General features: G+C 39.9%; 3 protein-coding genes, 1 non-coding gene and 1 pseudogene across 5 annotated transcripts; 4 read left to right on the forward strand and 1 right to left on the reverse strand.

The window, feature by feature from the left end:
* The first annotated feature begins 4615 nt into the window (after positions 1–4615).
* LOC129553921 (hemoglobin subunit epsilon-1-like) lies at positions 4616–8908 on the forward strand (annotated as a pseudogene). Its single transcript, XR_016039043.1, has 5 exons — positions 4616–4717; positions 6462–6592; positions 6897–7397; positions 7515–7736; positions 8784–8908. The product of XR_016039043.1 is annotated as a hemoglobin subunit epsilon-1-like (transcript).
* An 8209-nt stretch (positions 8909–17117) lies between these two features.
* On the reverse strand, positions 17118–17188 carry TRNAD-GUC (transfer RNA aspartic acid (anticodon GUC)). The gene has a single exon. It is a non-coding gene; the product is annotated as a tRNA-Asp (tRNA).
* A 2378-nt stretch (positions 17189–19566) lies between these two features.
* On the forward strand, positions 19567–20981 carry LOC129554600 (hemoglobin subunit epsilon-4). Its single transcript, XM_055423518.2, has 3 exons — positions 19567–19679; positions 19805–20027; positions 20853–20981. The coding sequence occupies exons 1-3, from the start codon at positions 19588–19590 to the stop codon at positions 20979–20981; spliced, it is 444 nt and encodes a 147-aa protein (XP_055279493.2). The 5' UTR covers positions 19567–19587.
* A 28080-nt stretch (positions 20982–49061) lies between these two features.
* On the forward strand, positions 49062–50393 carry LOC129554599 (hemoglobin fetal subunit beta). The gene is made up of 3 exons (XM_055423517.2): positions 49062–49208; positions 49340–49562; positions 50140–50393. Exons 1-3 carry the CDS (start codon positions 49123–49125, stop codon positions 50266–50268), a joined length of 438 nt encoding a protein of 145 aa, XP_055279492.1. The 5' UTR covers positions 49062–49122; the 3' UTR covers positions 50269–50393.
* Positions 50394–60020: 9627 nt separating this feature from the next.
* Positions 60021–60974, forward strand: OR51V1 (olfactory receptor family 51 subfamily V member 1). Its single transcript, XM_055422604.2, has one exon. The coding sequence runs from the start codon at positions 60030–60032 to the stop codon at positions 60972–60974; it is 945 nt and encodes a 314-aa protein (XP_055278579.2). The 5' UTR covers positions 60021–60029.
* The last annotated feature ends 10769 nt before the right edge of the window (positions 60975–71743 follow it).

The following is a 71743-nucleotide window of genomic DNA, read 5'->3' on the forward strand; positions in this document are numbered from 1 at the left end:
GATTTCTTTTTCAAGAGCCATGCTATGTCTTAGTTCATAGATTACATTATGTATTTCAACTGGACATAAAACCCTGGAATTTCTCAAAAATTTAATCATAAAAATAAATGAAAGCAACGGGCTTCTCTGATCGCTCAGTCAGTAAAGAACCTGCCTGCAATGCAGGAGACCCTGGTTTCAATTCTTGGGGATAGGAAGGGATAGACTACCCACTCTAGTATTCTTGGGTTTGCCTTGTGGCTTAGCTGGTAAAGACTCTGCTGCAGTACGGGAGACCTGGGTTCAATCCCTGGGTTGGGAAGATCCCCTGGAGAAGGGAAAGGCTACCCACTCCAGTATTCTGGCCTGGAGAAATCCATGGACTGTAGTCCCCGGGGATGCAAGGAGTCGGACACGATTGAGTGACTTTCACTTTCTTTCACTTTTGCCTAAGGTAAAAAAAAAATTAATGAAGCCAAGAAAGTAAAGTTACAAAATGGGAAAATGAGACGTTTATGACTTTTCTAAGTTTCCAGATTCCAGATTCTTTAACCTTCAAAGTTCATTATGTAGACAAGTGTGCAATAACTGGCTGGTTTTAATTTTCCATTCCCTCTTCCTAGTAAAGATTCCTCTTGCTTAATTAACATTCTCAGGCATCTCTGGCTATGCCTGTCACAGTGGTCCCAGAGGTCCTTCAAACCATCGATATCTGTGCTGTCAGCCACCAACATAAAGAAATCCCTCTAGGAATGGACCCAGCTGGGGTTCAGAGTCAGCCTCTATCTTTGTGAGAGCTGCTGCAGAGGCCCTGTGTTTACAAAGCAGGAGTGTTGCCTGGCTAGTAGTTGTGCCTGCTCCCTAGTTCATCGCAATTATTAACATAACAGAAGATATACATTGGCTTCCTGCCTGGCAGCCATTACAATTTCCAGCTACTAGTAGTACCCAGGGGCTTCCCTGGTAGCTCAAACAGTAAAGAATCCGCCTGCAATACAGGAGACCTGGGTTCAATCCCTGGGTTGAGGAGATCCTCTGGAGAAGGAAATGGCAACCCACACCAGTATTCTTTCCTGGAGAATCCCCATGGATAGAGGACCCTGGCAGGCTGCAGTCCATGGGATTGCAAGCAGTTGAACAGGACTGAGTGATTAAGCACAGTGGTATCCAGTTTATTCTAGGCTAATGCAACACTTAATTGGAACTTTGATCTTATCTATATTTCTATGATAAAAAGATAAATTCAGATTATAATGAAAGCTGACTAATTTATAGCCTCTCTAATCAAGAATACTAAGCAGCCTTTTTTGTATCTTCAGTGGTTTATAAACTCTGTTCATAATTTTCCAATTTTAAAATTGAAAATAAAAAACTGCATTTGTGATGAAGAGTAACTTCTGAAGTACTTTTTTTCTCAGCTAATAGTATGAAAAAATGTAGTGGAATCAAAGATCTATTTTTATCTCTTAAAAATTTATAATTTACATAATAATCCATGCTTATAGTACCTAAGGATAATGCATTATTTGACTTAAAGGATTAGTACATATATTTAGCTAACAAGGTTTAATAAAATATTTTACTTTTCCTTACTAAAAAGAGACATCTTATATTTCTTAGAATCCTGAAGAGAGTTTACCAAAGTACAAAGGCTAGAAAATACAAAAGAGGCAAGAACAATCTTTGTCAAATTTTAAAATTTCTTTTAAAAAGTATTTTTTATTTAAATACCTTTAGATATAATATTTTTATTTTATTAATTTTAATTTGTAGGCAATAAATGAATAATCTTAGTTTTTTCTGACCATTTAATCTTTCTGATGTATCATGGATAATCATATCACTTATCTCTTGAAACTTTGGGTTTTTCATCTGGGAAAAAGAAACAATTATAATGGTATTTCATAGGAAAAATAAGTAAAATATTTCAAAATGGTCAGCTGAGATAATAGCTTAAATCAGCAAGCACCTAAGTAAAAATGAAACTCTATTCAGGCTATGTGACTTCAGAATCAGAATTCCTAAGCCTTTACCAAACTATAGGCATGGTGCCTTTCAACCCTATAACATTTCTTAAAGCCCTTTCCACAACCTTTAGTAATAAGAAAGCAAGAGATGGATCAGATCCCTGGAGGCAAGCCAGTTCTGTTCCCAAAGGCAGTTTCTAGAGAAGGATATAGAGCCCTAAAGTGGGTATGAGGGAGAAGGAGAGGGACCAGCCTCACATCCTGAATTGAAGAGAAGACTGGTGTCCACACTCTGGAAAGAGAATGGGATGTACTCAAACTGTCTGCCTCAGGTGAGGTTTCTCTCCCCAACTCTTAGTCTTATAGAATCTGGTTCTTATTTCCTAGGCTTTGACAATGTCTGATCCTCATATCCAAGGTCTAAGGAAAGAGTCACTGTCATAGTCCACACTATAGAAATTTGCCTTGGAATCCTAAGTCGACTAATTAATATATCAAATGTAATTCAAAGAGATACCTGCACTGCTATGCTTGAAGTAGCATTATTTGCAATAGACAAGTAAGCAATCTAAATGTCTGTCAACAGATGAATGGATAAAGAAAATGTGTGTGTGTGTGTGTGTTGTGTGCTGTGCTTAGCTGCTTAGTTGTGGCCACCTCTTTTGACCCCATGGACTGTAGCCAACCAGGCTCCTCTGTTCATGGGGATTTTCCAGGGAAGAATACTGGATTGGATTGCCATGCCCTTCTCCAGGGGGTCCTCCCAACACAGGGATCAAACCCAGGTCTCCCGCATTGCAGGTGGATTCTTTACCATCTGAGGCACCAGGGAAGCCCTGTATATAAATATATATGTATGTGTGTGGTTGTGTGTGTACTATCGTTCTTCACTCACTAAGTTGTGCTTGATTCTTTAGCAACCCTATGGACTGTAGCCCACCAGACTCTTTTGTCCTTGGGATTCTCCAGGCAAGCGTGGGTTGTCACTTCCTTCTCCAGGAGATCTTCCTGACCCAGGGATCAAAGTTACATCTCCTGCACTGGCAGGTGGATTCTTTACCACTGAGCTACCAGGGAAGCCCCCCAAAAGATGATACAAATGCACTTATATACAAAAGAGTAATAGACCTGCAGACAATAACTTATGGTTACCAAAGGGGAAAGATGAGCAAGGGATAAATTAGAAGGTTGGGATTAACATAAACACACTACTATATATTAAATAGATGAACTTACTGCATAGAACTATACATAATATTTTGTAATAGTCTATAATGGAAAATAATCTGAAATATATATATAGAAATATATATATTGAATATAAATATTAAATATAAATAAATGTTGAATATATATATAAACATTAGGTCCCCTCTATATGAATGAGTTCAATTCTGCGGGTCCAGCCTAGGTCCAACAAACTTAACCTAGGTACCAAACTAACAAGGCTTTCCTGGTGCCTGAAGCTGTAAAGAATCCACATGCAATCCAGGAGATGCAAGAGACATGGGTTCAATCCCTGGGTTAGAGAGATCCCCTGGAAAAGGAAATGGTAGCCCACTCCAGTATTCCTGCCTGGAAAATCTCATGGACAGAGGAACCTGGCAGGTTACAGTCCACAGGGTTGTAAGGAGTTGGATGTGACTAAGCATGCACTCAGTCAACTGACATAATCAGCTAATATAAGCAGGCATATAGTACTGTACGTAATGTGTTTACAATACTTTTTACACAAATAACATGAAAAACAAATACAAAATATACAGAAAACATTTTTAATCTTAAAGTATACTATCTTGAAAACTACAGTCTTACAGCACAGCAGCTGGCCAACAAGGGCTGTCAATGAATGAACAGGTAAGAAGAGTTAATGACTGGAGGAAGGAGAGGAGGCGGGAGGTGGCAGAGCTGAAGGATCATCAGCAATAGGAGCCGGAGAGCAAGCTGCAACTTCACTCTCCCCTGAAGTTGATGGAACACATGGTCACATCTTTGAAAGTTTGCAACTTGAAGGTTCATATGTACGGGCTTACTGTATAACTGAATCACTTTGTTGAACACCTGACACTAGTTCAGTTCAGTTCAGTCCAGTTCAGTCGCTCAGTCATGTCCGACTCTTAGCGACCCCATGAACCACAGCACGCCAGGCCTCCCTGTCCATCACCAACTCCTGGAGTTCACTCAAACTCATGTCCATCGAGTCGATGATGCCATCCAGCCATCTCATTCTCTGTCGTCCCCGTCTCCTCCTACCCCCAATTGCTCCCAGCATCAGAGTCTTTTCCAGTGAGTCAACTCGTTGCATGAGGTGGCCAAAGTATTGGAGTTTCAGCTTTAGCATAAGTCCTTCCAATGAATACCCAGGATTGATCTCCTTTAGAATGGACTGGTTGGATCTCCTTGCAGTCCAAGGGACTCTCAAGAGTCTTCTCCAGCACCACAGTTCAAAAGCATCAATTCTTCGGTGATCAGCTTTCTTCACAGTCCAACTCTCACATCCATACATGACCACTAGTATAACATTGCAAACCAAATATGGGAAAAAAAATACTCTTATTCACACAAGGGCTATTCTTTACAGTGTAGCCAGACTTTTCTGGTCCTTTCATTGGTCTACTATTTCAGTGATAAAATATCTGCTCTCTTGACCTAGAATTGTGTCATCCTAGGTTTGAGCTATTTCAAATCCTAAAAGATGATGTTGTGACAGCGCTGCACTCAATATGCCAGGAAATGTGGAAAACTCAGCAGTGGCCACAGGACTGGAAAAGGTCAGTTTTCATTCCAATCCCAAGGAAAGGCAATGCCAAACAATGTTCAAACTATCGAACAATTACACTCATCTCACATGCTAGCAAACCAAAATTCTCCAAGCCAGGCTTCAACAGTACATGAACTGTGAGTTTCCAGATATTTAAGTTGGATTTAGAAAAGGCAGAGGAACCAGAGATCAAATTGCCAACATCTTCTGGATCATAGAAAAAGCAAGCAAGTTCCAGAAAAGCATACACCAAAGCCTTTGAATGTGTGGATCACAACAAACTGTGGAAAATTATTCAAGAGATGGGAATGCCACACTGCCTGCCTGCCTCCTGAGAAATCTGTATGCAGGTCAGGAAGCAGCACTTAAAACTGGACATGGAACAGCTGACTGGTTCCAAATCAGGAAAGGAGTACATAAAGGCTGTGTACTCTCCCTGCTTATTTAAATTATGCAGAGTACATCATGTGAAATGCCAGGCTGGATGAAGCACAAGCTGGAATTAAGGGTGCTGGAAGAAATATCAATAACCTCAGATATGCAGAACACATGACCCTTATGGCAGAAAGCAAAGAGGAGCTAAAGAGTCTTTTGATGAAAGTGAGAGAGGAGAGTGAAAAAGTTAACTTAAACCTCAATATTGAGAAAATTAAGATCATGGCATCTGGTCCCATCATTTCATGGAAAATAGATGGGGAAACAATGGAAACAGTGTGAAACTTTATTTTTTTTGGATTCCAAAATCACTGCTGATGATGCCAGCAGCCATGAAATTAAAAGACTCTTGCTCCTTGGAAGAAAAGCTATGATGAACCTAAACAGCATATTAAAAAGTAGAGACATTACTTTACGAACAAGTATCCGTCTAATCAAAGCTATGGTTTTTCTAGTAGTCATGTATGGATGTGAGAGTGGGACTCTAAAGAAAACTGAGTGCTGAAGAATTGATGTTTTGAACTGTGGTATTGGAGAAGACTCTTGAAAGTCCTTTGGGCTGCAAGGAGATCCAACCAGTCCATCATAAGGAAAATCAGTCCTGAATATTCATTGGAAGGACTGATGCTGAAGCTGAAACTCCAATACATTGACCACCTGATGCGAAGAGTCAACTCATTGGAAAAGACCTTGATGCTGGGAAAGATTGAAGGCAGGAGGAGAAGGGGACAACAGAGGATGAGATTGTTGGATGGCATCACCGACACGATGGTCATGAGTTTGAATACATTCCAAGAGTTGGTGATGGACAGGGAAGCCTGGCATCCTGTGGTCCATGGGATTGCAAAGAGTCAGACATGCCTGAGCAACTGAGCTAACTGACTGAGGTTAGGTAGTCTATCCAAGGGTGTCTTTTTTTATTTTTCTTAAGGGAAGGGGAAGCTTAGAAATACTTATAAAGTTTACAGCCCAGCAAAACTGATCCACTAAAGGCTGATTTTTAATTATACAATTATAGGCTGCTTTTCCTCCCCCATTCCTTACCATCATATCAACAGGACTCCAGTAAAATAACAGTGGGTTGCAGATGAAAAAGTTGTAAGGTACATACTCTATTTCATGATGATGATGTGTTCTTAGGGAAGGCTATAGACAACAGGGACATCAAAATACAAAACAAAACAAGGGCCATAGAGAAATCTGAAGTCTCCATCACTGATGGCTTCAACAAACATTAAACATACTCCAACCCCTAGCCTCTCATATCAATTCATTTATTCCTCAGTGTGATCACAAGGCCTGTTTTTAAATAATTTCAGACTACTTAGCTGCCTCACTGGTATAAATAAGAAGAGAAAACCAAGAAGAACACTCAGGACAATATCTCCAGAGTAGACAGCTTCTCATGTTGTCACAGAAAAATGAACAGAGGTCCCTGGAAGCACAGGATGTAAGCTTATTCTGCCTGTTCTCTCTACAAAATAACCTTTGGACATTTTAATTTGGGATTGAGCTCTTAGTTCTATTGTAGATCCCTTGCATTTCCATTCAGCTTCATGAAGTAACCATAAATGTCTGTTTGGTTTGGTTTTCTTCTCCTTTGTAAAACTAAAATCCAGAGCTTGGCTTTAATTCACTCCTTAAGAGAGCTAGAATTAATTTTTTTGTCTACAGTTGCATTTTTTATCTTGAGCATGTTTCTGTCCTTGTCACCATCTCACGATCCTTAACTAATACTAAAATGGTTTGCATAGAACTCCTTCCTAGTCTGATGTTTAGTTACACTCCATGAATCATTCTGGGAGAAGGAGAATGGGAGAGATGTATGCCATCATGGAGGATGACACGAGAGGAGCTGAGCGCAAAAACAGGGAATGAGTGGAAAATAGTGTTGAGGATGGAGGAGGACCTAACAAAGGAAGGATGTCTCAGGAACCAACACGTTATCATACACTCAATATATATCTTCCTTGCTGACCATCCGCTGACCTGACTCCACCCTTGAGGGACACAGCCTAACCTTGACCGAAGACTTCAAAGGACAAGGCAGAGAAAGGGGGCAGAAGTTCAGAAGTAAAGAATAAAAGGCCACAGCATCCAGCAGCAGCACAGACTTGCTTCTGATGCTTCTGTGATCACCTGTAAGCTCCACGACTTGACATCATGGTGCATTTTACTGCCGAGGAGAAGGCTGCTATTACTGGCCTGTGGGGCAAAGTGAATGTGGAAGAGGCTGGAGGCGAGGCTCTGGGCAGGTAGGAAGTGGACTTCATGGGGGAGGATGGTGAATATGAGCCTGGCAAATTGACCAGCAAATTCTTCAAAAAATTTCGAGTCATTGATTTTCCATCTGCTGTGTTTCCATCTCATAGGCTCCTGGTAGTCTACCAATGGACCCCGAGATTCTTTGACAGTTTTAGCAAACTGTCCTCTACCTCTGCCACAATAGGAAACCCCAAGGTCAAGGCCCATGGCAAGAAGGTGTTGAACTCCTTTGGAGAAACTATTAAGAACTTGGACAACCTCAAAGGTGCCTTCGCTAAGCTGAGTGAGCTGCACTCTGACAAGTTGCATGCAGATCATGAAGACTTCAGAGTGAGTTCAGGAAGTGTTCATGTGTTCCCTTTTGCTTTGTACTTTGAAATAATAATGGAAGGTGCATGTTTTATTGGAAAGACTAGTAAAGATCTCAGAAATCGTAGATCAAACTAGGTGTTAGAAGGACAGACTTCCAGTGGGCATACCAGACCACCTTGATTCAGGACTAGTGACATAAAGAGCTATGAACAGCCTTACTCTGCATGCATGGTAAATCACTTCAGGTGCCAAACTCTTTGTTACCCCGTGGCTGTAGCAAATCAGGCTCCTCTGTCCATGGGATTCTCCAGGCAAGATTACAGGAAGGTGTTGCCATTTCTTTTTCAAGGGGATCTTCCTGACCCAGGGATCAAATCTGTTTCTCTTACATATCCTGTATTGGCAGGCAGGTTCTTTATCACTAGTCCCATGATGAGCAGCCTTAAGTTTTCTTAAAAATTTTCTGGAATTTCTGTCAGAACTGGATGTATTTACCCTAGAGAATATCAAAGAATAGAATATTTGTTCAAGGAGAAATAAAATCTGGCTTTTGATAGATGAAATCCAATCTCAAGGAAGGAGAAATATCTTATGTGATTCCTGATGACTGAAGTTTAGGAAGATATTTGGGAGAATAATTTTTAGCCAGATCATCTCAAAGAAAAATAGATCAATTCTCTTTTAAATTACCCATCAGTATTGTGACTAAGTGGAGGCTTATTGCTGCATTGGTTGGAGGCTTTAGAAAACTCATCCTAGAAACCCATGCAGCCCTGAAATCCTATGAATATAAAAATTAGAGGGAGGGAGAGAGGCAAATAAAAATAGTGAAATAGGAGAGAGGCAGGGGGATATAGGCAGACAAATGTTGAATGGAGGGCTCATAGAATTTAAATTAAATTGAAGGACTAGCTCATCTGAGTTTATTGTATAGGTACAACCCAGGGAGCAGTTTAAGATGTGAACTTGGGAGTGGGTGTAGGTACTAAGCCATTATTTTCTGCAACTCTTTTAGCAAACTTCTACTTGGCATACTTAATTGTCATTCTGTCTCTCACCCAATCGCTCCTTGGCAATGTGATGGTCATTGTTCTGTCACTTTGGTAGAGAATTTGCCCCTGACGTTCAGGCTGCCTGGCAGAAGCTGGTGTCTGGTGTTGCCACTAATCTGGCCCACAGATACCACTGAATCCTCTTTTCAGTTCATCATTTTGTGTCCCCAGTGCCTTCCTTCTGCCGATAGGGACTGGGGTCTGGCCTTGAGAGCCCAGCTTCTGTTTAATAAAGTACATTCAGTTCAGTGATCAAAAATTAACATTGCATCTTCTCCATCATTTCATCTTGTGCTAAAGGAAAACGGTTCATTAGCTGAAGGATGGGGAGAGACATAGGAAGAAGTAACAGTTCTTTGAGAAGCTTTGGGAAATTCGTCAGTGGAAGACAGACATTTTGGTAGGATTTCGGATTATTGAGAGAAAATTAAGGTGGAGAAAGAAGTTTTCTGGGGTTGAAAATGTTTATTTTAGTAGTTGGGTACTGACTGTCACAGGGCAGTGTGGCAAAAACTTACTGTAACAAGAAGGCAGATGTAGGAAGTGGTGTCTGACAGAAATCAAGATAGATTTATGGTACATGGCAGAGAGTTTGCAGAAAAAAATAAAAGCTTTGTAGGGATTCATCATCTAGACTTGGGTTACTTTTTCAGTTTGTTCTAATTTCCATTTTGAGTCAACTAAGTTATCATATATCTTATGAGACTGAATTGGAGATAAGAAGATCCGTTGAAGGATGACTGAGAATTTTCAGAAAATCTCCATGAACCAAAAATAGCTTACCCTTTTTTTTTTTAAGTAATTAATTTATTTTTTATTGGAGGCAAATCATTTTACAATATTATATTGGTTGGTTTTGCCATATATTGACATGAATTCGCCCCAGGTTTACATAAGTTCCTCCTCCTGAACACCCCTCCCACCTCCCTCCTCCCTTTATCCTCCCCCTGGGTCATCCCCGCATGCCAGCCCCAAGCACCCTATATCATGCATCGACCCTGGACTGGCGATTTGTTTCACATATGATAATATACATGTTTCAATGCCATTCTCCCAAATCATCCCACCCTCACCCTCTCCCACAGAGTAGCAAAGACTGTTCTATACATCTGTATCTCTTTTGCTGTCTCGTATAAAGGATTCCACTGTCTCCTTACAAAGCCAATGCTAAGACACTTGAAATCATTCTGGATCATATTCTAATTGATTGTAATGTGTACTAAAGTAAAATTAGAGTTAGGATAGTATATGAATTTGGATGAACAGGGAGGTGACCAAGACTTCATGTAGGAGAGAAGATACTAACTAAGTCTCATAGTCTAAAATTAGCCAGCCAGAGCTTGGCAGCGTGCAGGAAAATGGCTCTCTGAAAGTGGAAGAGAGAGTAAGACATAGGTAGAGGATTAGGAAAGACTAGATAATATAAGTCTTTGAACATAAAAATAAAAGTTATTACTTTGATAGTAGTAAGAGTAAGTATTCTTAGAATTTTAAATGACCCAAGGAGTAGGATTTGGAGGGAGCAAGTAATCTGCTTAATTCACCCAAAATGAATTGAAAATTGCAGAGACTAGACATGGATGCTAATTGAGGAGAATAGACATAATGGACTCAATCCAAGAAGAGCAGTGTGTTTATTTGTGTCTGACTTTTTGTGACTGTATGGACTATAGCCCACCAGGCTCTTCCATCCGTAGGATTTTCCTGGCAAGAATGCTGGGGCTGGTTGCCATTTCCTGTCCAGGGGATCTTCCTGACCCAGTGATGGAACTTGCATTTCCTGCTTGGCAGGCAGATTCTTTACCGCTAAGCCTCTGGGGAAGCCCTGAAAGAAGAGCAAGTTCAGTTCAGTTCAGTTCAGTCGCTCAGTCGTGTCCGACTCTTTGCGACCCCATGAATCACAGCACGCCAGGCCTCCCTGTCCATCACCAACTCCCGGAGTTCACTCAAACTCATGTCCATCGAGTCGGTGATGCCATCCAGCCATCTCATTTTCTGTCGTCCCCATCTCCTCCCACCCCCAATCCTTCCTAGCATCAGACTCTTTTCCAGTGAGTCAGCTCTTCGCATGAGGTGGCCAAAGTATTGGAGTTTCAGCTTTAGCATCAGTCCTTCCAACGAACACCCAGGATTGATCTCCTTTAGAATGGACTGGTTGGATCTCCTTGTAGTCCAAGGGACTCTCAAGAGTCTTCTCCAGCACCACAGTTCAAAGGCATCAATTCTTCGGCGATCAACTTTCTTCACAGTCCAACTCTCACATCCATACATGACCACGGGAAAAACCATAGCCTTGACTAGATGGACCTTGCTTGGCAAAGTAATGTCTCTGCTTTTTAATATGCTATCTAGGTTGGTCATAACCTTCCTTCCAAGGAGTAAGCGTCTTTTAATTTCATGGCTGAAATCAGCATCGCAGTGATTTTGGAGCCCCAAAAAATAAAGTCTGACACTGCTTCCACAGTTTCCCCTTCTATTTCCCGTGAAGTGATGAGACCAGATGCCATGATCTTCATTTTCTGAATGTTGAGCTTCAAACCAACCTTTTCATTCTCCTCTTTCACTTTCATCAAGAGGCTTTTGAGTTCCTCTTCACTTTCTGCCATAACGGTGGTGTCATCTGCATATCTGAGGTTATTGATATTTCTCCTGGCAATCTTGATTCCAGCTGGTGCTTCTTCCAGCCCAGCAATCCTCATGATGTACTCTGCATATAAGTTAAATAAGCAAGGTGACAATATACAACCTTGACGTACTCCTTACCCTATTTGGAACCAGTCTGTTGTTCCATGTCCAGTTCTAACTGTTGCTTCCTGACCTGCATACAGGTTTCTCAAGAGGCAGGTCAGGTGGTCTGGGATTCCCATCTCTTTCAGAATGTTCCACAGTTTATTGTGATCCACACAGTCAAAGGCTTTGGCATAGTCAATGAAGCAGAAATAGATGTTTTTCTGGAACTCTCTTGCTTTCTCCATGATCCAGCGGATGTTGGCAATTTGATCTCTGGTGCCTCTGCCTTTTCTAAAACCTGCTTGAACATCTGGAAGTTCACGGTTCACATATTGCTGAAGCCTGGCTTGAAGAAATTTGAGCATGAGTTTACTAGCGTGTGAGATGAGTGCAATTGTGCGGTAGTTTGAGCATTCTTTGGCATTCCCTTTCTTTGGGATTGGAATGAAGACTGACCTTTTCCAGTCCTGTGGCCACTGCTGAGTTTTCCAAATTTGCTGGCATATTGAGTGCAGCACTTTCACAGCATCATCTTTCAGGATTTGAAATAGCTCAACTGGAATTCCATCACCTCCACTAGCTTTGTTCATAGTGATGCTTTCTAAGGCCCACTTGACTTTACATTCCAAGATGTCTGGCTCCAGGTGAGTGATCAAAGAGGTCTGCAAAAAGTGAAGGATGAAGAAGGGGTGAGTGAAGAGGACATATTTTCTTATTGACCTGGATGGATATGAAGGAAAGAGGTGGCAGCAGATGAGAAAACTCACAGCCTGGCTCTAACAACTAGAGATGACTTGGGGACTTCATGTAAGAGAAGCTCTAACCGAATTATTCTTGAAGGTGTCACTGCCAGATTTCTCAGGGAATCATGAGCTCCAGGCTTTCAGTCAAACTGTCCTCTTGAGGATTGGCAAATTTAACTGTATGAGGCATTCATTTCATTACTTCCATACATTAATTACAATCAGTTCAGTTGCTCAGTCGTGTCCAACTCTTTGCAACCCCATGGACTTCAGCAGGCCAGGCCTCCCTGTCCATCACCAACTCTCGGAGTTTACTCAAACTCATGTCAATTGAATCAGTGATGCTATCCAACCATCTCATTCTCTGTCGCCTCTTCTCCTCCTGCCTTCAATCTTTCCCAGCATCAGGGTCTTTTCCAGTGAGTCAATAAGTCTTGTGAATTACCTTCTAATTCAGCCCTTTGTCTTCACAATGGTGGTAAAAGACCAGTGATTCCATTGTTGCAGACTGTCAGCACATTGTTCTGTCTGTGCTCCCTTGCCTTATTTGACTGCATTGGCTCTTAGTAATGGATGGGAGATCTTTGTTGCATCATTTGAGTTCAGTAGTTACATCTCTGGCTTTAGTTGCCCTACAGCATGTGGCTTCCTAGTTGTTCAGTTAGAGATTGAATCCATGTCTCCTGCATTGTAAGATGAATTCCTATCCAGGGGACTACCAAGAAAGTTCCCCACTGCCTCTTTATATGCCCCTAAATAGAGTAAAGAAAGGCTCTCTGTGACATGAAACCTTCTCATGCAGCCAGTCAGCGATTGAGAGCAGTGTACTTTTTTTAAATCCATCTATCTCTTTTTCATCCTTTTTGCCTCTCAACTGTTATTCTTACTCCGAATATCAAGGGGTCAGGGATGGTGATGGTGAAGGATCAAACAGAGGATACATTCTTCAACCCTCAGTGATCTGGGTTTAGATCTGGATTTTGCCAGTTCAGGACAACTGAATTGAAAACAAAAACATATAATTTACACACACATGTGTATGCACATATTCAGGTCTAGAGGGCTCAAATCTTTAATAGATGAAAAGATGTCTAATTGTTGATAGACCATAAAAGTCAGCTGAGAAAAATAATGTGATAACACAATTATCTGGGAATATTAATCTAAGTAAGAGTCAGAGGATTTAGAGATTGTCATTCAGTTCAGTTCTGTCGCTCAGTCGTGTCCGACTCTCCGCGACCCCATGAATCACAGCACGCCAGGCCTCCCTGTCCATCACCAACTCCCGGAGTTCACTCAAACTCATGTCCACAGAGTCGGTGTTGCCATCCAGCCATCTCATTCTCTGTCGTCCCCGTCTCCTCCTGCCCCCAACCTTTCCTAGCATCAGAGTCTTTTCCAGTGAGTCAACTCGTCGCATGAGGTGGCCAAAGTATTGCAGTTGTCATTACCAGGTTTAAAATCCTATAATGAGTTCTTATTCCCTATCACTGAGGAGAAGTTCTAAGTTATTAGGTTTATGCTTTCTATACAACAGTATTTTCTGCCATTCTCACTTTTACTATTTACATATCAAACAACCCATCACTCATATCCCTAGCATACCAGATGTTTGTTTTACCTTCCTTAGAGATTTGGATCCTCTATCCCAACTTTCAGGACCTCTATACCAATAGTCTCCGCAGACAGATTCCTTCTTTTCATTCTGGGCTGCCTCAACTATGATCTTCTTAGATAGACTTATTTCGGATGTAATTGTGTCCCTCTCTCATTATGTCCAGATGTTAATTTCCTTAATTACAAATGATAATAGCTCAAATTATTTGTTGATGGGTTTACTTATTCATTTTCTGTATCTTCCACCCCAAAATTAGATTCTTCTTTGTCTATCTTAAATCTCTAGTACATAGAACAATTATAACACAAAGTAATTCAACAAATAGTTATTGAATGTACATTTGAGGACCCATGGGAATGAAAGTTTGAAAAAACATTATAGTTAATTTTACTTAATGTAAGAAACATAATGTTTGATCAGCTGTCCTGAGATGGAATGTGTTTCTCAGAGTATAATCAAGGACCCTTGCCTGGCCTTTCCCGTGTTGTCATTCGTACTAATGGGGAGCCAGCCCTAAGACCTTAGAACCTGCTGCTTTTTTTGAATTTGAGCATCCTGCTAGCTCTACAACTTGAGATGCATCACTTAATACCTTAAGCTCTCATTCATTGATCATGTTTATCTAAGTTTATTTATTTTTCTTTTTTAAAAATTTAATTTATTTATTTTAATTAGAGGCTAATTACTTTACATTAATGTATTGGTTTTGCCATACATTGCCAGTCCAGGTTCGATGCATGATACAGGATGCTCGGGGCTGGTGTACTGGGATGAACTAAGTTTACTTTTTAGAGAATTAAATACGTTAATATATCCCACATCTTTAGTTCACTACTTGGAACACAAGCTCTCTTTATCTTTTTCTCTAAAAATAATTGACTGTATCTATAACTTCTATCTTTTAGCAGTAGTATTTATGTTATCTATAAACTCTATATGCATTATATATGTATATGTATTCATAAATATATGTGATATTTTGTTTCTAATAATAATGCTTTTTTAAAAAAATTAGCTATAAGGAGAGTTATCATTATTGAAACTGAATGAGCTTTGGTGGAAATAAAAGATTATTTGGTGAGGAAATGGAAAATTCAAAGCCTGAATTTGAGAAATCAGCAAGACAGGTCTAGAGGAAAGAGAAGAAATGAATTCAAAGCAGCGGGATGGTAAGGAAGCAAGGATAGCTGTGGGAGGTGAAACATCTGAAAGCATTGAGGTTGAAAGGAAAGAAACTCCAGAACTGAACTAAGACCAATAGGTAATGCATTAGGGACTAAAGACTGCTTTCAGAAGTCTAGAGGGGTTTGTTTGGACTTTGTTTACTTTTAGAAGAAACCTATATAGGGATGAGGAAAGTGTCTACTGGAAAGTATAATTGTATGAAAGGAACTGTGCCTTTGTTATTTTTCACTTTTCCTCTCCTGGAGGCAGAAAAAAACTTTGCCAAGGAGAAATGTCTATGTAGCATATGCTAGATCTGTATAAGGAAAGTATCTAGAGTTCACAAATATATTGCTAAGGCTATTCATACATTAGGGCTTCCATGGTGGCTCCGATGGTAAAAAATCTGCCCTCAGTGCGGAGACCTGTGTTCCATCCCTGGGTTGGGAAGATCCTCTGAAGGACGGCCGGGCAACCCACTTCAGTATTCTTGCCTGGAGAATGAATCCCCATGGAGGGAGGAGCCTGGCGGGCTGCAGTCCATGGGGTCGGACATGACTGAGTGACTAAGCATACAGCACATTCATACATTGGCTGAGCATTTGTACAGAATTGTTTCTAGACAACCATTTCAAGTTTGCATTCTATAAATCCAGAAGTGGGATGAAGTGTCTCTGAGGGAGGAAAACAGCTGAAACACGTGGGCTCGACTGAGTGCAATAATAAAGCTATGAGTGTTTATTTTTATGCCCACAAAATACGAAGTTGCTGCTGCTAGGCATATAGGAGGGAAATCATGGTCAAGTTCTACTCTAGTAAGGGGAACAAACTAGCTGTGCTTAGAGACAAGGCAAGGCCCCAGGCTTTGCGGGAAGTTGATATCACTCGGTTCAAAATGGGAGCGTAGAGGCCAGCCTGGAGCTCTCTGCTCACTGTGCACATCTGTTATCTCTCTCCACCTCCACAGCTCCTGGAAATTGTGCTAGTGATTGTCTGGCAAGCCATTTTGATACAGAATTAACCCCCCAGTGCAGGCTGCCTGGATGATAATGGTGACTGGACTGGTGAACATGCTGGCCCACAAGTATCACTGAGGACCCTGCCCAGTAGTAGACTGTCACCAAGGAAAAGCTTTATTGAATTAATAATAATGATAGCAACAACAGTAAGAGTAGCAATAGCAGTAGCGCTCTGCTTAGAGTTCTTCTCAGGGTAATTGTCCTCAGGAATGCTTTTCTCATGTGCTTTTAAATATGTGAAAACCTCAGGGATTCTATGTTGAACTGTATTTGGGGGGAGATTGGGGAGGCTCACAATTCAGTTTTTGCATGAAGTAGAATTTTCTGCAGGAAAATTAAAAACAGAGCACCAAAGGGATGTGGTTGGGACATACATTTGGGAGAAATACATACTCGTGAGTTTTTCCAGTTAAATATATAAGAGCGTTCAGTTGGGAGGGGAAGGGTATCAGGGGACAAGAACGCCTCAGGATCAGATGATTAAGTGGGTCTGAAAGAAGACTTCAGTCAAGACAGAGGTTCTGGATGGAGGAGGAGTACCAAAGTGGAGATTCTTTACAGGAAAATTAGCCCAGGTCTTAAGATGGCAATGTCCAGGTAAGGATGTCATTCCATTCTAAGAACACATTTTCTAAAAACAGCTGGCTTATCCCAGACCTTGTGAAGAGAGATTCGGATGGGAGGGTTTGGAGGTCAAAGGAGGGGATACCTCTTTTCAAAATCAAATTCAAAGAACTGCCCATCTTTTGGGCTTTACTAAAGAACTCTCTGGTTAAAGTGAAGAGAGCTGCCTAGGAAGGCTTTTTTTTTTTTTTTTTTCCCAGAACTTTTTTTTTTAAATTTTTTTTTGGAGGCTATGCATGCCTCCAATGCGGGAGACTGGGGTTCGATCCCTGGGTCAGGAAGATCCCCTGGAGAAGGAGATGGTAAACCACTCCAGTATTCTTGCCTGGAGAATCCCATGGACGGAGAAGCCTGGTAGGCTACAGTCCACGGGGTCGAAAAGAGTCGGACACAACTGAGCGACTGAACGGAACGGAATGGAATTACTTTACAAAGGGGATGCTGTGGCTGCATGGGCCGGGAAGCGAACCCAGGCCTCCCGCGTGACAGGCGAGAATTCTACCACTGAACCACCCATGCACCTCTTTCTTTTAAATATTTATTTATATTTATTTATTTGGCTGTGCCAGGTGTTAGCTGTGGCAGGCAAGATCTTTGACTTTGCAGCATGCAGGAACTTTAAATGTGGCATGTAGGATCTAGTTCCCTGACCAGGGATGGAACCTGGGGACCCTGCATTGGGAGCCTGGAATCTTAGTTGCTGGACCACCAGGGAGGGAATGTTAAATTGACTGTTGCCATGAAGAGACCTATGTGAGCAGGCTGGCTACAGCATTTCAAGGAAGAGAGACCATTGTAAACTGCTCAGAGAGAGGGACTGTCTAAAAAGTGTGAGAGAATATCAGGAGTTAGAGGTAACTTTCAGAATCATTGCCTGCTTTGCTGAAAAGATGGGCAGTTATTCCCCAACATTCAGAGCTGCAGAAGCTTCTGAGTCTGGGGCCTTGCAGGGAGCACATACTCTGCTGAAGATGGGCGTCAGGGCTAGAGATAGAAAGTACCCAGAGCCACCTCTGCAGGCCAGACCCCAGCTGAGTGTAAGTGAGAGTCCTGACTGTGGCCATAGTTTCCCCTTCTTTCTTTCATTTCTCTGACCTCTTTTCTTGAAGCAAATCCTTTTGACATCAATCCAAACTATTTTCCTTATATCTCTGTACCAAAGTGCTCACATAAATCAGTGCTCACAGATTATCCACTCTGTCGTGGTAAACCAGCTTCCAGAAACAGAAATTTTCATCCACATTTCACATTTAAGTCTTTTCAGGCTGAATCGATAAAAGTGTCTCACTATATCAAATAGAAAAGATTTATTTTCTAATAGTAGAAATTTGGCTATTAATATAATACATTGGGTTGAACTCTAAATTTTAGAGTTCCTCTGTAAATAAACATGAAAATTATTTTTATTATGTGTACATATCATGTATGGATGTGAGAGTTGGACTGTGAAGAAGGCTGATCACCGAAGAATTGATGCTTTTGAACTGTGGTGCTGGAGAAGACTCTTGAGAGTCCCTTGGACTGAAAGGAGATCCAACCAGTCCATTCTAAAGGAGATCAATCCTGGGTGTTCATTGGAAGGACTGATGCTAAAGCTGAAACTCCAATACTTTGGCCACCTCGTGCGACAAGGTGACTCGCTGGAAAAGACTCTGATGCTGCGAAGGATTCAGGGAGGGAGGAGAAGGGGACAACAGAGAATGAGATGGCTGGATGGCATCACCGACTTGATGGACATGAGTTTGAGTGAACTCTGGGAGTTGGTGATGGACAGGGAGGCCTGGCGTGCTGTGATTCATGGGGTTGCAAAGAGTTGGACACGACTGAGCGACTGAACTGAACTGAACTGAACTGATGTTTGTAAGAGTGATCTCAGGGAGAAACAAACCACCTTTCTAGAGGTCAAAATGTGGGAGCAACAAATTCTGAGATAAAATGAATCACTCCCTCTTCTGCTATAAATGTGCCTTTTCCAATCTTGTAAATGCTTATTTGGATGCTTGAGAACAAAGTACCTTAGATCACAGTGGCAGTGCAGAGTACTGTCAGTGAAGGTTGCCTCTGACTGATCAGATATGAAGAAAAGACACACTCGGCCAGGAATGTGGACCCAGCACGTGAGACAACTCAGTTCATCCAACTTCATTTACAAGGAGAATTCTAGTACTCTCTTCATTAAACACAGAAGTACCCGTTCCCCAACATTCAATAGTGTATTCTCTAATATGAATGCATAGATACATGTACTGGCCAGAGACACTTTCCATATAATCAGAGTGAAAACAATTATTCAGACAAGTACACATATTACTGATAGAACTCAGTAACAAAGGGGTGATGTTCAATTCTTCTCCAAATTACTGAGTTCTTACTTAGTTTCTAAATTGATGCTGGATTGGGATCATTTTTACTTGGTTATGAGAACTATAAAAGTATGAGCCCCATATAAGCTTTCGAAGCATTGGTAACGCAAGAAGAGCTGTGGCTTCTTCTATTAATATACCCTGGCTGAACAGAGAACAGTGTCTTGTAAACACCTGACACAATGCTCAACAGAGTTCTAAATGTTGCTCTTCCTAACTCTAGCTGTGCTTCATGGTCAGCCTACTGGTCACTTCAGGAAGGGTGGTGGGGAGCTTGAGATAGGAATTGCACAGTAGAGGGTAGGGGGGGCGAGAGCAGAGTACCCCTGAAGAGCCACCAACGCTATCAGAGACACAAATGTCCATCTTGCTGACCCACCCTTGCCCAAGTCCCACCCCTGGTGGTGGCCCCCTACCTTTGACCAATAGTCTCATTTTACTGGGGGAAGGAAGGGCCTTGGGACAGGAGAGATGAGGAATAAAAGGCCACGCAGTGAAGAAGCGGCACAGACTTGCTTCTGGCCCATTAGGATCACCAGTAAGCTCCCAGACACCATGGTGCATTTTACTCCCGAGGAGAAGGCTGCTGTGGCTAGTCTGTGGGCCAAAGTGAATGTGGAGGTGGTCGGCGGTGAGAGCCTGGCAAGGTAAGCACTGGACACAGGCAGGAGAGGGTGTAGAAAGGCAGAAAGTGTTCCAGAAAAGAGGGACTGGTTAGGTTTCTTACCTACTCTGACTTCTCATGTGTTCTGTGACTATGATCATCCCATAGGCTCCTGATCGTCTGCCCATGGACCCAGAGGTTCTTTGACAGTTTTGGTAACTTATACTCTGAGTCTGCAATAATGGGCAACCCCAAGGTCAAGGCCCACGGCAGGAAGGTGCTGAACTCCTTTGGAAATGCCATTAAGCACATGGATGACCTCAAGAGCACCTTTGCAGATCTAAGCGAGCTGCACTGTGACAAGTTGCACGTGGATCCCGAGAACTTCAGGGTGCATGTCTGTGCTTTGTTCTTTCATCCAGGTTTCTGTGCTGTAATTATAATAGAGAACACTGACTTAAGTCTTACGCTATAGAAGTATTTTTTGGAGGTAGTATTTCAGAGAAAGTCTTGCTCTTGATAGGTTGTTCCAGAGGTCAAAGGTGAGACTAAGTAGTTACTCTATGACTAGTGGAGGTTACTGGTCATCTGGTAATTCTGAAAAAAGAAAAAATGCTGTAATGAACAATAACCAAACCTGAGCTTTATGTTTTGTCCTGGAGAACACAAATTGAGCCGAGCAAAAGAATATCTTGCCTTTGATAACTAAAATTTTCTATGAAAATTGATGAATGCATTTATGATTTTTGAGTTTTGAACGAGGACTAAACAGGGCAAAATAAGAGCAACTTTTCACGATTGGTGCCTCCTCCTCTCGTCTCTAGCAAAGATGAAATGTTTTTGTATACAAGGTGCTGGATTCCTTGTCAAATGGATGTCAAAACAATCTGAATGAATGTAATATCTGAAGACACAATATCAAGTCCCCTTTCAGTACTGTGATTTTACTTTTTATAAAAAGGAGAGAAGCAATCCATAGCAAGGCTCTGGGGTTGGAAGTTAACAGAGAAAATGGGAGTAGGATATAACACAATGGGGGTTCAGCATGGGAGTCACTGAAGCCAATGTCAGGTCTATAATGATTCACTTTTGTGGGAACATGGCCATGAAAGTTGCTCAACCTCTTATGAAGAAGGAAATGGATGGTACATCTATTTGCTGGAAGGGCAGCTTGAGACTTTCTCTTCATTATATACTATCTTCTTTTTATTCCCAGCTCCTAGGCAACATGATATTGATTGTCTTGGCATCCCACTTCAGCAAGGAATTTACCCCGCAAATGCAGGCTGCCTGGCAAAAGCTGACAAATGCTGTGGCTAGTGCTCTGGCCCACAAGTACCACTAGTTACCTGGCCAACCATGTTGGTGCCTATCTGAGGGCCCAGTGTCCAAGCAGTTCATCTCCTGAAGACAGAGGGAGAGAGCTCTGATTCCAGACATAACTCCAATATGATACAAATGAAATAAAGTCAGGGCCTATAACAAATGTCTTTGTATTTCCTCTTTGTTTTTTTTTTAAATTCTTTAATACATGACTGTATCACTTTGCTATACACCTGAAACAACGAATTATATATAATGAATGTCTTTGTATTTCCTCTTTGTTTTTATCTTTTATAAGTTGATTCAGCAAAAAAAGCATCCTTATTGAAACTGGGAATATTGGAGATTGAGAGTTTGGGGAGGTTATAGAAGGAACATTAATAAGGTTCTGTAAAAGTGCCTTCAGTGGGTAGTTAATCCTAGGAGGGGAAAGTAGGCTCCTGAAATGGGGAAGATCTTTAGAAAAAGGAAAGAAACGGAGTTACTCCTGAGAGATGTAAAATGATTGTTAATAGTAAGCTGTTAGGACACAAAGTAAGGGACCTGTATAGTCTGCTCTTTGTATAAATGCTGGATAGAGCTCTTTCTGGACTACTTTTATGTAATATGAGTCATATTTTTAGAAGCTATAAGTGCAATGAAGATGGTATTTTTAGACACCTAGTCAAGGGCTCTGCTCTCAGCTTTTTCCTTGCATCTTCAATGGGGCGTGCTTAGTTGCTTCAGTCATGTCTGACTCTTTGCCACCCCATGGGCTGTAACCTGCCAGATCACAGTAACCTGTGTCTAGGATTCTCCAGGCAAGGATACTGGAGTGGTTTTCCATGCCATGGTACTAATGCTATATTACTTGGGAATTTTGGGACCTGCAACACTTTTAAATTCTATCAAGTATTTGTAGAGATAAAGGCTATTTATGAGAAAAAATGACAAATTCAAGATCCATCCTGTCAAATTCAATTCAAGGAAGATAAATTAAGAGCAGTGAAGTAGTATAAAATGATAGATCTGCTAGAGAGTCCAGAGGAGAAGGAAATGGCAACCCATTCCAGTGCTTTTGCCTGCAGAATCCCACGGACAGAGGAACTTGACAAGCTGCAGTCGATGGGGTTGCAAAGAGTCAGAATAACCATAGCTTTGACTAGAGGGACCTTTGTTGGCAAAGTGATGTCACTGCTTTTTAATATGCTGTCTAGGTTGGTCATAACTTTTCTTCCAAGGAGTAAGCGTCTTTTAATTTCATGGCTGTAGTCACCATCGGCAGTGATTTTGGAGCCCAAAATAAAGTCTGTTACTGTTTCCACTGTTTCTCCATTTATTTGCCATGAAATGATGGGACCAGATGCCATGATCTTAGTTTTCTGAATATTGAGTTTTAAGCCAACTTTTTCACCCTCCTCTTTCACTTTCAACAAGAGGCTCTTTAGATCCTCTTTGCTTTCTGCCGTAAGGGTCATGTCATCTGCATATCTGAGGTTATTGATATTTCTCCTGGCAACTTCTATTCCAGCTTGAGATTCAACCAGTCCAGCATTTTTCATGGTGTACTCTGCATAGAAGTTAAATAAGCAGGGTGACAATATACAGCCTTGACTTACTCCTTTCTTGATTTGGAACCAGTCTGTTGTTCCATGTCCAGTTTTAACTGTTGCTTCTTGACCTGCATGCAGATTTCTCAGGAGGCAGGTCAGGTGGTCTGGTATTCTCATCTTCTTAAGAATTTTCCACAGTTTGTTGTGATACACACAGTCAAAGGATTTGACATAGTCAATAAACCAGAAATAGATGTTTTTCTTGAACTCTTTTGCTTTTATGATGATCCAACAGATGTTGGCAATTTGATCTCTGGTTCCCCTGCCTTTTCTAAATCCAGCTTGAACATCTGGAAGTTCACGATTCATGTGCTGTCAAAGACTGGCTTGGAGAATTTTGAGCATTACTTTACTAGTGTGTGAGATGAGTGCAATTGTGCAGTCGTTTTAACACTCTTTGGCATTTTCTTTCTTAGAGATTGGAATGAAAACTGACCTTTTCCAGTCCTATGACCATTGCTGAGTTTTCAAATTTGCTGACATATTTAGTGCAGCATTTTCACAGCATCATCTTTTAGGATTTGAAATAGCTCAACTGGTATTTCATCATTTCCACTAGCTTTGTTTGTAGTGATGCTTCCTAAGGCCCACCTGACTTCGCATTCCAGGATGTCTGGTTCTAGGTGAGGGGTCACACCATGGTGGTTATCTGGGTCATGAAGATCTTTTTTGTCTAGTTCTTCTGTGTATTCTTGCCACCTCTTCTTAATATCTTCTGCTTCTGTTAAGTCCATACCATTTCTGTCCTTTATTGTGCCCATATTTTCATGAAATGTTCCCTTGGTATCTCTACTTTGCCTGAAGAAATCTCTAGTTTTTACCATTCTATTGTTTTCCTCTATTTCTTTGCCTTGATCACTGAGGAGGGCTTTCTTATCTCTCCTTGCTATTCTTTGGAACTCTGCAATCAAATGGGTGTATCTTTCTTTTTCTCCTTTGCTTTTCACTTCTCTTCTTTTCACAGCTATTTGTAAGGCCTCCTCAGACAGCCATTTTGCATTTTTGCATTTATTTTTCTTGGGAATTGTCTTGATCACTGCCTTCTGTACAATGTCACGAACCTCTGTTCATAGTTTTTCAGGCACTCTGTCTCTCAGATCTAATCCCTTGAATCTATTTCTCACTTCCACTGTATAATCTTAAGGGATTTAATGTAGGTCATACCTGAATGGTATAGTGGTTTTACCTGATTTCTTCAAGTCTGAATTTGCCAATAAGGAGTTCATGATCTGTGCCACAGTCAACTCCCCATTTTGTTTTTGCTGACTGTATCCCCATCTTTGACTGCAAAGAATATAATCAATCTGATTTCTGTATTGACCACCTGGTGATGTCCATGTGTAGAGTCTTCTCTTGTGTTGTTTGAAGAGGGTGTTTGCTATGACCAGTGCAGTCTCTTGGCAGAACTCTATTAGCCTTTGCCCTGCATTGTTCTGTACTCCAAGGCCAAATTTTCCCGTTACTCAAGGTATTTCTTGACTGCCTACTTTTGCATTCCGGTCCCCTGTAACGAAAAGGACATCTTTTTTGGGTGTTAGTAGGTCTTCATAGAACTGTTCAACTACAGCTTCTTCAGCATTACTGGTGGGGCATAGACTTGGATTACTGTGATATTGAATGCTTTGCTTTGGAAACGAACAGAGATCATTCTGTCGTTTTTGAGATTGCATCCAAGTACTGCATTTCGGACTTTTTTGTTGACTATGATGGCTACTGCATTTCTTCTAAGGGATTCTTGCCCACAGTGGTAGATATAATGGTCATCTGAGTTAAATTCACTCTTTCTAGTCCATTTTAGTTCACTGATTTCTAAAATATTAGTGTTCACTCTTGCCATCTCCTGTTTGAGCACTTACAATTTACTTTGATTCATGGACCTAACATTCCAGGTTCCTATGCAATATTGCTGTTTATAGCATCTAACTTTACTTCCATCACCAGTCACATCCACAACTGGGCGTTGTTTTTGCTTTGTCTCCCTCTCTTCATTCTTTCTGGAGTTATTTCTCCACTCTTCTCCAGTAGCATATTGGGCACCTACCAACCTGGGGAGTTCATCTTTCAGTGTTATACCTTTTTGCCTTTTCATACTATTCATAGGGCTCTCAAGCCAAGAATACTGAAGTGGTTTGCCATTCCCTTCTCCAGTGGACCACTTTTTGTCAGAACTCTCCACCATGACCTGTCTGTCTTTGATCATGCCTTCTACTTGGCATGGATATAGTTTCATTGAGTTAAGCAAGGGTGTGGTCCATGTGATCAGATTGGTTAGTTTTCTATGATTGTGGTTTTCAGTCTGTCTTCCCTCTGATGGAGAAGGACAAGAGGCTTATGGAAGCTTCCTGATTTGAGGGACTGACTGAGGGGAAAATTGGGTCTTGTTCTAATGGACAGAGTCATGTTTAATCCAATTTTCTGTTGATGGGCGGGTAGTGTTACCTTCCTCTTATTTGACCTGAGGCCAAACTATGTTGGAGGTAGTGAAAATAATGGTGACCTCCTTCAAAATGTCCCCTGCTTACATTACTACACTCGTGCCCCCACCCTGCAGCAGGCCACCGCCGACCCACACTTCCGCTGGAGACTCCTGGACACTCACAGGCAAGTCTGGGGCAGTCTCTTGTGGGGTCACTGCTCTTTTCCCCTGGGTCCTGGTGCACACAAGATTTTGTTAGTGCCCTCCAAGAGTCTTTCCCCAATCCTGTGTAAGTTCTAGCAGCTCTATGGTGGGGTTAATGGCAACTTCCTCCAAGAGAGCTTATGCCATTCACAGTTCTACAGCACCCAGAGCCCCTGCCCCGGCAGCAGTTCACTGCTGACCTGTACCTCCACAGTTCAGTTCAGTTCAGTCACTCAGTCTTGTCCGACTCTTTGCGACCCCATGAATCACAGCACACCAGGCCTCCCTGTCCATCACCAACTCCCGGAGTTCACTCAAACTCATGTCCATCGAGTCGGTGATGCCATCTAACCATCTCATTCTCTGTCGTCCCCGTCTCCTCCCACCCCAATCCCTCCCAGCATCAGACTCTTTTCCAGTGAGTCAACTCGTCGCATGAGGTGGCCAAAGTATTGGAGTTTCAGCTTTAGCATCAGTCCTTCCAATGAACATCCAGGACTGATCTCCTTTAGAATGGACTGGTTGGATCTCCTTTCAGTCCAAGGGACTCTCAAGAGTCTTCTCCAGCACCACAGTTCAAAAGCATCAATTCTTCAGCGATCAGCTTTCTTCACAGTCCAACTCTCATATCCATACATGACCACGGGAAAAACCATAGCCTTGACTAGACGGACCTTTGTTGGCAAAGTAATGTCTCTGCTTTTTAATATACTATCAAGGTTGGTCATAACTTTCCTTCCAAGGAGTAAGCGTCTTTTAATTTCATGGCTGAAATCAGCATCTGCAGTGATTTTGGAGCCCAAAAAAATAAAGTCTGACACTGTTTCCCCATCTATTTCCCATGAAGTGATGGGACCAGATGCCATGATCTTTGATTCCTGAATGTTGAGCTTCAAGCCAATCTTTTCACTCTCCTCTTTCACTTTCATCAAGAGGCTTTTGAGTTCCTCTTCACTTTCTGCCATAAGGGTTGTGTCATCTGCATATCTGAGGTTATTGATATTTCTCCCGGCAATCTTGATTCCAGCTTGTGCTTTTTCCAGCTCAGCGTTCCTCATGATGTATTCTGCATATAAGTTAAATAAGCAGGGTGACAATATACAACCTTGACGTACTCCTTTCCCTATTTGGAACCAGTCTGTTGTTCCATGTCCAGTTCTGACTGTTGCTTCCTGACCTGCCTACAGGTTTCTCAAGAGGCGGGTCAGGTGGTCTGGTATTCCCATCTCTTTCAGAATTTTCTACAGTTTATTGTGATCCACACAGTCAAAGGCTTTGGCATAGTCAATGAAGCAGAAATAGATGTTTTTTCTGGAACTCTCTTGCTTTCTCCATGTTCCAGCGGATGTTGGCAATTTGATCTCTGGTGCCTCTGCCTTTTCTAAAACCTGCTTGAACATCTGGAAGTTCACCGTTCACATATTGCTGAAGCCTGGCTTGGAGAATTTTGAGCATGACTTTACTAGCGTGTGAGATGAGTGCAATTGTGCAGTAGTTTGAGCATTCTTTGGCATTCCCTTTCTTTGGGATTGGAATGAAGACTGACCTTTTCCAGTCCTGTGGCCATTGCTGAGTTTTCCAAATTTGCTGGCATATTGAGTGCAGCACTTTCACAGCATCATCTTTCAGGATTTGAATTAGCTCAATTGGAATTCCATCACCTCTACTAGCTTTGTTCGTAGTGATGCTCTCTAAGGCCCACTTGACTTCACATTCCAAGATGTCTGGTTCCAGGTGAGTGATCATGCCATCATGATTATCTTCATCGTGAAGATCTTTTTTGTAGAGTTCTTCTGTGTATTCTTGCCACCTCTTCTTAATATCTTCTGCTTCTGTTAGGACCATACCATTTCTGTCCTTTATTGATCCCATCTTTGCATGAAATGTTCCCTTGATATCTCTAATTTTCTTGAAAAGATCTCTTGTTTTTCCTATTCTGTTGTTTTCCTCTATTTCTTTGCATTGATGGCTGAGGAAGGCTTTCTTATCTCTCCTTGCTATTCTTTGGAACTCTGCATTCAGATGCTTATATCTTTCCTTTTCTCCTTTGCTTTTCACTTCTCTTCTTTTCACAGCTATTTGTAACTCCTCCCCAGACAGCCATTTTGCTTTTTTGCATTTCTTTTCCATGGGGATGGTCTTGGTCCCTGTCTCCTGTACAATGTCACGAACCTCTGTCTAGAGTTCATCAGACACTCTATCAGATCTAGACCCTTAAATCTATTTCTTACTTCCACTGTATAATCATAAGGGATTTGATTTAGGTCATATCTGAATGGTCTAGTGGTTTTCCCTACTTTCTTCAATTTAAGTCTGAATTTGGCAATAAGGAGTTCATGTTCTGAGCCACAGTCAGCTCCTGGTCTTGTTTTTGCTAACTGTATAGAGCTTCTCCATCTTTGGCTGCAAAGAATATAATCAATCTGCTTTCGGTGTTGACCATCTGGTGATGTCCATGTGTAGAGTCTTCTCTTGTGGTGTTGGAAGAGGGTGTTTGCTATGACCAGTGCGTTCTCTTGGCAAAACTCTATTAGCCTTTGCCTTGCTCCATTTAGTGCTCCAAGGTCAAATTTGCCTGTTACTCCAGGTGTTTCTTGACATCCTACTTTTGCATTCCAGTCCCCTATAATGAAAAGGATATCTTTATTGGGTGTTAGTTCTAAAAGGTCTTGGAGGTCTTCATAGAACCGTTCAACTTCGGCTTCTTCAACATTACCCATTGGGGCATAGACTTGGATTACTGTAATATTGAATGGTTTGCCTTGGAAACGAACAGAAATCATTCTGTCATTTTTAAGATTGCACCCAAGTACTGCATTTTGGACTCTTTTGTTGACCATGATGGCTACTCCATTTCTTCTAAGGGATTCCTGCCCACAGTAGTAGATATAATGGTCATCTGAGTTAAATTCACCCATTCCAGTCCATTTTAATTCACTGATTCCTAGAATGTCTATGTTCACTCTTGTCATCTCCTGTTTGACCACTTCCAATTTTCCTTGATTCATGGGCCTAACATTCCAGATTCCCACGCAATATTGCTCTTTATAGCATTGGACCTTGCTTCTATCACCAGTCACATCCACAACTGGGTATTTGTTTCGCTTTGGCTCCATCCCTTCATTCTTTCTGGAGTTATTTCTCCACTGATCTCTAGTAGCATACTGGGCACCTACCGACCTGGGGAATTCCTCATTCAGCACTGTATCACTAGCAAAGTATAAAAATTTTTGTTTATCTACAGCCTTGCAATATTTTGAAATTGTCATTATCTTCTTTATGTGTTTTCCCTTCTCCTCTTTCATTCCATTATTTTCTCTTCTCTTAGATCCTCCTTTCCTTCTTCCATCCTTCCTTCCTTCCTCCCTCTCTTCCTTCCTTTCTTCCAGCTATACTGGAATACATTTGTATATAATTGTAGTATTATTTTTAATTGAGGACAGTGAAGTTTACTTTGAAGCATCATTCCTGGGTCCAATTCCACTTATTTCTTGAGGAGACAGCTATGGAAATTTCTGCACTTTTTATCTTCCCAGAAACCCTGTCAGACTTTATCAGGCTAAATAAGACAAATCTTGCTTGTAACTCCTCTGCATTCTCTTTTTAGTCATATCATAGCTACATTTTTCTTTATTTCTCATTTAATTTTTCCCTATAAAATCCATATTCATTAAGTCTATTTCAGTAGTTGGTAAAAAGACACTATTTCTTCATTTTCACTTACTTAATGGACATTTATTTCAAAGAAAGGATGGGGAAAAATAGAATTTTGTGACCCAAAGTATTTATACAAGGAGAAAGAAAGCAAGTTAAATCTATGACAAAATATTCATTCCAACCTCTTACAAATATGTCTAGAAACAAAGTGTAGCTCCCTCTAGAAACAACTTGATAAAATTTTTGCTTTCTAGGTCTTACTTTCTGTAAGTAATTCTGCAGGTCATAGGTTTAAACTATAATTCATAGATTTTAAACTGTAGGAGGCACACTGTATAATATCATACTAAAATATTGACACATAAATAAGACTGGGAATAAATTTGTAGAAGCAATTGATGAGGGAAATCAATTTGGGAGATCCACGGGGAGAGCAGAGTTTCTGCGTCTAGACACATTGGATCAGCCAATCACAGATGAAGGGAACTGAGGAACAAGAGGGCATCTTTCAGTTCAGTTCAGTTCAGTTCAGTCACCCAGTCGTGTCCGACTCTTTCAGACCCCATGAATCACAGCATGCCAGACCTCCCTGTCCATCACCAACTCCCAGAGTTCACTCAAACTCATGTCCATCGAGTCGGTGATGCCATCTAACCATCTCATTCTCTGTCGTCCCCTTCTCCTCCTACCCCCAATCTCTCCCAGCATCAGAGTCTTTTCCAGTGAGTCAACTCATCGCATAAGATGGCCAAAATATTGGAGTTTCAGCTTTAGCATCAGTCCTTCCAATGAGCACCCAGGACTGATCACATTTAGAATGGACTGGTTGGACTTCTTTGCAGTCCAAGAGACTCTCAAGAGTCTTCTCCAGCACCACAGTTCAAAAGCATCAATTCTTCGGCGATCAGTTTTCTTCACAGTCCAACTCTCACATGCATACATGTCCACTGGAAAAACCATAGCCTTGACTAGATGGACCTTTGTTGGCAAAGTAATGTCTCTGATTTTTAATATACTATCTAGGTTGGTCAAAACTTTCCTTCCAAGGAGTAAGCGTCTTTTAATTTCATGGCTAAAATCAGCATCCACAGTGATTTTGGAGCCCAAAAAATAAAGTCTGACACTGTTTCCACTGTTTCCCCATCTATTTCCCATGAAGTGATGGGACCAGATGCCATGATCTTTGATTCCTGAATGTTGAGCTTCAAGCCAATCTTTTCACTCTCCTCTTTCACTTTCATCAAGAGGCTTTTGAGTTCCTCTTCACTTTCTGCCATAAGGGTGGTGTCATCTGCGTATCTGAGGTTATTGATATTTCTCCCGGCAATCTTGATTCCAGCTTGTGCTTCTTCCAGCCCAGCGTTCCTCATGATGTACTCTGCATAGAAGTTAAATAAGCAAGGTGACAATATACAACCTTGACGTACACCTTTTCCTATTTGGAACCAGTCTGTTGTTCCATGTCCAGTTCTGACTGTTGCTTCCTGACCTGCATACAGGTTTCTCAAGAGGCAGGTCAGGTGGTCTGGTATTCCCATCTCTTTCAGAATGTTCCACAGTTTATTGTGATTGACACTGTCAAAGGCTTTGGCATAGTCAATGAAGCAGAAATAGATGTTTTTCTGAAACTCTCTTGCTTTCTCCATGATCCAGCGGATGTTGGCAATTTGATCTCTGGTGCCTCTGCCTTTTCTAAAACCTGCTTGAAAATCTGGGAGTTCACTGTTTACATACTGCTGAAGCCTGGCTTGGAGAATTTTGAGCATGAGTTTACTAGCGTATGAGATGAGTACAATTGTGCGGTAATTTGAGCATTCTTTGGCATTGCCTTTCTTTGGGATTGGAATGAAGACTGACCTCTTCCAGTCCTGTGGCCAGCGCTGAGTTGTCCAAATCTGCTGGCATATTAAGTGCAGCACTTTCACAGCATCATCTTTCAAGACTTGAAATAGCTCAACAGGAATTCCATCACCTCCACTAGCTTTGTTAGTAGTGATGCTTTCTAAGGCCCACTTGACTTCACATTCCAAGATGTCTGGTTCTAGGTCAGTGATCACGTTATCGTGACTATCTTGGTCGTGAAGATCTTTTTTGTACAGTTCTTCTGTGTATTCCTGCCACCTCTTCTTAATATCTTCTGCTTCTGTTAGGTCCATACCATTTCTGTCCTTTATTGAGCCCATCTTTGCATGAAATGTTCCCTTGGAATTTCTAATTTTCTTGAAGAGGTCTCTTGTTTTTCCTATTCTGTTGTTTTCGTCTATTTCTTTGCATTGATCACTGAGGAAGTCTTTCTTATCTCTCCTTGCTATTCTTTGGAACTCTGCATTCAGATGCTTATATCTTTCCTTTTCTCCTTTGCTTTTCACCTCTTTTCTTTTCACAGCTATTTGTAAGGCTCCTCAGACAGCTGTCTGAGGAGAGTGCATCTTACTTTCCCCCAAACTAATGAACTTCTGTTATGCCCTGGGCTAATCTGCTTTCAGAAGTAGGGAGGGCGTGAAGCTGGGCAGGGCTCAAAGAAAGAACAGGTCCCTGCTGCTTATACTTGTTTCTGACACAACTTGTGACTACATAAGCAGGCATTATGGTTAAACTGACTTTTTATTTTTTATTTATTTATTTTTTATTTCTAAAAAAGAATTTTATTAAAAAAGCACAAATGCAAAGAAATGAACAGAGGAAAATTTATGTGTCGAACCTGGACTGGTCACTTATGATAATATACATGCTACAATTCCATTCTCCCCAATCATTCCACCTTCACCCTCTCCCACAGAGTCCCAAAGACTGTTCTAAATGCCTATGTCTCTTTTGCAGTCTCTTATACAGGGTTCAGGTTACCATTTTTCTAAATTCCATATATATGCGTTAATATACGGTATTGATGTTCTTCTTTCTGGCTTACTTCACTCTGTATAATTGGCTCCAATTTCATCCACCTCATTAAAACTGATTCAAATGCATTCTTTTTGATGGCTGAGAAATACTCCATTGTGTATATGTACCAAAGCTTTCTTATCCATTCATCTGCAGATGGACATCTAGGTTGCTTCCATGTCCTGGCTATTATAAACAGTGCTGCAATGAACATTGGAGTACATGTGTCTCTTTCAATTCTGGTTTCCTCGGTGTGTATGCCCAGGAGTGCGATCGCTGGATCATAAGGCAGTTCTATTTCCAGTTTTCTGAGGAATCTCCACACTGTTCTCCATAGTGGCTGTACTAGTTTGCATTCCCACCAACAGTGTAAGAGGGTTCCCTTCTCTCCACACCCTCTCCAGCACTTATTGCATGTAGACTTTTGGATAGCAGCCATTCTGACTGGTGTGAAATGGTATCTCATTGTGGTTTTGATTTGCATTTCTCTGATGATGAGGGATGTTGAGCATTTTTTCATGTGTTTATTAGCCATCTTTATGTCTTCTTTGGAGAAATGTCTGTTTAGTTCTTTGGCCCATTTTTTGATTGGGTCACTTAGTTTTCTGGAATTAAGCTGCAGGAGCTGCTTGTATAATTTGGAGATTAATCCTTTATCAGTTGCTTCATTTGCTATTATTTTCTCCCATTCTGAAGGCTGTCTTTTCACCTTGCTTAGAGTTTCCTTTGCTGTGCAGAAGCTTTTGATTTTAATTAGGTCCCATTTGTTTATTTTTGCTTTTATTTCCAATATTCTGGGAGGTGGGTTGGAGGATCCTGCTGTGATTTATGTCGGAGAGTGTTTTGCCTATGTTCTCCTCTAGGAGTTTTATAGTTTCTGGTCTTACATTTAGATCTTTAATCCATTTTGAGTTTATTTTTGTGTATGGTGTTAGGAAGTGTTCTAGTTTCATTCTTTTACAAGTGGCTGACCAGTTTTCCCAGCACCACTTGTTAAAGAGACTGTCTTTTCTCCATTTTATATTCTTGCCTCCTTTGTCGAAGATAAGGTGTCCATAGGAGCGTGGGTTTATCTCTGGGCTTTCTATTTTGTTCCATTGATCTATATTTCTGTCTTTATGCCAGTACCATACTGTCTTGATGACTGTGGCTTTGTAATAGAGCCTGAAGTCCGGCAGGTTAATTCCCCCAGTTCCATTCTTCTTCCTCAAGATTGCTTTGGCTATTCGAGGTTTTTTGTATTTCCATACAAATTGTGAGATTATTTGTTCTAGTTCTGTGAAAAGTATTGTTGGTAGCTTGATAGGGATTGCATTGAATGTATAAATTACTTTGGGTAGTATACTCATTTTTACAATATTTATTCTTCCAATCCACGAACACGGTATATTTCTCCATCTATTCGTGTCCTCTTTGATTACTTTCACTAGTGTTTTATAGTTTTCTATGTACAAGTCTTTTGTTTCCTTAGGTAGATATATTCCTAAGTATTTAATTGTTTTCATTGTAACAGTGAATGGAATAGTTTCCTTAATTTCTCTTTCTATTTTCTCATTATTAGTGTATAGGAATGCAAGGGATTTCTGTGTGTTGATTTTATATCCTGTAACTTTACTGTAATCATTGATTAGCTCTAGTAGTTTTCGGGTAGAGTCTTTAGGGTTTTCTGTGTAGAGGATCATGTCATCAGCGAACAGTGAAAGCTTTACTTCTTCTTTTCCAATTTGTATTCCTTTTATGTCTTTTTCTGCTCTGATTGCTGTGGCCAAAACTTCCAGAACTATGTTGAATAGTAATGGTGAGAGTGGGCACCCTTGTCTTGTTCCTGACTTTAGGGGAAATGCTTTCAGTTTTTCACCATTGAGGATAATGTTTGCTGTGGGTTTGTCATATATAGCTTTTATTATGTTGAGGTATGTCCCTTCAATTCCCACTTTCTGGAGGGTTTTTATCAAAAATGGATGTTGAATTTTGTCGAAGGCTTTCTCTGCATCTATTGAGATAATCATATGATTTTTATTTTTCAGTTTGTTAATGTGGTGTATTACGTTGATTGATTTGCGGATATTGAAGAATCCTTGCATTCCTGGGATAAAGCCCACTTGGTCATGATGTATGATCTTCTTAATGTGTTGTTGGATTCTGATTGCTAGAATTTTGTTAAGGATTTTTGCATCTATGTTCATCAGTGATATTGGCCTATAGTTTTCTTTTTTTGTGGGGTCTTTACCAGGTTTTGGGATTAGGGTGATGGTGGCCTCATAGAATGAGTTTGGAAGTTTCCCTTCCTCAGCTATTTTCTGGAAGAGTTTGAGTGGAATAGGTGTTAGCTCTTCTCTAAATTTTTGGTAGAATTCAGCTGTGAAGCCGTCTGGACCTGGGCTTTTGTTTGCTGGGAGATTTTTGATTACAGTTTCAATTTCCGTGCTTGTGATGGGTCTATTCAGATTTTCTATTTCTTCCTGGTTCAGTTTTGGAAAGTTGTACTTTTCTAGGAATTTGTCCATTTCTTCCAGGTTATTCATTTTATTGCCATATAATTGCTGATAGTATTCTCTAATAATCCTTTGTATTTCTGTGTTATCAGTTGTGATCTCTCCATTTTCATTTCTAATTTTATTGATTTGGTTCTTCTCCCTTTGTTTCTTGATGAGTCTGGCTAGTGGTTTGTCAATTTTATTCACCTTCTCAAAGAACCAGCTTTTGGCTTTGTTGATTTTTGCTATGGTCTCGTTTGTTTCTTTTGCATTTATCTCTGCCCTAATTTTTATGATTTCTTTCCTTCTACTGACCCTGGGGTTCTTCATTTCTTCCTTTTCTAGTTGCTTTAGATGTAGAGTTAGGTTATTTAGTTGACTTTTTTCTTGTTTCTTGAGGTGTGCCTGTATTGTTATGAACTTCCCCCTTAGCACTGCTTTTACAGTGTCCCAGAGGTTTTGGGTTGTTGTGTTTTCATTTTCATTCATTTCTATGCATATTTTGATGTCTCTTTTGATTTCTTCTATGATTTGTTCATTATTCAGCAGCGTGTTGTTCAGTCTCCATATGTTGGCACTTTTAACAGTTATTCTCCTGTAATTGAGATCTAATCTTACTGCATTGTGGTCAGAAAAGATGCTTGGAATGATTTCAATTTTTTTGAATTTACCAAGGCTAGATTTATGTCCCAGGATGTGATCTATCCTGGAAAAGGTTCCATGTGCGCTTGAGAAAAAGGTGAAATTCATTGTTTTGGGGTGAAATGTCCTATAGATATCTATTAGGTCTAACTGTTCTATTATATCATTTAAAGATTGTGTTTCCTTGTTAATTTTCTGTTTAGTTGATCTATCCATAGATGTAAGTGGGGTGTTAAAATCTCCCACTATTATTGTGTTATTGTTAATTTCCCCTTTCATACTTGTTAGCATTTGTCTTACATATTGCGGTGCTCCTATGTTAGGTGCATAAATATTTATAATTGTTATATCTTCTTCTTGGATTGATCCTTTGATCATTACATAGTTTCCTTCTTTGTCTCGTTTCACAGCCTTTGTTTTAAAGTCTATTTTATCTGATATGAGTATTGCTACTCCTGCTTTCTTTTGGTCTCTATTTGCATGGACTATCTTTTTCCAGCCCTTCACTTTCAGTCTGTATGCGTCCCTCGTTTTGAGGTGGGTCTCTTGTAGACAACATATATGGGGGTTTTGTTTTTGTATCCATTCAGCCAGCCTTTGTCTTTTGGTTGGGGCATTCAACCCATTTATGTTTAAGGTAATTATTGAAAAGTACGATCCCGTAGCCATTTTCTTTATTGCTTTGGGTTCAAGTTTATACACTCTTTCTGTGATTCCTGTCTATAGAAGATCCTTTAGCATTTGTTGGAGAGCTGGTTTGGTGATGCTGAATTCCCTCAGCTTTTGCTTGTCTGTAAAGCTTTTGATTTCTCCTTCATATTTGAATGAGATCCTTGCTGGGTATAGTAATCTGGGCTGTAGGTTATTTTCTTTCATCACTTTAAGTATATCTTGCCACTCCCTTCTGGCCTGAAGAGTTTCTGTTGAAAGATTAGCTGTTATCCTTATGGGAATCCCCTTGAGTGTTATTTGCTGCTTTTCCCTTGCTGCTTTTAATATTTGTTCTTTGTGTTTGATCTTTGATAATTTGATTAATATGTGTCTTGGAGTATTTCGCCTTGGGTTTATCCTGTTGGGGACTCTCTGGATTTCTTGGACTTGGGTGATTGTTTCTTTCCCTATTTTAGGGAAGTTTTCAACTATTATCTCCTCAAGTATTCTCTCATGGTCTTTCTTTTTGTCTTCTTCTTCTGGGACTCCTATGATTCGAATGTTGGAGCATTTAACATTGTCCCAGAGGTCTCTAATATTGTCCTCATTTCTTTTAATTCGTTTTTCTTTTTTCCTCTCTGTTTCATTTATTTCTACAATTCTATCTTCTAGTTCGCTTATCCTGTCTTCTGCCTCTGTTATTCTACTGTTTGTTCCCTCCAGAGTGTTTCTGATCTCATCTATTGCATTATTCATTGTATATTGACTCTTTTTTATTTCTTCTAAGTCCTTATTAAATCTTTCTTCCATCTTCTCAATCCTTTTCTCCAGGTTATTTATCTGTAACTCCATTTTACTTTCAAGATTTTGAATCATTTTCACCATCAAAATTCGAAATTCTTTATCAGGTAGATTCCCTATATCTTCTTCTTTTGTTTGTGTTGGTGGGCAATTATCTTGTTCCTTTACTTGCTGGGTATTTCTCTGCCTCTTCATCTTGCTTATATTTCTTTGCTTGGGGTGTCCTTTCCCTCTTCTTGCAGTTTGTGGAGTTCTCTTTATTATGTAGTTTCTACGCTGTGTGTGGGGTTGGACAGGTGACTTGTCCGGGTTCCCTGGTTAGGGAAGCATTTGTCAGTGTTCTGGTGGGTGGAGCTGGATTTCTTCTCTTTCCTTTAGGAGACAATGGGCTACTTTTCTGGGAGCCTGATGTCCTCTTCCAGTATTCAGAAGTTGTTTTGTGGACTTTACTCCACGTTCAAATGTTCTTCTGATGAATTTGTGGGGAAGAAAGTGGTCTCGCCGTCTTGTTCCTTCCTCCCCAGAACACTGGATTCTTATATTCCACTTGGTCGTGGAGTATCTCTTCCCAGCTGCTCCAGCAAGGCGCAGCCGCTGCACCTTACCTTGGACAAGGGGTATCTCCTCAAGGCCGCCCCTCCTGCTTTGAATGTGGATCAGCTCCTCCCGGCCCTCCGGTGCCCAAGCAGCCACCGTCCTGGACGTGGTACAGCTCCTCTCGGCCACCGCCCTAACCCTGGGCGTGGGGCAGCTCCTCTCAGCCACGATTCTGCACGTGGTCGGTTGCGCCGGGAGCCAGGCGTCTCTCGCGTCTGCGCCGCCGGGAGCTGGGCGTCTCTCGCGTCTGCGCCGCCGGGAGCTGGGCGTCTCTCGCCTAAACTGACTTTTTAGAAGACGTTTTCTTTCATGTTCTTGTGGAGCAAGATGAGGGTGGATGAAGTTGGTGTTGAAACCCTAGGCAGGCAGGTATTCAGCTTACAAGGTAGGTTTAAGGTGAGTGAATGGCAGCTGGGAGTGTGGGGACAGAGCCGTCCCCTGAGATTGTAGGAGGTGGTGACTCCCTCTGACCTTGAGCTGTTTCACCCCTTAGGCTGCTGTTTGTCTACCCCTGGACTCTGAGGTTCTTTGAGTCCTTTGGGGACTTGAGTGAAGGTCACCCAGCCATGTCCGACTCTTTGCGACCCCATGGACTACACAGTCCGTGGAATTCTCCATACCAGAATACTGGAGTGGGTAGCCTTTCCCTTCTCCAGGGGATCTTCCTAATCCAGGGATCGAACTGGGGTCTCCTGCATTGCAGGAGGATTCTTTTTTTTTTTTTTTATTGGAGGCTAATTATTTTACAATATTATATTGGTTGGTTTTGCCATACATTGACATGAATCCGCCCGGGGTGTACATGGGTTCCCCCTCCTGAACCCCCCTCCCACCTCCCTCCTCCCTTTATGCAGGAGGATTCTTTACCAGATGAGCTAACAGGGAAGCCCCTCTGCTTCAGTAGACACCATCAAATATTTTCAAAATCAATTATACTGTTTTACATTATCACTAGCAAAGTATGAACATTTTGCTTTATCTATAGGTTTACAAAATGTTGGAATTGTCAAGCTCTCCTATTCTTTATATTCTTTTCCTCTTCCTTCCCTTTCATTGCATTCTTTTCCCTTGTCCTAGGCCCTTCTTCCATCCATCCTTCCTTCCTTCCGCCCTTTCTTCTTCTTTTCTTCCTTCCTTCTTTCCAGGTATGCTGGTGGGTATATATTTGTATATCATTGTAGTATTATTTGAATTGACAAGAATGAAGTTTGATTTGAATGTTCATTCCTGGGTCCATTTTCATATTTTTCCTGAGGACTCAGATGTGGAAATTTCTGCACTTGGTGTTTTCCCAGAAATCCTGTCAGACTTTATCAAGCTGAATAAGATAAATCTTGTTTGCAATTCCTCTGCATTTTCTCTACAGTCAAATCAGATATTTTTCTTTATTTCTCATTAAATTGTTCCCATTATCATCCATGCTCCATAAACTTAGTTCAGTAGCTGCTAGAAAGACAATATTTATTATTTTTCATTAACTTGATAGAGCTTTATTTCAATGACAGGATGGTGAAAATCGAATTTTGTGGCCCAAAGTATTTATACAAGGAGAAAGAAAGCAAATTAAATTTAAGACAAAATATTCATCCATTTCAGCCTCCATTTGAACAATATTGTTCATATATTCAACAAATATTTCCAGAAACAAAGTGAAGCTCCATATTAAAAGTCAACTTGGTAAAATGTTTGCTTTCTAGGTCTTAGTTTTCTTATCTATGAGTTTAACTTTTTAAATTTATAGATAAAATGTGCTTCTTAAGTTTAAACTGTAAGATACATTGCACAATATCAGACTAAAATATTTATGCGTAAACGAGACTGGGAATATGTTTGTAGAGGCGATGGATGGATGAACGAAACGAAGCTAAGAGATAAGAACAGGGAGAGCAGAGTTTCTGAGTCTAGACACACTGGATCAGCCAATCACAGATGAAGGGCACTGACAAACAAGAGTGCATTGTACATTCCCCCAAACCAATGAACTTGGGTTATGCCCTGGGCTAATCTACTCCCAGAAGCAGAGAGGGCAGGAGGCTGGGTGGGGTTCACAAGGAAGACCAGGGCCCCTGATGCTTACACCTGCTTTTGACACAACTTGCAGCTGCATAAACACACATCATGGTACATCTGATTCTTGAGGAGAAGGCTGCTTTCACTGACTTGTGGAGCAAGATGAGGGTGGCTGAAGTTGGTCCAGATACCCTAGGCAGGCAGGTATTCAACTTACAAGGCAGGTTGGAGGAGAGTGAATGTCAGCTGGGCAAGTGGGGACAGAGCTATCGCCTGAGATTCTGGCAGGCACTGACTCCCTCTGCCCTTGTGCTGTTTTCACCCCCTAGGCTGCTGGTTGTCTAGCCCTCGACTCAGAGGTTCTTTGACTATTTTGGGGACTTGTCCTTTGCTGATTTATGGGCAATGCTTTACCTTCTTTGTTTCCAGGCATCGTTTCCTCTTATTCATTCTTGTTTTTCTCTGTTTGTTCTCTGCAGTATCTTCTTTATATTTAAACATTTTGAGTGTTTAAGTGTTTGAGTATTAAGACTTTCTTCTTTTAAGTCACTTAAAAATTTTGTCTCATGATTTTCCTTTATCTCTTCGTTTCTAAGCAAGGAAGACAAAATGATATACTACTTCTTGAAATAGTTCAAAAAAATAAAAAAATGATAGCGAGTTCTGAATTAAGACAGAGAGAAACATCTCTAAGTATAAATTCAGGCTGATATGGGTGGCTTCACATCAGTAGTAACGTCTACACTTCAGCCATCTTTCTTCTTATATTCCAGGGGCACAGCTTGGGATGAGACTGAAACGCTAAGTCCAAATTGGGTGCCTCTGCTAACACTGTCCTTGTTTTTTATCTCTACCACACAGCTCTTGGGCAACATACTGGTGAGTACACTGGCTTGAAACTTTGGCGAGGAATTCACCACAGAGTTTCAGGCTGCCTGTCAGAAGGTGGTGGCTGGTGTGGCTAATGCCCTCACCTACAAATACCATTGAGATCCTGTACTATTTTTTTTTTCAAAAGGAATATTTATTTCTAATTGATTGATTATTGGTTTTGTTTACTATCATACATTAATATGAATTAACCATCCGTTCCGTTCCGTTCCGTTCCGTCGCTCAGTCGTGTCCGACTCTATGCGACCCCGTGGACTGTAGCCTACCAGGCTTCTCCGTCCATGGGATTCTCCAGGCAAGAATACTGGAGTGGGTTACCGTTTCCTTCTCCAGGGGATCTTCCCGACCCAGGGATCGAACCCGGGTCTCCCGCATTGGAGGCAGACGCTTTAACCTCTGAGCCACCAGGGAAGCCCATGAATTAACCATAGGCCTATATATTCCCCTCCTACCTGAATCTCCCTCCCACTTCTGGCCCATTCCCACCCCTCTACGTTATTCCAGAGCTCTCATTTGAATTCCTTGAGTTAATGACCATTGTGATAGCTTATGTTGAATGGTGTCAGATTTTTGCCTTCCAGAGGAGACGGTTTCCATCTGGGGCCAGAGACAAAATTTGATCACTCAGAGCTTTTGCATGGCAGTTTTATTACAGTGAAAAGGAACAGAGAAAGCTTCTGGGATAGACATCAGAAGGGGGACAGGAGAGTGCCCCACTAGCTAGTCTTAACAAGACCTTATATGATTTTTCAATTTCTTACTAACAATAGAAAGGTCTTATCAAACCTTTTCCTTAAATCCTAAGATAACATGATTAGTCAGAAGGTTCTTAAGAAGGAGAACCATATCCTCAAGCAACATACATTATTTTTATATAATCATTAGTATAGAGTTTAAATAAAAACACCCTTGAGCAAGATGAATTGTTTTGCTATGTAATGATTACCTCTGGGCTTGCATAACTGACTTGATGGACATGAGTTTGAGTGAACTCCGGGAGTTGGTGATGGACAGGGAGGCCTGGTGTGCTGTGATTCATGGGGTTGCAAAGAGTCGGACACGACTGAGTGACTGAACTGAACTGAACTAAAGAAAGTTAATCTCCAAGATTGTTGTCATAACAACTCAAAGTTTGAGAAAAAATTTCTTATGTGACTAAGAAAATGTAATGTAGGAAAAAATAGTTTGTCCTTTTCTCCTCCTGTAGAGCTCCAGACTCCTTGACAGCCCCGGACTCCTTATCAATCTACCTGAGAATTAACTCTCTCAACTGGAAGATCCTATTTCCCTACATTCTTCTATTTTTTAACAATTCAACATTTTTAAAGTCATTTGTGAGTTACAATATTGTTTCTGTTGTTTTTATGTTCCGGTTTTTAGGCCACAAGACATGTCGGATCTTAGTTCCCTGAACAGAAATAGAACCCTCATCCCCTGCATTAGACCAAGCCTTAAACACTAGACTGTCAGGGAAGTCCCAGTATTTCCCCAGATTTTATCTTTTGAACTTGGGGAAATAATGTCCACCCTCAATGGTATGACTTCTTCCTAATAAAGAACTTTCAGCTCAATTTCTTGATTCATTTTACTCATTTTTTTTTTTTATTTCCACTAAGGATATGGGAAAGTCCCTGAGGGTCTACAGATAGGGAGCCTTTGTGTCTTATACAGAGAGAACAAGGGGAATGAGAGAAGGAAGGGGACCACACACAGTCCATAATGGATGACATTCCTATCTCAAAACGTAAGAACTATAAGAAGGTTTAAAATATAGTGAGGATACTAGCATTACAGGGGCTCATGGGAAACTTCAAATCTAGACAGAAACTTCAGGATAACACTCTGATCCATATCCACTAATTACTCATGAAATAATGTGCTCAAGAAACATAATGACTGCTCAAGAAACTGTTATTAGTGTTTCCTTTTTTCATACTTCCCTTGCGTGCACTATTGCTATGCTACACCAGTGTCCCCATTCTAATGCATAATCTCCCTCTCCCACTTGCCCCAAAACACCTCCAAAATTAACCCCAACCTCCCATTTCAGGTAAAGCTCAGTGCTCACATAACACTTGCTTTAATCTTTTGACCTTGGAACCTGTGAAATTTCCAGTATTGCCTAAGAAAATTCTTCCAAACCCTCCCACTCCAAACTTTTCACTTTTCTTCCTGTCTAGCATACTTCCTGTCTAGCACACCCTGTGTGCTGTATACGGGTTTCTGTCTTTTCTACTATCCTACATGATTATCATGTCTTATGTAGCAGATCCGCCATAGACAGTAAGTGTATGTTTATTAAGTGAAGTAATCAGTGAATGAACAATTATTTCTTGTCTCAAAACTGCTGAGAGTAGAGGACAATCTGAAAAATACTCTATTGCATGGTGCTTCTTTGGTGTTAGTGCTACAATATACAATGAGGAAGCACACAGGAAAGTAAATCACTGATTAAACATTTGCTTTCCGATTATAGGTAGTACAATATCTTTAAAAACTTTTTAGCTTTTTATTTAATATGGAATATATCCAATTAAAACTGTTGTGATAGTTTCAAGTGCACAACCTAGTGACTAAACCATTTATATACATGTTTCCATTCTTCCCCAAACTCCCTCCCATCCACGCTGGCGCATATCATTGATCGACTTTCCTGTGCTATTCAGTAAGACCTTGTTGGTTATCCATTTTAAAGATAGCAGTGTGTACTTGTCCATCCCAAACTCCCTAACTAACTATCCCTTGTGAAATTATTATTATTTTTTTTTATTTTTATTTTTTTCTTTTTTAATGAGATAAGAGAAAAAGCAAAAAGGTTTACAACAAAACTAATATATCAAAGTAAATGGCTCTGGACATTTACAAAGTCCAAACAATATAAAACTGAATACTACCTTAATCTACCCCCATTCTCACCCAAACAACCTTCGTATACTTTTCATCAAGAGAGGGCATACTCTTCTATTAAGTTAAAGAGGAAAGATAAATTCTAGAAAATCAACTATTTGACGAGCAACATTTTCTCAAGGCAAGCATGGGTCTCCTTTTAACGAGACCCTGGAGTTTGAGGACTGGGTTGAGACACTGTAAGCCTGTCTCCTTGGATGTCAGAGCTCCTGGATGGAGGTTCGCACTTCCGTTATGGCTCGGTTTGTTTTCAGCTGTGGTTTCTTGCCTTGTCGTGTCAAACGGACCTTTAGATCAGCTTTGCCTGCTTGTCTCAGTAATCAAGTTGTATGCAGTGCCGTTGTCCTCTCACTCATTAGGATATGGGTTTGGCTGCTTTTCAGAGAAAGACGGTAGCAGCCCCAGCTGGGTGGCACAGGGTTAAGGTGGGGGCTTCCAGCGGTGGGGCCCGGCTCTGTCCCTCTGGTGGCTCTGCCATCTTTAGAGGTAATGTTGAGGAGCAGTGAAGTGTGCACACTCCGGAGCCAGGCTGCCTGAGATAAAATTCCAAATCTGTCATTTACTGGTTGTGTCATTTCTCTGTCCCTCTGTTTGCTGATGTCTCATAGGTGGCACTAGTGGTGAAGAATCCTCCTGCCTGTGCAGCAGATACAAGAGATGCAGGTTCAATCCTGGGTCGGGAAGATCCCCTGGGGAGGGTGTGGCAACCCACTCCAGTATTCTTGCCTGAAGAATCCCAAGGACAGCGCGCTACAGTCCATGGGGTTGCAAACAGTCATTGCCATTTAAGAGCAGTTATTATGTCAGGCAGTGTTCAAGGTATTTCACACCTATTATCTTATAGTGACCTGATAGAGCAGACACAACCACTATTTCCACTTAGGTGACAAGCGCTCAGTCGTGTCTGACTGAAATTATTTTTGTCATATGTAAAATTGGAAGGACTTCTAGAACCTTCTAACTTGCATGCATTTCTTTAAATCTATATTATGCTCCTGTTGATTAAATTTAGACTTGATTACCTGAAACAACATGTTCCTTCCTTCTATAAAATGTATGTTCAGAATAATTTTATCTTAGTACCAGGTTATGGGCTTCCCTTGTAGCTCAGCTGGTAAAGAATCTGCCTGTAATGCGGGAGACCTGGGTTTGATCCCTGGGTTGGGAAGATCCCCTGGAGAAGGGAAAAGCTAACCCACTCCGGTATTCTGGCCTGGAGAACTCCATGGATCATATAGTCAATGGGGTCACAAAGAGTCGAACATGTCTGAGCGCCTTTCACTTTCACCAGGTTATAGAAAATGCATTAAAGTTTACTGTTTTACCACTGTATTTTGAACTGTCTGAAGGCAAATGAGCTTTTAAATATTTATTTGTTTCTTCATGTTTTTATACATAGTAGGCAATGAGACAGAGAAGGCAATGGCAGAATCCTTTACACCCCAACACTATGTTTAATAACCACAGGGTCACATCTAAGAATCAGAGACATCTCAGGAAAATCTTAGGAAGATTCCTTTCACACTCCTGAGCAGAGAAAAGTCATCATAAGAATTAGACATTTTCAAAAGATTTTAAAGAGGGCAAGCGAGACTGTGTGTTTCACAATTTGGAATGAGAAAGCAAAGTACCCTTCTTCCTTCTAAATGTTCATAAAAAACTAAAGAATATCTGAAGAACTTACTGTACTCTCTTTTGTCCCTTCACCTTTGGAACTGGCCAATGAATCTAGACAAGAAGTTGGGACTGAAACTCCCAATCTCTTGGTGAATCCAAGAGAAAATCACTGGGGTGGGATTTGGATCAAGTTCAAACAGTTGCTGTATTGTTAGTGTTGGTGTCTCTGTTGGGAGTGAGGAGGTCAAAGGATGGAAAGAGACTTGGCAGCTTGTTATATGTTTACATTCCTTGTTAAAGCAGAGCTTCTGTAAAAGTCTAAGAGTAATATTGATTCCTTAATATTTGATTTTATTTGATAATTTACCCAATAGTTACTTCTAGTTCTGGCCTATCATGTTGCTTCATAGATCATGTTCAGTATGTGTGAATGCAGATGGTATATAGCTAGAAGAAAAAAGATGGAAAGAGACCAGAGGTAAGGAGAGAAGGACAGCGAGAGAGAGGGAGACACAGAGAGTCAGAGAGAGAGAAAGGGAGTGAAGATGGGGGCGGGGGGAGAGAAAGCGAGAAGTAAGTAATGTTGTGCACTGAGTTCCAAAATCATTTTAAAATCAGCCAATTGAATGATGTCACGGGAATTTAGGATGCTATTCTAGATTTTCCATCTCTTAAGCCTCAGAGCAGTGCTCTGAAAGTTGGCTTTAGGAGTTAATGCCTTATATATTTGTCAAGGGTGCCCAGTCTGAAACAATTCTGCCTTTCCAGACATACAGCTTCAAATTTCATTTGAGAAAGACTGACCCTTTGTTCTTGATAAATCAGTATCATAGCCCATTTCTGAGGTAAATAAAAGCTAATTCTCAATGAATTAAAACCTGACCCCAGTGAAAGAAATATTAATATGCAATTGATAAACTGAGACATTAACTGTCCTGTAATAATTAGGATATATTTTATCAAAGTTATTACTATATTGATTTTACTGTTTTTATTTTATTTTTTTTGATTTTACTGCTTTTAGAAAAAAAATATGACCTTTTAAAACATGAGTTAAATTACACCATTTCTAAACTATTCTGTTTATGACCTGTTTCTATGAGTTCTGCTCTTCAAGAAGAATTTGCTTCATTTTATTTTTTGTTTTATTTTATTTTTACTTTATTTTTGAAACAATGCTAAAACTGAGGTAACTAAGATATTGTACATCTGGGGAAGAATAGCGAATAATAACCGCTTTATCTTGTAATGAACTTTAACAGAAAATAATCGAATAAATAGCTACTTTACCCAGAAAAATACAGATGTGTTTGGTGAAACAGTCTACTTAGATAATTAAATTTGAACATCAAAGCATGTACAAAAGAATTCTAGTTGAGTGAAATTTTTGAACCAAATGATAAAACCACACATCTCTGGATGAATGCCATGATTCTCTTGAAGAAAGTCAATATTCACCCACTTAATTATACTCAGATTAGACCCATCCTGGTATAGAACATTAGAAATCAGGTGACCTTGCCAGATTGGAATAAAGGGGAAAAAACAACAGCAAAAAACTGTCTGTTTTTCTCTGTGGACTTGTATGAGTGTGCGCTTGTGTGTGTATGTTCAGTGCTCAATGGGGCTGGAATCAAAGTAGAGCAGACAAGCTGTGGATCCCTTCACAGAGTACAAAAAAGCTTATGATGGTGAAGATGTTAGTGGGCCTAAGAAGCATGCCAAAACCTTTTTAGTGGCGACCTGGATTTGCACTTTAGGCTCTGAACATAACCCTACTTATATAACTATTCACTCTTCTTTATTTTTACCTGAACTTTTGATTGTCTTATAACAACTTGCAGCCTTGTCCCTGCACAGTTATGGTAATAGAAAGAAAACCTGTTTCACACTTTGATCACACCAAGTAGCATTGGTGAAAGACAACAACTCTTGCCCGGAGACTTGCATGATGGTGGCTGCAACAGTCAGTACAAAAGAGGGGCTCATAGACCATTCATGGCAAAGGAAGACATAAAAAATAAGACACAGTAGAATTATTTGTATAAATATGTATGTGTGTATACACACACACATATACTGGAATACTACTCAGGTATAAAAAAGAATGAAATTTTTCTGGTTGCAACAACTTGGATGAACATGTAGGATATTATGATTGGTGAAATGTCAGACAAGGAAAAACAAAATCCTGTTTATTGTGACTTGTATGTGGAAAATAAAGAGCAAAACAAACAAATTAATATAACAAAGCAGAAACAAAATCACAGATACAGAGAACAAATTAGTGGTTACCCATGGGGAGAAGGGAGGGTCAGGATAGGGGTAAGGGATTAAAAGATACAAATTACCATGTACAAAATAGATTAGCAACAAGGATATATTGTACAGAACAGAAAACATATCAATAATTTATTGCAACTTTAAATGGTGCATAGTCCTTAAAAATACTGAATCACTATGTTGTACACCTGAAACTAACATTATGTTATGGATCAAATATTTAAAAATAATTAACTCAAATTAAATGAATTAGGGAAATCATCTCTGAAAACAGAAAATGATAGGGGAAGTCTTTAAGTACATGCTAATTTCTGTCAGTCAAGACAGCAAAATTGTAGGCCTGACAATTTGTCTCCTTTACAAGAAAATATAGGAACAGACATACTATTATTTAGTAAGTTCTGTGAGTTTTCCATAACACAGACTTCCTGAAAAGACATGTCCAAAGTTTTCCAGAAGTCCTTTAACCTACATATGCCTGACCTCTGATATCAGAGGTATGAAATAGGTCTTTTAAAGAGTACAAATATAAAACAATGATAAACCTAATGGAGATTTCAATTTAATCAATTGAAACTCAAAACTAAAGGTCAAACTAAATGTAGTTTTTTGTTTGCTTTTTGTTTTTAACATTTAAAACATTTGAAAGATCTCTTTTCCAAGAAGTCAACATGTGGAAATTTTTTTCTAAGTATAGACCAATAGTTAGAGCCTCTTTTTTTGAAGGTTGCAGAAAAGAGTGAATATAAATTGAAAATGTTTAAATTCTATATTTTTTACCCCTATAATCTTTTGTGGGCACATAATCCTACCCTAACTTCCATAGACCTAGGCAAGAGCCAAGACTTTTCTATATGTCTGAAAATATCAGAATGAATTTGTTCACAAGTAGTTGATGGGGAAGGGGCCAGATCAAAGGGGTGAAGAATCTTCATTTACCTAGCAATGACGGAAAAAATATTTTGGAGGATGGGGTAATGAAAGCTGGATATTATGAATTTCTTTGTAACAACTAGAAATGCAGAAGTCCTTTCCTTCTAGTTTATCTAAAAATATATTGGAATTACAGAGACATAGAGCTGAAAGAATGAGAGATTTTTTAAAACATGTTTTTCCAGTGATGGCAAAGGTGAGAGAAAGGTGATTCTAGACATCAAGGTGCCTGAATCAGGATAAGGTTCTAAGGAGAGAGATCATGGGAAGTAAATATACATGCTCCTTTCCTTACTAAAAGAAGGTGGAAATTCCAGAAGAAGAGAAGATGCAGAAAGTAGAGATGAAAAAAAGTAGGGGACCCTCAGGGAACTCTGAAGTTCTGCTGAGCTCAGGAATGCTTGCTGCTTTTGCTTTTTCATTGAATCTTCTAGTAGTAAGAAACAGACCTCTATACTTCAGATGTTTTTTTCTTGCCTGAGAAGGTAACAGATTTATTACATGGGTGGGAGGAGGGACAAAGAGAGAAGAAATATTTGAAAAGCTGTAGATAAAGAAGGATAAATTTTAGTAAAAGAAGGTATACATAAAGTATATAGAGAAAACAGAATTAAAGATGAATTGAAATAGAAGAAATTCTTATGCACACAATACTCTTAGAGGTTTAGAGGAGAAGACCAAATAATCTGATTCAAACTGGAATGTCTTTACACAATTTTATCCCTCTTTTTAAATCACAGAGAAGCTTCTCTGTTCAAGACACTTTCCCAGGTCAGTCCATGAGGAAACAATTTATATGCCTCGATTTAGTTTTTGAACACATTGCCTCTCTCAGGGTTATTGAAACTTAGGGGTTTGATTGATTTTTTACTTCTTAGTATTTCTTACTACATGGAGAGGTCTTTGTTTTCATCTATGAATTAATGGAGTAGCTATTTCATAGGAGCTCTTGATCCATACTTATTCTATTTTTCTATCATTATTTATTTGGTCATAAATTAAGAAAATGAATGAGTAGATAAGCAAATGAATATTTGTTTTCATACTAGAACGATTTAATCCCAAACAAGTGAACAAAAAAGATGCATATTTAGAACAGGGGCAGAGGTTTTATCCATGCTGTCCTTGTAATTATTTTGCATATTCTGAAGGCACAGGAGATGATCCATCTACATAGCCTTATTGAATCATCGTGAACAAATCCTTTCCACTTTCTGGAGCCCAGATTCTTCATTTGTGTAATAAGAAAATTGAGGAGGTGGTTTCCAAGAGGTTACCTCATTGTGATTTTAAAATCTCTACAAGTAAACTTGCGAAAGAAGATTATTTTAGTTGCAATTTGTATTGCTGAAATGACTGAGACCTAGAGATGCCCAGAAAGAGGGCTGAAGGTCTAAAGTCAGTGCCGGGAAGACCAGGGAGAGGTATGACTATCATCATTCAAGCCTCACCCTGTAGAACCACACCTTGGGCTGAGCCAATCTGCTCACAGAAGCAGGGAGGTCAGGAGGCAGGGCTAGGCATAAAAGGAAGAGCTGGGCCAGCTGCTGCTTATACTTGCTTCTGACACAACTGTGTTCACTAGCAACTACACAAACAGACACCATGCTGTCTGCTGAGGAGAAGGCTGCCGTCACCACTCTATTTGGCAAGGTGAAAGTGGATGAAGTTGGTGGTGAGGCCCTGGGCAGGTAGGTATCCCGCTTACAAGACAGGTTTAAGGAGAGTGGATGGCACCGGGTGTGTGAGGACAGAGCCGTCCCCCTGAGAGATTCTGAAAGCTGCTGAGTTCCTCTGACCTTGTGCCCTTTTCACCCCTTAGGCTGCTGGTTGTCTACCCCTGGACTCAGAGGTTCTTTGAGTCCTTTGGGGACTTGTCCACTGCTGACGCTGTTTTTGGCAACCCTAAGGTGAAGGCCCATGGCAAGAAGGTCCTAGACTCCTTTTGTGAGGGCCTGAAGCAACTTGATGACCTCAAGGGTGCCTTTGCTTCGCTGAGTGAGCTGCACTGTGATAAACTGCATGTGGATCCTGAGAATTTCAAGGTGAGTTTGTGGAATCCTCAATATTCTCCTTCTTCTTTTTATGGTGAAGCTCGTGTCATGGGGTGAAGGCTGAATGGCAGGATGCAGTTTAGAATGGAGAAGAGGTATTCTGGTTAGAGTGCTAAGGACTCCTCAGAACCGTTTAGATGCTTTTAACCTCTTTGCTCACAACCATCATTTCCCCTGATTCATTCTTGTTCTCTGTTGTCTGCAATGTCTTCTCTTTTTAATTATACTCTTTGAGTGTTCAATTTGAAAAAAGATTTCTTCATCTACTTTAAAAATGGTATCTAATATTTCCCCCTTATCTCTTCCTTTCAAGGGATAAAATGCTGCATTGCTTTTGGAAATGATTCAAAATAATAAAACTGATAACGAATTGTGGATTAAGATAGAAACATTTCTAAATATAAATTCAGGCTGATACGGGTAGCTTCATATCAGCAGTAGCATCTATACTTCAGTCACTTTTGTGCTAATATCCTAGGGGCACAGCCTGGAATGAATCTGAAATACTCTGACTCTAACCTGGGTACCTGCGCTAACCCTGCCTTTGCTTAATGTCTTTTCCACACAGCTCCTGGGCAACGTTCTAGTGGTTGTGCTGGCTCGCCGCTTTGGCAGTGAATTCACCCCGGAGCTGCAGGCTAACTTTCAGAAGGTGGTGACTGGTGTGGCCAATGCCCTGGCCCATAGATATCACTAAGCCCCCCTTCCTGATTTCCAGGAAAGGTCTTTTCATTCTCAGAGCCCAAAAACTGAATATGGAAAAATTATGAAGCGTTTTGAGCATCTGGCCTCTGCCTAATAAAGACACTTATTTTCATTGCACTGGTGTATTTAAATTATTTCACTGTCTCTTACTCAGATGGACACTTGGGAGGGCAAAGCACTGAAGACATAAAGAAATGAAAGGCTAAGTTGAGACTTTGAGAAAATATATCAGTTTCTTGGACCCCATGACAGGAGTGGTTGTAAATAGCTGATGTTATTGGAAAACAGGCTCTGCTCCTTAGTCTTACTTTCCTTTAAAGAATTCAAGTTGCAGCTTGATTTGGGAGTTAGATCATTGCTATGTTTCTTTTGAAATAAATTATGTTATTTAACCTGTCTTGTAAATGTCTTCTCTCTCTTTAATTGTCTAGAACCTCACTTAAATCCATTAAGTTCTTCTGCCTAAAGACACCACTGTTTAAAATTTTCTTTAGGCATTTTACTGTCCCCATTGCTCTTTCTCCCCTGACCTCCTTTTATCCTAGTTTTCTCTGTCATCTTATAAAGATCTACAAGAAGGACACAACCTTCTGTCCTGGATTCTGGAAATGACATATGAATTTTGAGTAATCCTTGTTCCCTCTTGCATCCTAATACTGAATCTCAGTTCAATTCAGTTCAGCAGCTCAGTTGTGTATGATTCTTTGCGATCCCATGGACTGCAGGGGGAGGTAGTTTTGCTCTCACTTTGCTTGTGTTATAATATTGTGATAAATATTGGATTGATGAGAATGTAAAAAGGGACTTTTGTGGCTTGATAGTCACTGCTGTCTTGCAATCCTTTCATGGGATTCCACTAAACAGAATTCCATTCTCCCCAGGATGCTTCAGCATCTACATCATGGAAGTGACTAGAGGTCTGCCCTCCACTTTATCTGGTCTCTGATGGCTTCTCTGCCTTTGTAGTCATTAGCATCATGTTACCAGAAGCAACATATGCCATCTAATCCTCTCCTTCAATAACCACTTATCTGGATGCTTGATTCTGGAAATGATGTATGAATTTTTAGTAATCCTTGTTTCTTCTTGCATCCTAATTCTGAATCTCTGTTCAGTTCAGTCCCGTGGGTCAGTAGTGTATGATTCTTTGCGACCCCATGCACTGCAGCATGCCAGGCTTCCCTGTCCATCACCAACTCCTGGAGCTTGCTAAAATTCATGTCCATTGAGTTGGTGATGCCATTCAACGATGTCATCCTCTGTCGTCCCCTTCTCTTGCCTTCAATCTTTCCCAGCATCAGGGTCTTCTCCAATGAGTCTGTTCTTCACATCAGGTGGCCAAAATATTGAAGCTTCAGATTCAGCATCAGTCCTTCCAATGAATATTCAGGACTGATATCCCTCAGGTTTGACTGGTTTGATCTCCTTGCATTCCAAGGGACTCTCAAGAGTCTTCTCCAACATCACATCAAAAGCATCTTTCTTCATTGTCCAACTCTCACATCCACATATGACTACTGGAAAAACATAGCTTTGACTAAACGGACATTTGTTGGCAAAGTAATGTCTTTGCTTTTTAATATGCTGTCTAGATTTGTCATAGATTTTCTTCCAAGGATCAAGCATCTTTGAATTTCATGGCTGCAGTCACCATCTTCAGTGACTTTGGAACCCCCCAAAATAAAATCTCTCACTGTTTCCATTGCTTCCCCATATATTTGCCATCAAGTGATGGGACCAGATGCCACAGTCTTAGTTTTCTGAATGTTGATTTTTAAGCCAGCTCATTCACTCTCCTCTTTCACTTTCAACAAGAGGCTATTTAGCTACTCTTTGCTTTCTTCCATAAGGGGGTGACACCTGCATATCTGAGTTTATTGATATTTCTCCCAGAAATCTTGATTTCACCTTGTGCTTCATCCAGCCCGACATTTTGCATAATGTACTTGGCATAGAAGTTAAACAAGCAAGGTGATAATACACAGCCTGGACCTACTCATTTCCTTATTCTGAATCTATTTGGGGAGGTTCTGAAAGTAACACATCTAAAAAGTGACTGTAAATGAGTGTAAAAGGTTTTTATGAGATTTGAGGATGAAGCTCTTGGTATTAAACGGGTGGTAAAGATAAGTAGTCCAGAAGACAAGAAGACAAAAGTCAGAAAAGAAAAGGAGGATAGTATAGGCCAAGACACTGATGAATAATATGTCTTTGTATTCTGAGAATTTCAGGTAAACAGGAAAGACAACCGAAGCAAAACTGCCTGAGATAGAATAGAATAGATTATAAATTTTGGTGAACACGGTGGAGTGTATTCTTAAAGTTAAAAATCCACATACAAGAGGATACAATTCAGCCATTACTCACAAGATGTTTGCACTGCCAATAGACAAGTAAAGTAAGATAGTTTAATAGTTTAGAACATCATTTTGAAATCAGACAGCCAAGATTGAAAAACCATTACTTCTTATTAACTCTGACCTTGTGCAAAATCTGCTAACCATCAATTTGGTATATAAACATGTTGTCTGTAAGTTTTGCAGGCAAATGAAGAAAAAAAAAGTATCAATATAATTCCCTACTTTGACTTTTAACAAAAGTTAATGTCAGGTGAGAATTTACAAAGAGTAAGTTGACTCATTTAACATCTCTTCCTAAATGCAAAAGATCTCAGCTTGGGGTGGCAATATTGAAGAGTAGGGAACTAGGGGGCCTTTTTTTTTTTTTAATGGATCTTAACAACAAGGTAACCATGCTAGCAGCTTTCATGTCTAGAAGAAAGTTGAATTGTTATGTACGTCTGGAATCAACAAGTTAAAGAAATGTCTCTCATTTTTAAGTCAAAGGTTTTAGGAGGTCAAATAAGAGATGAAAATGCTTGATGGTAGTAGGAAGCAGTTTGAGAACAGTCCAGTTGAAATAACACAGGGCACAAAAAAGAGACAAAGATATCAAATAATACAAAAATGTCAATCAGTTGGCTGTTGCATAGATCATCAAATGCCCTCTTATATTTTGCTCTTGCTGAGTATATTCAAGGATGGCTAACAAGAGCATGGATGCTCATTTATGTTACAGTCTAATCAGATCATACAAATCCTGATGGGAACTTCTCAGATGACCCAAACACTCAGATGACCACACATAAATGCACCCTGCAACATAATTTTTATCATGCTTTCTAATAATGGATAGTCATTTTTCAATACTCATTCATTATAAGAATATTATTTGTAGATATCTTATACAATACATAGTAAGTAAAATAATGTGCTGTGCTTAGTCACTCAGTCATGTCTGACTCTTTGTCCCTATGAACTGTGTCCCACCAGGCACCTCTGTCCATGGCGATTCTCCAGGCAAGAATACTGGAGTGGGTTGCCATGTCCTTCTGAAAGGGATCTTCCCAACCCAGGAATGGAACCAAGTCTCCTGCATTACACGTGGATTCTTTACCAGCTGAGCTACCATAAATATATGTAAATATATATATAGATATGTAAACTTACATATGTATAGATATGTAAACACACATAAAGATAGTATATAATAAAGGAGAACATTCAAGAAATGAATAGTTATAGCCATTCATGTGAACTGTGATTGTAAGACTATTCTAGATTTGTAACAAATAAGCTGTCTCTGATGCAAATATATTTACAACCCTGAACATCTAGTTCTCTAGACTAGGCTTATAAAGAGTTCTTATCTCTTCAGTCATTCCAAAAGCCTTAAATACTTAACCTCACCTATATTTACTCAATTCGGAACAAATCTGTCTTATGCATTTTATTCATCTTTGGGGCTTCCCTGGTGGCTCAGATGGCAAAGAATCTGCCTGCAAAGTGGGAGACCTAGGTTCGATCCCTGGAAAGACGTGGGAAGATCCTCTGGAGTGGGGCATGGCAATCCAGTACAATATTCTTGCCTGGAGAATCCCCATGGACAGAGGAGCCTGGCGGGCTACAGTCCATTGGAGTTGCAAAGAGTTTGACAGGACTGACCTACTAAGCACATTATACATCTTTGAAGAAAGGGAAAATTTCACAGCCTGCTTCTGCCCCCTGCTGGCATCATGAAAAGAATCATCTATTTAAGAGTGACACTACTGTGAATTTTTCAAGGCAGGTCCAGTGTTCAGTTCAGTTCAGTTCAGTTCAGTTCAGTCGCTCAGTCGTGTCCGACTCTCCGCGACCCCATGAATCACAGCACGCCAGGCCTCCCTGTCCATCACCAACTCCCGGAGTTCACTCAAACTCATGTCCACAGAGTCGGTGATGCCATCCAGCCATCTCATTCTCTGTCGTCCCCTTCTCCCGCCCCAACCTTTCCCAGCATCAGAGTCTTTTCCAGTGAGTCAACCCATCACATGAGGTGGCCAAAGTATTGCAGTTTCAGCTTTAGCATCAGTCCTTCCAATGCACACCCAGCATTGATCTCCTTTAAAATGGACTGGTTGGATCTCCTTGAAGTACAAGGGACTCTCAAGAGCCTTCTCCAACACCACGGTTCAAAAGCATCAGTTCTTCGGCAATCAGCTTTCTTCACAGTCCAGTGTGGATGCCATTAAATAATTATGCTGAAGTACAAGCAAAAATCTGGATTGTCCTGGAACACAGAGTTGTTCTTATTCAATGTAACTATAAAGATACTGACTTTTAGACTTAACACTTTCCAGGTGGCACAGGTGGTAAAGAATTCATCTGCCAATGCAGGAGATGCAAGAGACCTGGGTTCCATCTCTGGGATGGGAAGATCCTCTGGGGTAGGAAATGGCAACCCACTCAAATATTCTGACCTGGAAAATCCCATCAACAGAGAGGCCTGGCAGGCTCCAGTCCACGGGGTCACAAAAAGTCAGATACAACTGAGCGACTAACACTTCTTATGCCTTTAGGTTAAGCAAGGATTGTTGGTCATTACCTATCCCAAAAAAAGTCATGAAGCAGTCAGATAGGAAATCATTTCCAAAGGACAGAAAAAAAGTACTATAGGTGTCTGAACACATAAGTTGGTTTAAACTGTAGAATATAAGAAAAGACTGCCCTGAAAAAAGTTTTCTGTTTACTCAGTCCCAGATATGCTTCCAAATCAGCATTCCAGACATAGTGCACAGAAGACCATGATCCTATCGTTACATTGGATGGAAACTCACCTCTGCTTGTCCTCACCAGTTGTTTATTTTATGTCAGTCATTGTTCTGGTTGCCCAAAATTCAGAAAGAAGTATTCTGCACCCTGACTTTGTAGTGATCACATAACACAGCATGATGTTTGGGGAAATAATGCGTGTCTTTTTTTCTTCTTGGTACAGGTGAAGCATCTGACACCTCTGAATACTTTCCCTGTGGTATCTTCATTTATTATTCTCATCAACACTGTACTTTCCTGGCTCCCATCCTACATCTCAAACAGAATTTTTAAAAAATTCCAACATTTATTACTCTTGTATTGCTGTAATATTGATATTCTCTTTGGCAGTATCATTAACATTCATGGCTTGTCTGAAGAAGCTTGAAGGATAGGGTGTTCTTTCCGTGCAGGTCTACATTCACAGAATAGTTGCATTATTTGGCATCAATCCCAGGGCCGAGCCTATATGTCTGGACCATGCTAGGCACAATAGGAATCATATTCAAGTTTTGCATTTTGTGACTAAGATCAGCAAGAATTTCTAGGATGGTGTCTGTTTTATATATCATATAAATCTTACATATGATGACCCAAGATTGAAAATATCTGGCCAACAGGGATCAGATATGAGTAACTTAAGATATGAGTGCTTAAATCTCAAGGAAACTATTTGAAAACTTGTCTTGTTTTTAATACCTCTGTAAGGTTCAGCTCTTATTTCATAGATAAAATTCATTAATAAAATATTTGTTTGATAAATGCTCACTCTAAGTCTTTTTTTATATATCAATGAGCAGGAGAAAAAAAAAAAAGCATAACTCCTGGTCTTCTAGAACTTCCAGAAGATCTAATGAACAATCAGCATATAGCAAATAGTATAAATATCAAGCAGCATAGTGCAATGAGAGTGACTTCTTTGAGAAAATGGAGCCAATAATGGCAGGGTTACAAAAGTCACCCTAAAGAAGCATCATTGAAATGAAGCCTGAATGATTAAAGAAGATTTTGTGCAAAAAACATGAATTAAATAATTCTAAGCAGATAAAAGGTCAAGGTCAAAGATATTGAGACAGGAATACTCTTAATTTGCTTGGAGGAAGAGAAAGATGCCTAGAGACTAGGGAGTGAAGCCAACAATGGTCCTTGATGTAGAAGTAGATGTGGATGGGCCAGGTCATAAAAAGTTTTTTGCTCATGATACCATGATAAATAACTTGCATTTTAAGAACATAAGAATCCACCAGAATATTTTTTTAAACAAAGGCTTATGCTATCTAGTAGAGTTTTGTAGAAAAGCAGTCTGGCTCCTCTGCTTTTTTAGAGACAAATGCAAAAATAATTAAGCTGGCTGGCAAATTATTACAATAACCACAGAAAAGAAGTTATGAACCAAGATACTGGGAATATACAGGTCTATAGGAAAAAAGTGAGCAGGTTCAGGGTTTGTTTTAGGGTAGAAATGATAGAAACTGATAAAGGATTTGATGGAGAGAGGAGGAATAGCAAGAATGGTTCTAGAATTTTTGTAAGCAATTGTGTGGTTGGTGGAGTCATTTTGTGATAGAGGAAATAGGGAGATGATTATTTAGGGGGGGAATGAAGTACTTAATTTCCATAATTATAATTTTTAGATTAAATACCGAAGTGTAGATATCAAGGAGACAATTATATCCATGAGTCTAAAATCACAGAAGGGGTGAAAACTTAGCCTTGTAAATTTCATGCTACTATAGTGAGTAACTTATAGTTAAATATAGTGAGCATATTTAACTTATATGCAGAGTACATCATGAGGAACGCTGGGCTGGAAGAAGCACAAGCTGGAATCAAGAATGCTGGGAGAAATATCAATAACCTCAGATATGCAGATTACACCACCCTTATGGCAGAAAGTTAAGAGGAACAAAAAAGCCTCTTGATGAAAGTGAAAGAGGAGAGTGAAAAAGTTGGCTTGAAACTCAACATTCAGAAAACTAAGATCATGGCATCTGGTCCCATCACTTCATGGGAAATAGATGGGGAAACAGTGGAAACAGTGTCAGACTTTACTTTTTTTGGGCTCCAAAATCACTGCGGATGCTGATTGCAGCCATGAAATTAAAAAACGCTTACTCCTTGGAAGGAAAGTAACGACCAACATAGACAGTATATTAAAAAGCAGAGACATTACTTTGCCAACAAAGGTCCGTCTAGTCAAGGCTGTGGTTTTTCCAGTGGTCAGGTATGGATGTGAGAGTTGGACTGTGAAGAAAGCTGATCGCCAAATTATTGATGCTTTTGAACTGTGGTGCTGGAGAAGACTCTTGAGAGTCCCTTGGACTGCAAAGAGATCCAACCAGTCCATTCTAAAGGAGGTCAATCCTGGGTGTTCATTTGAAGGACTGATGCTAAAGCTGAAACTCCAATACTTTGGCCACCTCATGCAACGAGTTGACTCACTAGAAGACTCTGATGCTGGGAGGGATTCGGGGTGGGAGGAGAAAGGGACGACAGAGAATGAGATGGCTGGATGGCATCACTGACTCGATGGGCATGAGTTTGAGTGAACTCCGGGAGATGGTGATGGACAGGGAGGCCTGGCGTGCTGTGATTCATGGGGTCGCAAAGAGTCGGACACGACTGAGCGACTGAACTGAACTGAACTGATAGTGAGTAAAAACTGACACTCTCTTCACTTTCAGGAAACATGGTTTACTGTGTAAAAGAAACCTTAGTGAAAAAAGAGTCTGATGCTGGGAGGGATTGGGGGTAGGAGGAGACGGGGACGACAGAGAATGAGATGGCTGGATGGCATCACCGACTCGATGGACATGAGTTTGAGTGAACTCCGGGAGTTGGTGATGGACAGGGAGGCCTGGCGTGCTGTGGTTCATGGGGTCACAAAGAGTCGGACACGACTGAGTGACTGAACTGAACTGAATGAATATCAAATTATAAATTGAATGAGTTATATAAAGATGAATGTATGTTACCAAAATAATAGGTATGTGGAGAAAATCTGTCCAAGTTAAGGGGCTTCCTGAAAATTGATGCTTCAGATGAAGAGGAAAAATGCAAGATTGTTTGAAAAAGAGAATAAAGAGGTTGGAGAGAATATGGGGAAACACATCTTGGCAGAGAGAACATCAGGAGAAAATCCTGTGAAAAAAGGGCAGTGGTGATTTTGAGAAATAGATGTGTTCAAAGAAAGTCCAGGCATTCAATGAATAAAATGTACTAAAAATAGTGAACTAAGTTATCTAATGTAGAGAGGGGCTTACTTGTGCTTATGCCTAGTCGCTCAGTCATGTACAACTCTTTACAACCTTTTGGACTGTAGCCCACCATGCTCCTGTGTCCATGAGATTTTTCGGGCAAGAATACTGGAGTGTGTTGCCATTTCCTTCTCCAGTGGATCTTCCCAATCCAGGGAATGAACCCACATCTCCTGTTTCTCCTGCACTGCAGGTGGATTCTTTACCCATTGAGCTGTGGGGGAAGCTCAGAGCAAGAAATAAAAATGGATAGGCTCCTAGAAGAAGCTGCCTGATGAGACTTGTATGATAAAGATGAAGGATAGGCTACAAATGGAAGCCAGAATCTGAAGCTACTTTAACATGTTAGATTAAAAAACGTGTTTCATAATCAAATATGAAAGTCAGGACAAAGTTTTAAACACCTGCCTACATGATACAAGCCATTAAATCTTTTAATGACTTCCAGGGCCAGAATTCAAATCAGGATAATAATGTGAAAAACAAACCAATCAATTCTGCTGCAAAGAGGCCTTTACATTTAGCTATTTGACATTGACCTTCTGATCTTTAGAACGGCAGTTTCTAAGGAAGAGAAAATAATTGCTCATCCTTTCAATAAGTGCCTATTAAATGAATACTTAGCCAGCTGATGACATGAATGAATAGTGGGTGGAGAACTCTGGGTTGATGTCAGAGGCAAAGTGTCTTCAATCTGAGTCTCCAAGTCACAGAAGCACACATGGGTTGAACATCCCAGAGGGTAAGAGCTCCCATGGGAAATCTCTTGCCACAGGTTTCACGCATAAATATTCCTCTTGTCTTATCACTAAGGTTGAAAAACTAATTTCTGGCTATGTCATTTAGAGTGAGAGAAAAGAAAAACATTTCCACTCAGTACTATTTGGAGGAAAATATTGTTGGAAACAGCATAAGTGGAAAATATGGGTGCAGAGAGACTATTTTATAGTACTCCTTATTCTAAATGCTTTATGAGTTGGAAGGAGAAAACTAAGAATTCTTTCGAGAATCTTCTCTCTCAATTTTATAGGTATGCCATTTCACCAGCCTCCCTGGGATAATGTCCCAGGCAACATATCCTTTCTGAAAATTAGTTTCCTGCTCCAGATTGTTCATCGTTACAGGTGTCTTCTAAGGTATCTCTGCCAGTGGATGAATAATGACACTTAAATGACATCAGAACACCATTCTCTTCCTGCCAACAGACAATATGCTTCTAAAGGACAGAGTTGCTTGACTCCCTTATGTAAAGTTAGTTAACTTTTAGCATGATTTTGTTTACTTAGAAATTCTACCTCATCTGAAATCAGAGCAGTCTCTTTGAAAAATATTTTCTTGCTGCCTCGAAAAATTATCTCAGATCCAGAATGATAGCTTTAGTAAGCCCCAACACTAACTCCTCCTCCTTCCTTCTAACTGGATTTTCTGGTCTGGAGCAGCAATATCCTTGGATCTCTGTTCCCTTCTCTACCATTTATGCTGTTGTTCTTTTGGGTAACTGCCTGGTGCTCTATGTAATCTGGACTGAACCTAGCTTGCATCAACCCATGTTCTACTTCCTGGCCATGCTGGCTGTCACTGATTTGTGCATGGGACTATCCACAGTCAACACAGTGCTGGGGATCCTCTTGGGGTTGATTCAAGAGATCAGCCTGGATTTCTGCATTACCCAGTCCTATTTCATCCATGGTCTGTCCTTCATGGAATCCTCTGTTCTCCTAACTATGGCCTTTGACCGGTACATTGCAATTTGCAATCCACTGCGTTATTCCTCCATCCTGACTAACTCCAGAATTATCAAAATCGGGCTCACCATTTTAGGTAGGAGTTTCTTCTTTATTACACCCCCTATCATCCGTTTGAAATACTTCCACTACTGCCGTCCCCACATCCTCTCTCACTCATTCTGCCTGCACCAAGACCTTCTCCGCCTGGCCTGCTCAGACATTCGATTCAATAGCTACTATGCCCTGATGCTGGTTATTTGCACACTGTTGTTGGATGCTGTACTTATCCTCTTCTCCTATGTCCTGATTCTTAAGTCAGTGCTGGCAATCGCCTCTCAGGAGGAACGGCATAAGTCATTTCAGACGTGCATCTCCCACATTTGTGCTGTCCTCGTGTTCTACATTCCTATCATTAGCCTTACAATGGTGCACCGCTTTGGCAAGTATCTCTCCCCAGTGGTCCATGTCCTTATGGGCAACATCTACATCCTTTTTCCACCTTTGATGAACCCCATCATCTACAGTATCAAGATCCATCAGATACGTAGCAGAATGCTCAGACTCTTTTCTCTAAAAATATGTTGAGATATTCCAGTGTTCAAAAAACAAAATAGCACCAATAAAAATAAGCAAGCAAATATCAATACAAAAATACACTTTATTGGAATTAAGACTTTAGCCCTGAACCCATGATCCTTGATTTTAAACACACTTTAACTGTAGAGAATCATCTCAAACAAGTCCCATCCTACTCTATGTCTTGGAAGTCAGCTGTTTTTAGGGATGAAGGTGGGAGATTCTATCTGAAACATTCCATAGATTCTTCTAAATTTGTGTAAACAAGACAGACATAGGTTATGCCATAATTGTGACCATATTTGAAAATATGTATACCTTTTTAACATGCCCAGAATGGCTTTTTGAGCAGTTTTTTTTTTTTTTTTTTTTTGGCATGGAAACAAAGTAAGATTCAAATACTTGGTCTTTTAGTTTCAAGTTACCCAAAAGTGGGTAACTTGAAGCATTTTCAATTATCTGAGATTCACTTACTCTTTAAAATGGGGAAAATACCCAATTGAAAATTTTGTGATGATCATTTGGACCAATTTTGTCCACTAGTATTTTTCATAGCAAATAGAGGGGGAGGAGATGGAAGAAGTGACAGATTTTCTCTTCTTGGGCTCTAAAATTACTGTAGATGGTGACGGCAGCCATGAAATTAGAAGACGATTGCTTCTTGGCAGGAAAGCTATAACAAACGTAGACAGTGTATTAAAAACAAGGAGATCACTTTGCCAACAAAGGCCTGTAGAGTCAAGGCTACGGTCTTTCTAGCAGCCATGTATGGTTGTGAGAGCTGGACCATAAAGAAGGCAGAGTGCCAAAGAATTGATGCTTTCAAACTGTGGTGCTGGAGAAGACGCTTGAGAGACCCTTGGAATGCAAGGGGATCACACCAGTCAACCTTAAGAAAATCAACTCTGAATACTCTTTGGAAGGACTGATGCTGAAGCTGAAGTTCCAGTAATTTGACTACATGTTTCGAACTGTTGACTCATTGGAAAAGACCCTGATGCTGGGAAAGATTGAAGGCAGGAGGAGAAGAGGGCAACAGAGGATGAAATGTTTGGATAACATCACCGATGCAATGGACATGAACTTGGGCCAACTCTGGGAGATGGTGAAGGACAGCTTATGGGGCAGTGAAGAGTCAGACATGACTTAGTGACTGAACTGCAACAGTAATTTTTCTAAAATGATAAAGATGTTCTCTAAAATAGAGTAATAAATGCCAACGTAGATTGCTTGCTGCATTTGGCTACTGAACACTTGAAATGTAGGTAGTACAACGGGGCAACTACATTTTCAACTGTGTTTTATTGTGGTTAATGTGCTTAATCGCTTAGTTGTGCCTGATTGTCCCACCCTTAGGACTGTAGGCCACCAGGCTCCTCAGTCCATGGAATTCTCCAGGCAAGAATACTGGAATGGGTTGCTAGTCCCTCCTCCAGGAGATCTTCTTGACCCAGGGATTGAACACATGTTTCTTGTGTTTCCTAGATTGCAGGTGGTTCTTTACCTGCTGAGCGATTGGGAAAGCCCCATTTTATTGTGTTGTATATATGTTTAAATGTTAAAAGGTCATTACATTGGACAATGCGGTGGCTACTGCATTAAACAGTATAGATGTAGAATGTAAAGAGGGCAAATAACACAATATAATTTAACTTGTACCATATCTAATTTAGATTGTTATATTTTAAATAACGCTTGTTATTTATATATGCAGACTTACTTGTTACATTTTATATGCAGAGTTCACTGCCATTGGGCTAGAAGCTGATTTTGCTTTGAATCTTTTAAATCTAAAGAGGTGAATGTGAAACTGTCTGTTTACCACTGATTCTGAGTTGGAATGTAAATAACACAGGTTCCCTTCTAAATTATTTAGTTATGTTTTCAAAAGGAGGAACACAAGAATCACTTCGATATCCGTGCAGGGACAAAGAGGACAATTAGTTCAATAATTCTATAATCTCTTAGGAGGGATCGATAGAGCTATTATTCCATAGAATCTAGAAACCTAGCTTGCAAGGACTAAAAAAACTGTTATCTATGAATTAAGCAGTCCCTCCCTGGGGCTGTTGTCAGTCTGGTGGCCTGAAGAGCCAATGAGAAATAATGACCTTTTAGGAGTTGACATGACTTTATTATAAAGCCTAAAAGATATAATCCAGCTTGGGTAAGAAATACTTCTAAAACAGTCACAGTGAGTTTAAAAATCATAGGTTCTCCTCTTTTTTCCTTTTGTTATAGGTAGACTGCCATGTCATTGCACACTGTCCCTAAAATGAAACCATAACAAATAATGAGAAAGCTAAAAGAGCTGGGGTGTGGTGACAGAAGTAGGGTGCAGGAAATTAGAAAGTCTCAGCTCAGCTGTTATTCATTTAGCTCTCATATCAAACAGTTAAGGTCAAGAATGGGAGAGATCAGTGATTCTTACAAATGACAGAACATGGCCATGGATTAGAAATGTGATTTTAGTAAAAAATAATCTGCTATAATAAATACAGAATCAGATACTCACTGCACACTATACCTCCTAATCTTCCTAAAATGATCTTATTGTTAAATATAAAAAGGGTTTTCTACAGGAGATTATTTTTCTGTTCCCTGGGATCTTTGTGACCATTACTTGAAAAAGGAAGAATCTGATAGAGTAATAAATAGAGACTTCCAGAGGAGGAAAATGAAAATGCATCATTTTCTAGAATGTTTCTGATAAAAACTTTAAAAATAATACCAACTAAGCCAAGAGCTCTTTTGCAGTGGGAATTTATATCTTCAAACTTTTCTACCAGAAGTGTGGTTTCTAATCCTGTAGCCTCAGCACCATCCGTGAGCTCATAAGAAATGTGGAATCTTGGGCTCTTCTAGTCTTCCTACTGAATCAGAATCTGTATGAGTGCTTGCTTTTCCCTTTAAAATATGGCTTTATTTGATGAGTTTGGATATATATCATACACTGATGATACTATCACCACAGACAAGGTAATAGACATATCTGTCACCTCCAAAAGTTTCTTTGTATCTTTCTTTATTTGTTCATTTTGTTATAAGAACGCAACATGAGATTTACCTTCTAACACCATGTTGTAAAACTGCAAATGTTAAATATGTACAGTTTTTGTAAAGCAATTATACCTCAATAAAGCTGTGGAAAAAATGGATTTATTTAAATTTTAGCTATGTCCCAACTTTCCCAAGAATCCTATAATGACTTTATTACTTTCTTAGGGAAATGCCCTCTGGTTCTGCTGGTATGCTGTCTTCCTCTTTGCAGTGGGTCAATAAACCTCAATATGTCAGATTACAGTTTGTTTCCGGTGTTTATACATCTTCATATGTCATATCAAAAACAAGTCATGTTTTGTTCAGTCTTTAAGTTTTATGTATTTATTTCTACGAAATAACATATCAATTATTCCCCATGCTATGTGAACACACTACTATAAATTTGAAAACCTATTAATTATATTTTATATGTGCATTAGTTAACAAATGCATTTTTCTTTAGCTGTGGTCTTCATTCTCCACCTATTACCATGTCAGTCTATCTTATCTTGCTACTGAAAAGCAGCCACCAAATTATTTCATTACAACTTTTTCCCCTGATAACTTTCCCTCATTCAAATCTGAGTACTCAAGGAAAGACAAATGAAGTGAAAGTCAGTCGTGTCTGACTCCTTGTGACCCCATGGACTATGTAGTCCATGGAAGTGGGTAGCTCTTCCCTTTCCAGAGGATCTTCCCAACCCAGGGATTGAACCCAGTTCTGCATTGCAGGCAGATTCTTTACCAGTTGAGCCCCCAGGGAAGCCCTCATTTTGCTTATAAGTGAGCAGTTATGGAAGATCAAAGGCTCAGACTCTCCTCTAGCAGCTTCCTTTGCTTAAGTAAAAGGGAAAAAAGGGAAAGGAACACTCTCATACAGAGGTGGATGTCACCAGAGTGAACCCCACCATTCTGGATGTGAGGCCACTTGGAAATACAAGCAGGCTGGAGTGTCTCAGAGCCCTGCATTGCTTGGGACAGGACACAGTTAGTTAACATCTAGGAGCAGAGTCAGCAAAACCTGCATTCAAGGAAAGATAAATAGTGAATCATTTATGTATGACAATAAATTGTCCATACATCCATCTGCTTTTTATTATTTAACTGTTACAAACAAGGATATAGATCAATATTCATTGACTCAGGGATTCTTAAATCCCTAAATGATTTCTTAATTGAAATCTATGATTTCTTCTGTGAAAAAATAATATGCTAAGTAAGACATGTAGTATCTCCCAACTGGGATAACATACTTAGATAAAGTTTTCATGTCTCTAAGCACAGACAAAGGGGTAAAATGACTCCATGCTGATCACATTGGATATCATCAGAAGGAAGGAAAAAAGATAACTAACATTTGCTTTAAGTATCTTACATTTGATTTGTTATAATGAGCATGCATCATTCTTTTAATTATACAAAATTTAATAAAACATAACACATTAAAAAGTACAAAATAAAGGATTGAAATTTGTTCTTTTTAATATAAGCAGTTTCACTAGCCCCTATGCTAGTTTGTCTATGTAAAGTCTAAATTTTACAATATATTAGAAAAAGCACAAACCTCTTTAAGCCTTACAGATAGTCCTTGTATATTTTTCCACAGAACAAGTTACCTAATAACATTAAGTTCTTTATAGTAGCAAATCTAGGAGATACTGCATTAGTGATTCTTCCCAGATAAAGATCCTCAGGAAAGTGATTTACAAAGAACAAGTGGACAGAATGGTTGCTGTCACTAAACATATTCTTCAATGTGGTAGAACAAATTACTTTGAGAAAAGTTCAAGACTTCTGAATTATAGCTCCCAGTCACTGAGAAATGATACATCCTACTAATGAAAAGGAAATAGTTATGCTTTTTTGTCTAATACAAACTCCCAGCAGCATTGTCTTAAGAATGAGAAGAAGGAAGGTATTCAGTTATGTCCAAATTAGCTGTCACATATAAGGACTATCTGGGGTTCCTTACTAACTGTTCCCTTTTGAGGTCCTAGGAAATTGAAAGCTTAATGAGAATTCTCTCACTTTCTAACTGAGGAACTAGCATTCAGGACTCTATCTTGCCTATCAAACAGCTCCCCAGAGTCAGTTTTGTTAATTTTAAATGCTAAAACAGATTTAGAGCTAAAATCTCCATCAGTTCAACATCAACATATAGAAAGCTTAAGCTCAACAAATTTCTATCACTACTTTAATTACAAAACCATGATCCCTTATCCATCTCTAGAAATCCACAGAATTTTGATACCTGAAGCTTTTGGCTGCATGACTTGATCTAAAGTGATGGCAAAATCTGACGTGAACTGATGTAAGGATATTTATCATCTTTGTTTATCCTGCATAGCTAAATATTCATAGGCTCTTTGAAATAATGTCATTCTATTGAATTATGAAGAAATCATCAAGATCCCAATAATATAATTATCTAACATCAAGAATATGATCTTGTAATTTTTCTAAACTCTGGAAAATTATTTTCCTAAAACACACGGCCCCAAGATTTCAGGTGACAGGCTATAGATATCTGTGTGTGAGTGCTCAGTCGCTCATCGTGTCCGACTCTTTGTGATTCCATGGACATTAGCCCACCAGACTCCTCTGTCCGTGGGATTTTCTAGGCAAGAATACTGGACTGCATTGCCATTTCCTTCTTCAGAGGATATTCCTGACCCAGGGATCAAACCCGCTTCTCCACCTCTCCTGCATTGCAGGTGAATTCTTTACCACTGAACCACCAGGGAAGCCCCATAGATATCTATGAGAGACTGAACACACTGAAGGTCATGAATAATGATTAATTCATCTGTGTAGGATATTAGTGGAGATGGATTTTAAACTAGTAAAGGCTCACTATTATATTGAGATTATATATTTCTGAAATCATTATTTAACAAAAGCTTTTGGTCAAAAAATGCATAACTTTTCAAGCAAATGGGACAATTAAAGCTATATATTTCCAAATTTGGAAATATTAAAATAAGTTATCAGTAGAGCCTATAGCCTCCTCCTCTGGATTATATTCTCTGTTCTTCTGATCACCACCAGATACTCAGATGCAGAGGCCAATTCCTATGGTCACTTAATTCCTCATTGTTCTTCCTCAATCTCTTTTGCTTTCACATGCTTTGGTTCCCTTAATTGGTTTTCCAAGGGCAAGTGGGCAGATAAGTACTGTTCTTTTTTACATCCAAACCCACAAGGAGAAACTGTTCCATTAACTATCATTTATGGTTTCAAAACCTTTGGATAGAAAGTATGTGAAATGCAGAAAACATTGAGTGTTTGTCCTTCCAAACAGCATTTACACTTGTGTAATAAGATTGGATGGCATCACCGACTCTGTGGACATGAGTTTGAGTGTACTCCGGGAGTTGGTGATGGACAGGGAGGCCTGGCGTGCTGTGATTCATGGGGTCGCGGAGAGTCGGACATGACTGAGCGACTGAACTGAACTGAACTGAACTGAATAAGATATTATTTTCAAGCACAAGCTGGAATCAAAATTGCTTGGAGAAATATCAATAATCTCACATATGCAGATTGCACCACCCTTATGGCAGAAAGTGAAGAACTCAAGAGCCTCTTGATGAAAGTGAAAGAAGAGAGTGAAAAAGCTGGCTTAAAACTCAACATTCAGAAAACCAAGGTCATGGCATCTGGTCCCATCATTCCATGGCAAATAGATGGTAAACAATGCAAACAGTGAGAGATTTTATTTTTTGGGGGCTTCAAAATCACTGCAGATGGTGACTGCAGCCATGAAATTAAAAGATGATTGTGCCTTGGAAGAAAAAGCTATTATCAACTCAGCTGCTGCTGCTGCTAAGTCAACCCAGACAATATACTAAAAAGCGGAGACATTACTTTGCCTACAAAGGTCCGTCTAGTCAAAGCTATGGTTTTTCCAATAGTCATGTATGGATATGAGAGTTGGATTATAAAGAAAGGGGAGCACCGAAGAACTGATGCTCTTGAACTGTGGTGCTGGAGAAGACTCTTGAGAGACCCTTAGACTGTAAGGAGACAAACCAGTCTATCCTAAAGGAAATCAATCCTAAATATTCACTGGGAAGGACGGATGCTGAAGCTAAAACTCCCATAATTTCGCTGCCTAATGCAAAGAACTGACTCATTGGAAAAGACCATGATGCTGGGAAAGATTGAAGGCGGGAGGAGAAGGGGACGACAGAGGATAAGATGGTTGGATGGCATCACCGACTCAATGGACATGAGTTTGAGGAAGCTCTGGAAGTTGGTGATGGATATGGAAGCCTGTCTTGTTGCAGTCCACTGGGTCTCAAAGAGTTGAACACAACTGAGTGACTGAACTGAATAACTGAATAAGATATAGCCTCTCCTAGCCAGTGAGCACAAAATGTCTAGGTAACTGATTCGATGATTTAGGTGCTAGCTTAGCATTGATTGTCCAATCAAAGTCAGCGATGGTCAGTCATCCTATCTATTGGAAAGTACACTTACATAGGTAAAAAATGTCTCCTGGAAGTCCTTGATAAGTATCAGCATATAATGGCTATTTGGAAAGATCAACTTAAAGAAGGCAATGAGAAAACATCTTCTTCCACAAATATCTTTCATCTGCATGGAGTCAGTTTTGATCCCCATCTATCAAGGAATTTGTTTTCACCTCTTCTTTCCTCCATCTGGATCCCTCTAAGGATGTGGTGTTGGAGAAGACTCTTGAGAGTCCCTTATACTGCAAGGAGATCCAACCAGTCCATTCTAAAGGAGATCAATCCTGGATGTTCATTGGAGGGACTGATGCTAAAGCTGAAACTCCAATACTTTGGCCACCTCATGAGACGAGTTGACTCACTGGAAAAGACTCTGATGCTGGGAAAGGTTGGGGGCGGGAGGAGAAGGGGACGACGGAGAATGAGATGGCTGGATGGCATCACCGACTCTGTGGACATGAGTTTGAGTGTACTCCGGGAGTTGGTGATGGACAGGGAGGCCTGGCGTGCTGTGATTCATGGGGTCGTGGAGAGTCAGACACGACTGAGCGACTGAACTGAACTGAAGGATGAAAGGGATCTCTGAAATAGCTGAATAGTATTTCTGGACGTGTGATGCTGGCAGATTCCCTGTGATGTTGACAGATCCTACCGTGTGACCAAAAAAAGAGGGGCAAAGCTAAAGAGTCTTCAATTTTCAAGGTAAATAAGATGATAAAATCCAATTTTAAATGCCTTCTCGAAAGTGTGTAGTTCTTCAATATGTGGCATTGACAACTCAAATTTTCAGATGCCTCCATGGGGACAAGATATCATTGCTGTGGTCTGAGTCTCTGATACAAAAAGGAAACCTGGATATTTAGCAGTATGTTTTAACTAGGGTGTCCAAGAGTTCTCACCAGAGCAAAAGCCACACAAATTGTAAAGGGAGAGAAAATAAGAGTGCTTCTCCCTGAGGGTTTTGTACCAGAGCCAGCTCCAAACTATCTCTGTGAGAGGAGTTAAATTCAGTCCCCTGGGGGTGATGATCTTGGGTCTGAGAGATGCCTAGAAGGATAAATAGACAGTTCCAGATTTCCTACTTAGGTTGGGGCAACTCAACTTGTTAAATATCTTCAGGAGCTTAGAAAGCATAGGTAAGTAAACTGAGTTATGTTCAGTGAAAACATGTAGAAAAAGATAGCAGGAAAAAAAAATGTCAGTAAACTGCAGAAACAGCTCGTTCTTTCCAGAACTTAAATATCTTGCATTTCTTTCAACTCTGACCTATGAAGTATTAGGCATTAATTGCATGTGACCTGCAATTTCAGTTTCTTTGTGTTTTTTTAATTAAATGGGCACTCTGCAAAGAGCAGAAATATTTTTTTTTCTTTTAAAAATCTGTTGATGTCATTTTTCTTTGATTTGAAGATATGAATGCTGTATTTAGAAGTTTAAGCTTATATTCCAAAAGTTAAAAACAAGGTTCAGTAGTTAAACAACCTTAGTAATTAAATATAATGTGTAAATATATGCATGGATTTTTCCATAGAATTTAGCGAATATGTAATATATGTCAGGTTCTGGTCTAGGTAGATTAATAAACTGAAAGAGAGATTATAACTGCCTTTTGTATGTAATAAAGATGTTGCATCAGTGATGGAAAAAGAATAAGACTCCATTTCTAAGCCCAAGTGTTCATGACTATGCTGAACCACCTTCACCTTATAAAAGTAAAATGCCAGATTTGGAGTGAAAATTACCAATTGAGACCATATGTCTAGTATAAGAAAATAAGTCTTGGCCTTTCTGGATACCTTAAACCAGTTCAGTAGCTGTTTAGTGGCTCATAAGACTGAAGTCTAGAAAATTAGGCTTCTTCAAAGTAACAATTGTCTTGGTCTTAATGATGATAATTTTGCATGTGCCCTAGTTTCATGTTTTGAGGATAAAAATATATCTGAGTTATATGTCAACCACCATAAAATACTAACTACAGCATTAATTCACATTTTTTAATTGAAGTATAGTTAATTTACAGTGCTGTATTTTTTTCAAGTGGACTGTGAAGTGATTCAGTTTTATATACATATACATATATATTTCACATTTTTTTCCATCATAGGATATTATAAGACATTGAGTATAGTTCCCTGTCTTACACAGTAGGCCTTTTTGGTTTACCTATTATATATATAGTGTTCTGTGTATGTTATTCCCAAACTACTAATTTACCCCTTCATTCCCCCTAGGTAATCATAATTTTCTGTGTCTGTGATTGACTCATATTTTAATTGATGTTTATTTGTAGATATCTTACTAAACTTCAAATTAAATAACTCGTTTAGTAGTCATGTAGTTAGAATGTGACTTCACCAGTACCTGAATACAATTCGATGTGGCCCTAGAACTACACTGCTTCTATTAACCACATGCTGCCTGGGCTCACATGTTCAGACTTAGATTATGCCATCAGTAATAATACAAAATAATACCATGATCCCCAGAACTACAATTAACAACTGCAGGTTATATGGCTACAGTTAAAGCAAAGCAGATCATGGATGTCCCCAGAGATCACCAGTGCAGTTAGAAAAAAGATAGGAAAATTTGTTTCCTTCCTTCCCATCTTCATTTCTGTGTTTCCTTTGATCACATTAATCTTCTCTTCCCCATCCCTAATGTCCTGATGAAGCCCAACTCTAAGCCTCCACACTATAACTACACTTCACTCATGTACATGGCCTTGGCATAGATATGTGCCAGACACACTCCAAATTTAACCTTTACTCTCACTCTCTGAAATATAAAAATCTATTTTATATTATTTATTTATTTTTAATTTATTTATTTTAATTGGAGGCTAATTGATTTACAATATTGTATTGGTTTTGCCATACATTGACATGAATCCGTTCCGGGTGTACATGTGTTCCCCATCTTGAAACCCCCTCCCACCTCCCTCCCCAAATCATCCCTCTGGGTCATCCCAGTGCACCAGCCCCGAGCATCCTGTATCATGCATCAAACCTGGACTGGTGATTCGTTTCACATATGATAATATACATGTTTCAAGGCCATTCTCCCAAATCATCCCACCCTCAGCTTCTCCCACAGAGTCCAAAAGACTGGTCTATACATCTGTGTCTCTTTTGCTGTCTCGTATACAGGGTTATTGTTGCCATTTTTCTAAATTCCATATATATGCGTTAGTGTACTGTATTGGTGTTTTCCTTTCTGGCTTACTTCATTCTGTATAATAGGCTCCAGTTTCATCCACCT

The sequence above is a fragment of the Moschus berezovskii genome, chromosome 14, assembly GCF_049115385.1.
Source record: "Moschus berezovskii isolate FMDL1 chromosome 14, NW_MosBer_1.0, whole genome shotgun sequence".
Classification (NCBI taxonomy): domain Eukaryota; kingdom Metazoa; phylum Chordata; class Mammalia; order Artiodactyla; family Moschidae; genus Moschus; species Moschus berezovskii.

What these genes read in the sequence shown, in the direction of transcription:
- LOC129554600 (XM_055423518.2), top strand. Translation starts at nt 19,588, where the DNA reads ATGGTGCATTTTACTCCCGAGGAGAAGGCTGCTGTGGCTAGTCTGTGG. An exon ending in GGCGGTGAGAGCCTGGCAAG is followed by an intron (nt 19,680 to 19,804) that starts GTAAGCACTGGA and finishes ATCATCCCATAG; the next exon opens with GCTCCTGATCGTCTGCCCAT. An exon ending in TGGATCCCGAGAACTTCAGG is followed by an intron (nt 20,028 to 20,852) that starts GTGCATGTCTGT and finishes TTTTATTCCCAG; the next exon opens with CTCCTAGGCAACATGATATT.
- LOC129554599 (XM_055423517.2), top strand. Translation starts at nt 49,123, where the DNA reads ATGCTGTCTGCTGAGGAGAAGGCTGCCGTCACCACTCTATTTGGCAAG. An exon ending in GGTGGTGAGGCCCTGGGCAG is followed by an intron (nt 49,209 to 49,339) that starts GTAGGTATCCCG and finishes TTCACCCCTTAG; the next exon opens with GCTGCTGGTTGTCTACCCCT. An exon ending in TGGATCCTGAGAATTTCAAG is followed by an intron (nt 49,563 to 50,139) that starts GTGAGTTTGTGG and finishes TTTTCCACACAG; the next exon opens with CTCCTGGGCAACGTTCTAGT.
- OR51V1 (XM_055422604.2), top strand. Translation starts at nt 60,030, where the DNA reads ATGATAGCTTTAGTAAGCCCCAACACTAACTCCTCCTCCTTCCTTCTA.